Here is a 72,089-nt window from a genome sequence, read left to right on the forward strand (position 1 = left end):
AAAAGCAATGAGACCCATTAGCACATGTTTTTATTATAAAACTATAGAGGTTCAATGTATCCCAATAGGACTGTGAAAAGAGAGGTGCATCTAATAAAAACAGGCTGATTAGTGCACTAGGATAAAAAAAGAGGTGGGGGGGAGGAAGAGCAGCATGGAAAATAAATGCGGTGAAGCTGGGGGTTGCTTTACGACCACTTCCAAATTATTAGGAACAATAAATCTTCCACCCTAGAAATGAATTGTGTATTCAGACAGGCTTTCTTTCTCTTGTGAAATGCAGTTGCAAGTGGGCTTACCAATACAAAGCCTGCAAAAACTGAAACACACCCAATATTGGGGTTTTTTTTGGGGGGGGGGTAATCTCTTTGGCAAGCATCACAGTTTAAGTTAGCATTGCTCTGTTAACAGCTGGCCTCCCCAATGCCAAAAGTTAAATGGGTCGTATCCAATGGTGCTTTATAAATAATTTTTGTTCTTGAAAAGCGAAAGCGCTTTGAGCTGTAAAAACTTCCAAAGGGGCACAACATAAAAAAATAAGCACTCATATTATAATGAAGTCAAAACTTATTAGTAACACACACACACACACACACACACACACACCCCAAGACAATATTATTTTTAAGATGGACACACAAATACAAAATGCCCCCTATGCCAGAGGTGGGAAACTTTGGGCTTCTCTATCTATCCTTCAGACTCTCCCCAGGACCTATCAGCAGAGGTGTAGTGGGGAGGCAGGGGGAGGGAAGGGGAGGGTGTTGTCACTGTTAGGATATTTCCGTTCCACCTTAAAAGGGAGCAGGCTTTGTGAGTCACAGAGTCTGCGTATTTCCTGCTCACAGGATGTTTCTGTTGTGTCTGTGCTTTCGTTTCTCTCTCTGTGCCTGAACTGCAAGCAGGCAGTCATGTTTTTTCCTTTGTTCTGACCTACGCTGAATAAACTTCTAAATAATGCTCTCCTGCGTGCATCTTTTGCTGTGCGAATTCTGCTGATAGAGCGTGCATCAGCTCTGGAATGTGGCAAGCTATTTTCTGGAGCTTGTGTCGCTAATTGCTGATACTGTATCTACGGGAGATAGATGGATCGTCCGGAGGCGACGTGGGGGCCATGATGGGCTTTATCTCCCTGGCAGTATCCCAACACCACCCACCAAGGAGGGAGCACCCACCAAGGAGGGAGGGAGGCAAGAAAGCACCCGAGGAAGGAAGGGCACCCCTGGCGTGCGCCTCCACCTCAGCTGCCCAGTCCACGTGGGGGCCACAACACTTGCCCTGCCCCGGGCATTGGCAACCCACGCTACGCCACTGCCCTCCAATCACCCTTCCTCCCTGTTCCCCGATGGCACTCATCACTGGTCTTGCTTGACCCCTTCCGTAAGTCATTTTCCCTGCTAGGAATGTGCCCTTGGGCTCTGATCATGACTGTTGCTTGTCTGGATAGGGGATAGAGTGAAGTACATGAGCATGAGCATGGGTAGAAACCGGCCTGCTGTACAAAAGTAAAATTTAGGTGAATTGCTCTACTTACTTCTGCCTCTGGCCCTGCACACCTCTGGCATGTGGCTACCAGGTTGCCCAGAAGCTCATGCGACCCATGTGTTCGCCACCCTCCACATATGAACCCTCCACATATGAATTAGGGGAAAGACTAATGTAAAAACCCCATGATATAGTGGTTTTAGGGGGCATATTTATGGAGGACAATGACCATGCATTAAAGTGACTACCTGAAGTACTGAAATGGAACAACCTAGCAACATATTTAAGGATTTTGCTTGCATTATTATTTGTTAAATAAATAAATGAATAAGCAAGCTGGCTAAAAATAGATTTCAGCCAGGAGCAGATTTTGGCAGTCTTTTAGAATATGACACACACATACTCCCGCCAATGGATCTTCTCAATTTTGTGGCCCCTCGACTCAGCCCTAAATCTGGCACTGCTTCAGCTCCTGAGTCTAATGTTTTAGCTTCAAGCTTCATATTTTCACTGGCACGACTCTGGGTCCTATTGGAATCGTTGTGCAGCCTGAGGGTATAGCCTGGACTCCACAGGATACAAGGGGTTAATTCCCTTTGACTTAGCTGGATCAAGATTGCTCTTTGAAAATAGCAAGTAGGATAAGCTAAGCTGAAGGAGAAAGCTATCAATGGTGACTAGTCATGATGGCTGAATATTACCTCCAGTATTGGAGGTGATATGCATTTGAAGGAAAGGTGCTTATAATTTTATTTCATTGATTTCATTGATTCAGCCAGTGTGGTGTAGTGGTAAAGAGCGGTGGATTTGTAATCTGGTGAACCGGGTTTGATTCCCTGCTCCTGCTTGGCAGGGGGTTGGACTCGATGGCCCTTGTGGTCTCTTCCAACTCTGTGATTCTATGATTCCTCCACATGCAGCTGCTGGGTGACCTTGGGCTAGTCATGCTTCTTCTGAAGTCTCTCAGCCTCACTCACTTCACAGAGTGTTTGTTGTGGGGGAGGAAGGGAAAGGAGATTGTTAGCCGCTTTGAGACTCCTTAAGGGGAGTGAAGGGTGGAATATCAAATCCAAACTCCTCCTCCTCCTCCTCCTCCTCCTCTTCTTCTTCTTCTTCGGCGGCTATCACATGTAGCTGAGTAAAAATGTCTTCCATGAACATGGTCTTAACAGTGAGCCTGTAAGTGACTGTGGAGGCCAATTCTGGATCCACTCGTCCTTCCACAGTGGAGACATAGGTTTCTGGGCAGGAGTTGATCAAGGTGAAGGTTTGCACATTCTGCCCTTCAAGCATCTTCAAAGTCCATGACACCTTTGATAGGAGCTATTCTGCAATTGGGAGAGTGCTGTGGGCAGAGCACTGTTGTGCTCGCATCCTTCTTGTGAGCTGTCCACAAGCGTCTGGTTGTGCAAGAACAGGACATTGAACTGAATGGGCTCTTGCTGATCCAGCAAAACTTGTGTTCTTAAACTCATACAGTCCCATTCACTGGAACAGCTTAACAAGAAAACAGATGTGACAAATGCGAAAGTGGATGCTGCAACTATTAAAATTGACTTAAATACAGAAAGTATAAATAATCTGGGACAAAAGGTGAATACCAACACAGAAACCATCCAGAAATTGATACAGGAATCTACTTTGATACGGCAGACTGCGGAGGAAGCTAGGGAGAAAGCCGTTGCTGCTGAATGTAAAGTAACACAACTGGAGAGAGAGAGCCCCAGCCCTACAGAGGCAACTTGATGATCATAAGTTGACGCTTGCTATGACTGAACTTAAAGAAAAACAGACGAATCTGAGGATCAGAGCCCTACCTGAATTGGAGAAGGAAAGTTTGATAGACTTTCTCACACAGGAATTTGCTGACTTTTGGGACTTGGACTTGGGTCAAGAAGAGTTTAGAATTGTGAGGGCATTCAGACTTGGAAGAGGAGGGAAAAAAGAGAAGAATAGAATAAGAGACTGCTTGATCACCCTTCGAACTAAAGAAGAGAGAGATAGAATCTTGGGTTGGCACTACCAGAAGAATCTAGAAGTACAACAGTCAAGAGTGGAAATTTTTAAAGACGTCCCGAAATATCTATTGGATCTTAGGGTTAGGGTTAGGAATAAAATCATCTTTAGGTGGGAGTTTCCCCAAGGTCTATCCTTCAGTTTCAAAGGAAGGAAAATAAAAATAAGATCAGTAGAAGACAAAATAAAGTTTTTGTATAAATACGAAGAAGATCTGCAGAAGGGACTTGGGAAAGAGCCAAGAGCATCGGATAGAAGATCATCAGATAGAGGAGTAGAGCAAAGAGCATCGGATAGAAGATCACCAAATAGGGGAATATTGGATATATCAGCATTATCCTTTGGATTGGATCTCCCAGTGAACGTGTCACCACCACCACCAACAGAAGAAGAGCAAGCATTGGGTGCAGTTGGAGGAATATCAGCGTAATTACACGATGGCGTTGCAGGTTTTGAGCTGGAATGTGAATGGATTAAATTCTCCAGAAAAAAGGTGGAGAGTTTTTCATTTATTGAAAAAAGAACATTTGGACTTGATTTGTTTACAAGAAACACATGTGATAAGGCTACACAGGAAGATATTGAGTAATAAAAGACTGGGCCAAGAATTTATCTCATCAGATAAAGTTAAAAAAAGAGGAGTGATCCTTTATGCAAAGGAGAGCCTATCACCAAAATTCATATTCAAAGATGACCAAGGAAGATTTGTTGCAATTGAAATTCAATCACAAGGGGAGAAATTCCTGATTGTAGGTATTTATGCACCAAATGAAGGAAAATTGGAGTTCTTTAAGAAGCTACATGAGACTCTGATGGATTACATGGACTATAATATGATTTTGATGGGAGATATGAATGGAGTGGTGTCTACAAATATGGACAAGGCACAGAGACAGGTAGTCACCAAAGATGGTAGACTACCAAAAACTTTTTTTGACATGACTGAAAATATGGACTTAGTTGATATTTGGAGAATGAAGAATGCTCTGGGAAGAGAGGGAACTTTCTTCTCTGAGGCTAAAATGACATGGAAAAGAATTGATCAAATTTGGGTAACCAGGGGATTGGTTCCGAAGATCAGCAAAGTGGAGATTTGCCCCAAAACTTGTTCTGACCATAATGCTGTGAAGATGGAAATGAAATTGACGCCAACTGGTTCCTTTAGATGGAGGATGAACGATACTTTGTTCAGGAATGAAGAAGTGACCAAGAAGGCCCAAAAAACTCTAAGAGACTATTTCGAGATAAATATGAATACTACAGTGGAAAAAAGAGTAATTTGGGACGCAAGTAAAGCGGTTATCAGAGGATTTCTAATAAAACAGAATGCAATTAAGAAGAGAACTCAGAATGAAAAAAAGGATAAAATCCTGGGGAAAATAAAGGAAGGAGAGAAGAAACTGAGAGTAAAACCAAATTCACAGGAGATCCTGAAAGAGATAAAGTTATACCAAGTACAATATATGAAGCTGATGAATCAGGAAATAGAATGGAAGATTAAACAGATGAGGCAAAAGTCATTCGAATCGGCAAATAAGTGTGGAAAACTGTTGGCCTGGCAAATGAAAAAAAGACAAAAACTCAATACTATTACGAATTTGGAAGTGGAAGGAAAGAATATACAGAACCCAGTGGAGATCAGGAAGTGTTTTCAGAGGTATTTCAAACAACTTTATACACAGGAGAAGCAGAAAGAAATGGACATTGATCGATTTTTGAAAATAAATGGACTACACAAAATCTCTTAGGAAAAACAGCTAATGTTGAATTACAAAATAACGGATCAGGAGGTGGAAGGGGCCATCCAGAACATGCAATTAGGTAAATCTCCAGGACCAGATGGTTTGACTTCAAGATATTACAGATCTTTGAAAGAATGGTTAATACAACCATTGAAGGAAGTCTGTAATGAAATATTGGAAGGGAGAAAGGCACCAGAGTCGTGGAAGGAAGCTTACACTACACTTATACCGAAAACAGAGACTGAAAAGACACAGCTCAAGAATTACTGCCCCATATCGCTGCTTAATGTGGATTACAAAATTTTTGCAGATATTTTGGCTAAAAGATTAAAAAAGGTGTTAGTAGAAGAAATTCATAAAGACCAAGTGGGCTTTCTCCCGGGCAGACATTTGTCTGACAACATGAGGAATATAATTAATATTCTAGAAAAACTACAAGTGAATATCAATACTAAGGCAGTTTTGATATTTGTGGATGCAGAGAAAGCCTTTGGCAACATCTCTTGGAGTTTTATGAAGAAGAATCTACAGGGGATGGGGGTAGGTCAAGGTTTTGAAAATGGTATAGGTGCAATTTACTCAGAACAAAAGGCAAAATTAATTGTGAACAATGTAGTGACAGAAGAGTTTAAGATTGAGAAAGGGACACGACAAGGTTGCCCAATTTCTCCATTGCTCCAGGCGTCCTTGAGGTTTTGTTAAACATGATTAGAAAGGACCAAGAAGTTAAAGGTATACAAGTGGGAGCTAAACAGTACAAATTGAAAGCATTTGCTGATGACTTAGTATTGACTTTACAGGAGCCAGAATCTAGTACTAAAAGGGTATTGGAACTGATTCAAGAATTTGGACAGGTAGCAGGTTTTAAGTTGAACAAGATGAAAACTAAGGTTTTAGAGAAAAATTTAACTGTGAATGAGAGAGAGAAGTTTCAGGATTAGACAGGATTAACATTGGTTAAGAAAGTGAAATATTTAGGGGTTAATATGACTGCCAAAAATGTGAATTTATTTAAGGATAATTATGAGAAATGTTGGACTGAATTGAAAAAGGATTTAGAAATATGGACAAATTTGAAGTTATCATTGTTAGGCCGAATTGCTGTGATAAAAATGAATGTGTTGCCAAGGATGTTGTTTTTGTTTCAAACATTGCAAATTTTGGATAAGATGGATTGTTTCAAGAAGTGGCAGAAAGATATTTCCAGATTTGTTTGGCAGGGCAAGAAGCCTCAAATAAAATTTAAGATATTAACTGATGCCAAAGAAAGAGGGGGATTTGCCCTGTCAGACCTTAAACTGTATTATGAATCAGCTGCTTTTTGCTGGCTGAGAGCATGGCTGCTTCTTGAAAACACTGACGTGTTGGATCTAGAAGGCTTTAATAATGCATTTGGCTGGCATGCATATTTGTGGTACGATAAGGTAAAAGCACATAAAGCGTTTAAAAATCACATTGTTAGAAAAGCATTGTTTAATGTTTGGATAAGATATAAGGATTTGTTAGAAAAGAAAACCCCAAGATGGTTGTCACCAATGGAAGCGAAGGCACAGAAAAAACTCAATATGGAGGCCAAATGGCCGAAATATTGGGAAATTTTGGAACAAGATGGAGACAGAATAAAATTGCAGAGTTTTGAAAAATTGAAAAATAAAGTGCGAGATTGGCTCCATTATTACCAAATAATGGAGGCATACAATTTGGACAAAAAAGTTGGTTTCCAGGTGGAAAAATCAAAATTGGAAACAGAATAGTTAGATTCAAAAATCAAGAATTTGTCAAGAATGTATAACTTGCTGTTGAAATGGAACACTCAGGATGAAATGGTGAAATCAGCTATGATTAAATGGGCACAAGATGTTGGACATAACATAATGATGGCTGACTGGGAACAGTTATGGACCACAGGTATGAAATTTACAGCATGTAATGCCCTAAGAGAGAATTTAATGAAAATGATTTACAGGTGGTACATGACACCAGTCAAGCTTGCAAAAATTTACTATTTGCCCGACAATAAATGTTGGAAATGTAACGAGACTGAAGGTACATTCTTTCACCTTTGGTGGACATGCCCAAGGATTAAGACATTCTGGGAGATGATTTACAACGAAATGAAAAAGGTATGCAAATATACCTTCCTGAAGAAACCAGAGGCCTTTCTCCTGGGCATGGTCGGCCAATTGGTGCCAAAGAAGGATAGAACTTTTTTTATGTATGCAACAACAGCAGCAAGAATACTCATTGCGAAGTATTGGAAGACACAAGATTTACCCACCTGGGAAGAATGGCAGATGAAGTTGATAGACTATATGGAACTGGCGGAAATGACTGGCAGAATCCGAGACCAGGGAGAAGAGTTGGTGGAAGAAGACTGGAAAAAGTTTAAAGACTATTTACAGAAATACTGTAAAATTAATGAATGTTAGAAAAATGTTAGAATGAAATTATATGGCTTCAGTAGAAATGTTATAAGGAATCAAATATAAATAGATTAATAGAGTATTAAAGGAAAAAATAAGGTTAGAATGTGTTAAGATAATTATAGGATAGAAAACAGAGGAAGATGGAAAGGAATTGCTGAAACAATTAACAGAAGTGGAATACAAAAAGGGAGGTGTGAGGATGTCATTGAAATAAGTGAATGAAAGACAAGATATTGAAATTGTGTGATGTGTTTTAAACTGCTAGTTTAATGTGTTTGTGTTATGTAGTGTTTTTGTATTGTATTGTTTTGTTCATTTTTTTTATCTATGTTTGTAGTGTTTAAATTGTTGGGAAACTAATAAATATTATTTTCAAAAAAACAACAACAAAAACTCATACAGTCCTTGTCCCTTTCAGACTGTATGAATTAGTTGGTACAGTAAAGGAAAACCAGTTAGAGAATCTGTAAGCGTTCATGGGTTTATATAACAATGACAACACCGCTTCCTCCCCATGGATGAACTGTATTTACATATGGATGAAAATGTTAATCATTTCCCCTGAGAGGAGCAAGAAGGGAGCTTCACTCAACAGAAATCAACATGAAAGCCCTGCCATTGTCCTGCTATACAATCAGCAGAATCAAGTGGCAACCACTCAAATTTCAACCAGGCGTTCATTTTTCTAAATGCAGGGAGGCCAAATTTTAGACAGTTGCCTCTTCTGTATGTATAAACTGGCCTGGAAATGTTGCATTTTTTCTACTTGGGGACATCCTGGGGGAATGCTAAATAGGGTGTTTGGGGGATAACATTCTATAAATGTCCAAAGTGCTGCCACCATTCTGCATGTGGTTCCATTCATTATTTCACTGGATAAAATGATTTTCACTGAGGTTCTCTGTTGGGACTGTACCATTTCAGACTGCTGGTAGCATAGGCTTACACAATTGAATGCCCCATACAAAATAAACATTCCTGGCACTTGTAAAATTATCATTATCAGGGCAAGCATGCCAACTCCTAGGGGCAGATGTGCCTACAGCCCCCTCAATATCAGCTGGCAGGGGTCAGCCCCCCTCAGTGTTGAGGGGGTGGAGGAGACTGAGCTTCCCTGGCTCTTGAGCATGAGAGAGGAAGGCATGCCACCCCAGACTCCATGCTCAGACTCCTCCCGATGATGTGATGTCGCACGCACATGACATCACATACATGCAACACATGCCGGGGACCCCCAATTTTAGGCGCCTCTGTATCAGGGAGAAGTCTAAACATGAATATTTTTGAGGACATCTAGATTTCTACACCCCGGGAGGGGTGTTCAGTCATGTCAGCCTTCACTTGGAATCTGAAGTGCTAAAACCCATCACCTCATCGAGAACTAGGTCTGTGGCCCTATTTACATCCTGCGGCTAAGGCACTATTATAAAGTCACAGCTTCCAATGCAAAACAACCTGGTAACTCTAGTTTGTTAAAGGTGCTGAAAATTGTTGGAGACTCCTATTTCCCGTGCAGAGCTAAAATTTCCAGAGTTCTCTAGGAACAGGGATTTATGCTCAAACCACTCTGAGAGCTAAGACTCTGTCTCCTAACAGCTTTCAGCATCCTTAACAAACTACAGTCCCCAGGCTGCTTTGCAGGAAGCCATGATATAAAAGTGCCTTAAATGTAAGGGGCAGATGTCGCCTATGTTGAACACCTTTGGGTTCTTTTCTGTTGTCTTAATTTCTGCATTAAAGCCCCCTGTCAGCTGGGTGAAACAGATGTGTCTTGTGCAACAGTGAGGCCCCAGCCCAGCTGTTTACATTGGGGAAAGAGGCTGACTGCACATCTGGCTCACATGCCTGCTTTTATAGGAAATTGATGACCACAAACCAGAGGTGGAAATACACCAGTATGAGATGAGCAACTCACAAAAAAAGCTGCTTTTTTCCCTTTCTGAGGTGATGTGCACAGTTGTGTGGAAAGTAGATAGTGATGTGGTTAAATGAATACTTAACTACCCAGTTTTGTTGATAGCAAAATTATAAAAATGGAAATATCTGATGCCTCAACCAATAGGAGCTGTGTTGGCTGCGTTGGCCGCCTACCTTGGTTGAATCAACATCCCACAAAGGACTGATTTGCAGGTAGATAAATTAGATTTACAGTGGAACCTTGGTTCTCGAACGGCTTAGTTGAACTCCTGAATGCTGAAAACCTGGAAGTAAGTGTTCCTGTTTTTGAACGTTTTTCGGAAGCCAAATGCCTGACACAGCTTCTGATTGAGTGCAGGAAGCTCTTGCAGCCAATTGGAAACCACACCTTGTTTTCTGAATGTTTTGGGAGTCGAACGGACTTATGGAATGGATTAAGTTCGAGAACCAAGGTACCACTGTATTTAATGAGATATGTAACAACTTTCTATAACTTTTTGAGTAATGCCCCTTGCTTTTGCTTTTTCTCCGGTTTGTCTTCAGTCTTGGTGCAGTCATACCTCGAGTTACAGACGCTTGAGGTATGTTTTCGGGTTGCGCACCGCGCCAAACCCGGAAGTACTGGAACGGGTTACTTCTGAGTTTTGGTGCTCATGCATGCGCAGAAATACTAAATCATGCTTTGCGCATGCACAGAAGCACTGAATCATGATCCACGCATGCGCAGATGCGGCGCTGCAGGTTGTGAACAATGCGGGTTGTGAACATGCCTCCCGCATGGATCACATTCGCAACCCGAGCGTCCACTGTATTATGATACTGCTGAATACATTTGATCATGGTATGTTGGGTTTTGGGTCACGGAAAAGATTTGGAAGTTTTGTGGGGGGTGGGTTGTATATTTGTATGGTTGGATTTTTATGGAAACTGAATATAATTTAACTTTTAAAAGGCCCGGCCTGTCATTTTGTTTAAACATGCCATACTATTACAAACATTCGTATAGATTTCTCTTTGTCCTGCAGTTTTCTGCTGTGTTTTATTCCTGCTGCTCCTGTGTTTGCGGGAGTCTGGTGTAGACTCGTAGTTTGGTATAGGCTTTTAACAATAAGCACTCACGCAATGCTTCATAAAACAGAATTTGTAACTAGTTTTGTTCTTTTCCAGTTGTCACCAACTGGGAAACTTGCTGTTGTTGCTCAGCTGTGTTTCAAGTGCAGCAGAAATGTGTGTGCAAAAAGAACTTGGTTTCCCACCGTTAGAGCCTAAGCTGGTTTAAAATAGCATCACTACAGCAAACAGCCAGGTAACACTGTTCCAACCTTTGGAGGCAACAGGGCTTCTGATAGCACAGGTAATTGCTAAGAAAAAAGGAAGCAGCTCAGAGCCAAGGAACTGGTGTCGTTCTGATGTGCTTGGACCTGGTTTAAGCGGGGAAAGGCCCTCTGCCTGTGTTTTCATAGTAAAGGATTTGCTTGCTGCTCTGGAGAAGGCACCTTCTCTCTTCCTCCTCACCTCAGATTTTATAGAAGCGTAGAGTTGGAAGGGACCCCAGGGTCATCTAGTCCAACCCCCTGCAATGCAGGAATCTTGCTCACAGCTGTCTCTGAACTAGGATTGAACTAGGGTTGCCATATTTCAAATGGTGAAAACCTGGGCAGAAAAATTTTGGCAAAGTTGTTGAGCTTTATAAAGTTTTACCCAAAGTTGCTGAGCTTTCCTGGCAAATTCGCAAAAAAAATGTTGACGTTTTGCAGCTATTTTTTAAGGAAACTGCCCCAAATGACACTGCCTACATGTTTCCGGATTTCCCTGGACATTCCAGCGATTTCCATCCGGACACTGCTTCCGAATGCAGTATATATTCTGGATATGTCTGAGAAATTCCGGACATATGGCAACCCTAATTTGAACCAGCAACTTTCTGGTCAACAGCCAGACACACTGACCCATTGCACCATAAGTCTTTCTAGCGAACTGAGATACCACACAGGTATGATTTTGTACAAGACTTGGGGAGGGTGCTATAGTGTGGGGCCCCAAGCAGTTACCCAGTTTGCCCCCCTCCCCAAAGGTTAACACTGGGGAAAGATTTGCCTGCTTAATATCTATTTTAGGCTTGGAGGTGTGTGTGTTTGCTCCAGGGGGAGAGGGAAGAGTCAGCATTCCTCTTTAGTTATGGTTCTGCTTAGATTGGAAAATAATACCCAAATTAAATAATCTTGTAATTACACAGCGTGAGTGTTTGTGTCTCAAGTGCCCAGGCCAAGCTTAGCTCTGGGCATAAAAGAAAAAAGCAGTAGAGGAAGAAAAATAAACAGTCGGGCAATACTAGCAAAGCTGTATTTTTATGCTTTCCACCAAAGGGAGAATCCGCCTCACTCTTATGTGTACTTTTGGAATTCCCTCTTCTCCGTTGCATCACTCGCTTCTCCTTTGTTACCTTCCTTTTTGATCTGTTGAGAGAGTCAAGCTGAAAATCCCATTCTCTAGGCTCCTCCTGTAACAGGATCTAACAGAGCTATTGCAAAAATAGCTTTAGGATTTGGGGGAGCCGCTTGCTAACTCAACACTGCCTAGGCAAACTTTTTCCTCCCTCCATCTCGAAACCTCTGCAAACACACATGGGTACTCGGCTGCTGCTGACGTATCAATATTCCCTTTCTCACATGATCTTTTTCTTTTTGAGCTGACAACTTCGTTTGAGTCTTTGAACTCAGCAGATTCCAGCTTGCATCCATTAGGGCAAATGGGGCGCTGTTCCACTAACCTCATTTTGCCCTCATCCAGTCCCACTGGCCTGCCTTTTAGGCGGGGACCTCCAGGTATCCCACCTGAGGGAAGGCAAAGCCTATGCTGATGGGGCCACTCCAGATCCAGGGCTGCACGCGTCCACGCAAAGGGCGCCCCCCGTTTTAAGTGGGGAGCGGTCATTACTCGCATCCAGCCCAGGAGGTGGCCCCGGCTATCAGGTAACACCTCTGAGACCATGCATTTCCCTCAAGGCTGATTCACACATACGTGTTTATCACCTGGATACTGCAACATCCACAAAGGAATTGCCCCAACAGAATCCCTGATCTGGACCTTGTGCGGAGTAAAAAACAAATTTGCTCTCTACCACAAGAATGAGTTTCAAAGCTTTATTGGAAACTGTCTTAAGTTAGTTACATATAAGCACTACAAATATACACAATAATGCATTGTGCTTAAACAAGCAATCAACATGGCAGCGACGGCAAATTTCCCCCACACATTGAGGGGGTAAGGCCACATGACACATCACGTGACGCCGCCTGGTGTGGGCCGGGCGGGGACAGGATGCATGGAGGGTGGTCTTCACGCTTACTCATCACAGCCACCACCTGGCGCCTGGGCTCCCGGGCAGCTGGGCGGAGGCTGGGACAAGTGAAGCAAAGATTGTTCTCACTCATCCCAGCTACCACTTAGCTCCTGGGCTGCTGGGTGTAGGCTGGGGTTGGCGGCCCCCTCAATATTGGGGGGGCACTTCCCTAATAATAATAATAATAATTTATTATTTATATCCCACCCATCTGGCTGGGTTTCCCCAGCCACTCTGGGCGGCTTCCAACAAAATATTAAAATACAATAGGCTATTAAACATTAAAAGCTTACCCCGAAATATTCGGGGAGCTGAAAACCCCTCTGCCCCCTATACCCGGCACCCCTGCAATATGGTCCCATCTTATTTTCATAGCCACTTTTCTCTGATCCCAGAGAGAGATCCTTTGCAAGCTGGGAGCTCCTTCACTGACTTATTGAGCTGGGTCTCTTCCCTGCCATGCTGAATTCTCAGGTTTCATTTTTTGCTGGTGAAGAGATTGCAGTTGAATGGAAACATCTCTCTCCCCCCCCCCCGTCACATTAGCTAGAGACAAAAATATTTTGCCTAGCGCAAACTTCTCTTTATAGCGTTTCAAATGCAATGCATTGAAACGCAGCATTTTGTATGTTTTAAACCTATACCCTTCAAATGAATTGGATATGTAAGTGAACCACAACAGCTATAACACCACAGACGGAACTTTAAAACAAAAGAAATTTAAGTTTAGAGCTGGAAATAATCAAAACCTGGTTCACAACATGTGCGTGAACATCGCTTGATTTTCCCGTACTTGATGACTGGCTGCTAAATGTGTGAATAGAGCCCACAGAAAATTATTGTCTTATAAATTATAGAGAAATTGAGATGTTACATAGATGATTGCCCATCCACACATTCCTCAGTTATGCACATGCATGTGTGAACCTGTCCTTAGTGGGTGAACCACTTGCTTTTATGGCAAATGCATCCTAATAATTCCTGCATTTCCACTGTGATCCACTTACTATCTAGCTCCCTCCAGTGTGAGAGGAACTGTCTGATTCTAATCTCATATTTGAATCCCGGTTTGGGTTTATGTTTTGAAATATTTTCCCTTTCATTTATGTTCTGGAAGCAAAATCTCTTCTGGAGCCTTTATTTATTATGACAGCCCCTTTCTGCCTTTCCCCCCCTTTCTTTACCACCTGCACATCATTCATGAAAACTTCTTTTTCTTCTTCTTTTGTCCGTGCTGATATCATAGGAGATTCTAGGAAGGGAGACTATTTAAAGCAGAGAACTGGCTTTCAGAAGTTCTGCGACTTTCTTCTTACCTTCCTGTCACCATGATTTAAGGGGGAGAAATGTAGTCATGGGCAGGGTGCACACAGACAGAAAAGAGCCAAATGGAAAGAAGATAAAGAAAAAGAATTAACAAATGAAAATCTTTTGTTCTTAATGACAGGGTATAATGGAAAAACTAATCTCACACTCTATATTATTATCAGGCAAACTAGTTACACATATAATAAGGTTTTGCCGTATAAATTATGAATGGAATAAACCAGCCTGTCACCGTGGTGCGCAGTGAATACACCACATGTTATATGTAAATATATTAGTCATCTGCCTTTTGTTTATGTGTCACAGGATTCCATTTCTTTCGTGGTACATATCTCCCCACCCTGCTCCTTATCCCCCCCCCCCCGTGTTCTCAATGAAGACATTTCAACCCATCACATAACAGGCCTTTAAAAGGGAATTAATCTGTTCACTGTTGTTAAGCCTTTTTCATTTCTGCCCAGTTTTAAGAATGCCTGCAAATGCTGTGGTTTCCCATTATTTGCACATTATTAGTGAGGAAGGAGGAAGCGGCGGAGGAGGGATGTTGCGGGGTGGGGAAGGCAGCAGACAAAGCTGTGATGGTTCGACACAGTAAAGAAAACCTCCCTGATAGGAGCTTGACGCCATTTCTTGCATTTTTTTCAGTCTGGTTTCACCTGACACCAGTGGAACCTGGCCACAAAAGGTTCCACCTGTCTGGTATCGCCTTTAAACCAGGTCATCAGCATCTTTGTGAGCAATGTTAGCTTGCCAGCGTGGTGTGCTCCTGGGTCACGGGAGCACACAATGGCTAATGGTGCTCATGTGAGCATTTATGGCCTCCTTTACATGTGAAATGAGTCACGCAGAGGCAAAGCTTTTTAACCCACCCAATGTTCTATTTAAACCGGACCAAATGTGTGGCCTGTGAAGCAAAAGTGATTGCCTTTGCCACTTTTCCATCTAGCTTTCCTTTCGTTTTGGCTGACACAAAACAGCCATTGGTGGCTGAAGAGTCCTTCTGGATTGTACCATTTTAGATGCTTCTTCCATAACAGATGCCTGCGGACATCTGGATAAAGAGATAACGGCAGATAGTGGGATGGAACTGATCTCGCAGATGGGAGCCATCTTGGTTGTCAATGGTTCCCATTCAGTCGGATGGGGAAAGTAGACAGGTTGCAGTTTGGGGGAAGATGGAGCGAAGGGGACAAAGACACTCATGCCCTACTGTGAGATCTGAACCACCAGGGACAGGTGTTGGAGAGAGAGAAGACAGATTCATCTTTCGTCATGCCCTACAAATATCCCTCTACACAAACCTTTACTTCCTCCTATAGAAGTAAGTAGCTGCCATGGGTAGCAGGTGTCTCTGTGGTTCAAATCCGCATGACACAGTGAGCTCCTGTTGCTCTGTCCCAGCTCCTGCCAACCTAGCAACTTGAAAGCACGGCAGTGCAAGTAGATAAATAGGTACCGCTGTGGCGGGAAGGTAAACAGTGTTTCCATGCACTCTGGCTTCTGTCACGGTGTCCTGTTGTGCCAGAAGCAGTTTAGTCATGCTAGCCACATGACCCAGAAAGCTGTCTGCAGACAAACACCGGCTCCTTCGGCCTGAAAGCGAGATGAGTGCCACACCCCATAGTCGCCTTTGACCGGACTTAACCATCCAGGGGTCCTTTACCTCTACCTTACCTAAGAGGCTGCCACTCACTCATAAGGAGGAAAACTGAGTGCTGCAGGCAGAGGCTAACCTGACCTCTGTCCCCAACACCAGAAACGTCAGCTTCCACAAAAGTGGACCCCATTCCCCAAAATGAGTCCAGTATTCTGGCCCTCTCTCTGTTCTGTCTATCCAATTCATAGGTGTTTTACTCGTTCATAATACTTCCCAGATAGGGTGGCTATTTGACTCTGCTCTTTTCATGCCTTTATCAATTCCAGGCCCCAATGTCTTCAGGGCTGGGTGATTAAAGGTGTTTACAAGGGCAATTCTATCTTTATTTTGAAAGGTGATTGGAGGTTTGTCTCTTTCCCCTCGTTTATGGCGGAGAGAAAGGAGGAGTGCATGCTCTTAGTAACGCTGATATGCAATTCCCTCTCTGCATAGGGCTTCGCTGCAGAGACAGTGGTTAGAAAGGAAATACAAGAAAAAGCCCTCTTACCGTCTGCTCACCCACAAAGTGGACCATAGAATTAATATATGAGATGTTATTTCTAATTTATTTATCAGTGCACATTCTCTCTCTGTGTAGCACATGTACTCTCAAAAAGCACTTACATATTTGCAGTCTGCTGTAGAGAAGACACCAGCTAATGGTAAATGGTTTGCTTGCAGAAGTGATCTACTTGAGTGCATAGAAGAGGCTTCTTTTATCAAATATTTCACCTGAAATGTTTTACAGTTTCTTCTAGATGGCACGCCATAGAGCACAATAAATTTCAGTTTGTTTATATTGTCTGACTGTATTTGCACTTTGATGATTATATTTGAATTCATGCAAGATCCCGTTTCTTTTCCTTTCTTTCTTGGGGGTGGGGGGGGTGAGTGGGGAGGAACTTTAGCATAATCTTTTCATTAATCCACTCCTGTTTGTCTGTTATTAATAGGCCACTGTACAATATATTCAGCAGCAAAACTCCACCAGGCATGACTAATTCAGATAATTAATTTGCCAGCACATTAACACCATCAAATGAGCCTGCTAAACCGGTAAATTTAAAGTAAATTAAACTTAATTTGCAGGTTATTGCAATTAAGTCTGCCTTGCCTTTCTGAGGGATTTCTGCATCCCCAGTATTTAAGAGGCAATCATAATGCATGCAAGTGGGCGGGCTTTTTGGCTAATTAACACGAGAGCCTAATCTGCTTTTCAATTAGAAAGGGGGATGTTTATAATGTTCCGGTGACAGTGTTGCCATTCAGAGCAGCCTAACAGGGATCGCACGGCATAATTATAGCTGAAAAGGAAGGCTCATGCCAGGTCTGTTTAGGGGTTAATGAGACACCGGCAGCTTCCCGCTGAGGAGATCGAGTCTGTTTAGTGTGGCTTCAAGAGGAAACCACCCATAGGGGTTTCCTTTGAACTGTCAAAAGGTCCCCTTGTTCTGGGTGGCTTATGTTTCATTTGTCTGAGTGGCATATCAAAAATGGATGAGCTGCCAGCAGCAGTCCTTATGACATTAATTCACCAATTGTGTATCTAATAGTTTCATCCTTAAATACATTTGGGTGAGGGTAAGGCTGAGGAGAGGAGGGAAGAATACACACACACACACACACACACACACACACACACACACACTGTTGTTGTGTTTCCCCAAAATAATGACAAAGGACTCCATCAGTTCTGAGAACTGGGCCCGACCCACTGTAAAGGCATCAGCAGCAAATGTTAATGATGCAGATGACCTACAGTAGGAGCTATTAGCAGGAGGAAGACAAAGATGCATTGTGCAGGACTCCTCTGAACTGCATTCAGAGTCAGAGGAGTGACAAAGACGAGGCATTCATTGCCACCGAGTTTAAAAAGGGAAAAAAGGATAATAGGACAAATTTATCCCCGAAGCAATGTCAGCAGTTTCAGTGATATTTTTTTTTAACACCATGAGTGAAGTTGGCTTGTTGGCAGGAATAGGAAGGTGGAAAGTAAAATGAAGGTGACGGGGGGTGGGGAGAGCGAGCAAAGGCCAGAGTGCCAGGATTTGCCACACAGCCCTTGGACAGGGTCAGTGGCGTAGCGTGGTTTGCTGGCACCGGGGCAGAGGGTGAACGGAGCTTGCCACGCCAGCCTAGCTTTTGGGGCTGGAATGATCCCAGCATTGCAAAGCAGCTTGGGGCTGGCAGGGTGGCGTGAGACGGATGCAACAGACATGCGCCCTTTGATCCCAGGACAGCGCATGGCTGTTATGTCCGTCTCACACCACCCTGCCACTCCAGAGCCACTTTGCAAGGCTGGGATCATCCCAGCCTCACAAAGTGGTGCAGGGCAGACAGGGCAGTTTGAGCAATGCCCCCTGCAATGCCCCCGGGGCCATCACCCCTGCAGCCCCTCTCACAATTTACACGCCTGGGAAGGGTCACCTATTTTACCTTCCGCAATTTAGTTCTGTCAGACAATTCAGAGACGTTTAGTGTATTCTGTGCAGCAGGAAAACCCTAAGATGCACACTTTTTGATATCCAAAAGGCTGTTTTGTTGCACTGAGAGGCATTGCACATTAGTCATATTTAAGTAACTTAAGAATTAATTTCAATGTGTTTACTCTGAGTATGACTAATACCCTGTGCCTCCAACTGTAGACCAACTGGTAGCTTGCAGACTAGAGATGCCACTCACATTTTATATGGGCCCCAGATTCCTGACCAAATGTTGTTGAAAGGTGGATGGGAGCAGGAGAGAATCTTGACGATGGAAGTCCTTCCTTAGGGAGTTTAGATGGGTTCATCTTTGTTAATTTTAGGTGGCCTGTCAAAATATGTTTGTGTTGCATGGTTTTTTGACAAATTTAAAAGTGAATGTGTTTCTTTCTTTCTGTTTGTAACGGTATAATTTTAAAGTTCTTCATTTAAAGTTATAAAATCGTAAGTCACCTTTTCGGGAGTAGCAAAATACACTTGCGTGTTGAGTCCCACAGTGCCACCCCCCAAAATAATTCACACTTCACACATCAATTTTTTGTTAAGGTTTTTGGCATAATTTTGGCCACAACTTTATTAAAATACAAAAAATGTGAGTGGTTGCTTAGGCATTGGTTATGAATATCTGTCCTGGCCCTCAAGGACAGAGCTGGTCCCTTCCGGACACCACCGGAAGCCAGCGTGGGAAACAAGTATTGGGTGAGAAATGAGGCTGGGAATCAGTCCAACACTTCTCACCCTCATGTTCCTGTGGGGCTTGCACGGCCCAAGTCCGGCTCCACAAACAAGGATGAAAAGAATGGCAAGCCCCTGTATTCCTTTAACGGAATTCCCTTTCCGTATCATTTGGAGGGATAGGCACTTACCCCTCCAAGCACCAATTAACCAATGCCTAACCGCCAACCTTACAAGTTGTGACGATTTGCTACGCAGTAGGCAAAAACCAAATGGCACCAGCCAATCAGCCAAGTGGCAAAATTCCTACCAGGCCCCCGCTCCAAGGTGAACGACCCCATGACAGGCATAGCAAGGTCAAGCGATCAAGAAAAAACCACCCTATTAAAGGGAGGGAGGGCGGGTGATCCGGTGTAAAATGGCCAAGAGGACGTCCCCACGTCTGGCCCCTATATTTAAAGCCTCTGACCCCTCCTCCGAATTGGCAACAATCAAAATTCCCCAGCAACCCAATTAACCCCTTAAAGGCTAGGGTTGCTGACCAAATTTGCCTAGTCATGGCAGGGTGGCCTGTTCCCCCAACCGCAACACGTGCTCTCTGTTAGGGAGAACACGCTTTCCCAGCACCAGACCACTGCATAGAGAATATAAAGTTTTGTCATTCTGGAGCTGAACTTTTAAAGCTAAACCCATCTTACCCAATCTGGTGCCCTCTAGACATTTAGGGCTATAACATCTCCCCTGAACATGATGGGAATTGTCCAAAACATCTTGAAGGGACCAGGTTGAGGAAATCAGACCTAGACCTTCTAATTTATACTTAGAGGGTGCTTAAAAGCTTTATCTAAGACCCAACTCATATGATTTCAAGTTTTACTAGATAATAGATAATAACATGCTTTTCTTCCACAATGTCTCCTAGAACTGGGCAACCAACGATGCCCAGAAGATGACAATTAGAAGATGACAACTAATGAAACTTTAGTTTCACTTTTATACTTTTACTATAGGCTGTATGTGTTATGTCCACAGCAGATTCATACCAAACACAAATCTTCCATTCATAGGCTGATTCTAGGTCTGTGAGAATTCTGATCCACCACCACCAGGAACTATTTCTGCGGGCTGGGGAGGAAGGTGAAAGTGATGGAATTGGAGGAGGAGCAAAATTGCAGAATTTACCTGCTGATGCTTCCATCCAAATATGACATCCCTTGTTAACCGGGGATTCAAATTTAAGTGCTGGGAGACTCTTTAGGAGATGAATTACACTATTCATGTTAATAGCCCCAGGCATTATTATGCAAAGCTGATTGGTAGTCATATTTAGCATATAACTCCAATGGCAATGATTGGCTAATGAACTGGAAACCACCAGGCTAGAAACGGTTTCCGAATATTTGAGAGTAGGTATTTTGAAATTATATTCTTTTCTTTTGTTGTCTCCAGACCTAAAGTAAAGTGGTCTCCATGGCATATCCTTGAAATATGTTTGGAAGCTGTAAGTGGTGCAAAATGGAGCATACCAACTCTTAACTGGAATGGGGTGTTATGTACATACAATTCTTGTTTGGGGATTTCCACTGGCTTTTCCCAATGAGCTTTAGGATATCATTCAATGAGTTGCAGTTACCTTGTCAACTCATAAATGGTCTTAGTCCAGAGATCATTAGATCTGACCTGCTTGAGGTCATTGAATCAGTTTCACTTGATTCTTAGCCTGCTTACTGTAACTTTATTGATCTGACAAAACTTCTTAGTTTTTCCAACCCTGTTAAAAACCATCTTAAAAGCATTGTCTAAAACAATAAAAATACATGCATGCTCATCACTGGATGCAGCCTCAGACAATGACTTGCATGCATGCACGAGCCTTCAAATGTCAAATATCACAAATATGTTTCAAATCACTTCCCATTGCAATGTTTCTACAGTGAGTAAGTGAGCCACCACACATCCCCATTACTTAAATTGCAGAGAAAATGAGTGATCACACATTCAGCCAAGCCCTGGAATAGACTTAGAACACTTATCAGCCATAAGAAAAGGGGGAAGTGTGCAAAGAACATTAGTAGGACCACCCTCTCCTCATCAATCTGTCAATGAAATTCATCCACCATGACTATTAAAGCAGTCTCTGTTAGGGCTGCCATACATCCGGAATTTACCAGTCATAGCCAGGATTTGTCCATCAGAAATGGTGTCTGGGCAGAATTTTCAAAAAGTGGCTAAAATGTCCCTGGAAATCCAGGCATATGGCAGCTCATATCGGAAGTGTTGATTTTGGGGGTGAGTTTCCTAAAATATGGCAACCCTTGTCTCCATTCTAAACCCTGACCTAAACACCAGTTGGTACAGTTCTATAACAATGCTTCAAATCAAGAACTCCTGGGGTTTCATTGCCATTGCCCACTTGACTGCCTTTTAAAAAAGAAGGGAGATTTGAAATGAATCTAAAGTTATTACAGATCAGATGGAGGGTGAAAACTTTTAAGTAATCGCATGTGCCGGAGCTTCCTTTGGGGTGGGTAGCATCTCTTCGTTTTGTAAGTTGTTACTGATAATCTTTAGCAGGAAAGGCCCTGATTTCTTCCTGACTAGGTTTCACTAACAAAGAAGGACAAGGGTCGAGGGAAGAAGTGGTGTTCCATACACTTCTGTGAGGATATTGCCCACTTCCTCCAGTAAGTATAATTGAAGCCAGCCTTACAGATGTTGGACAAGGAGAAGTGGTAGGCACCTCCACAAAACATCCTATCAACAGCGGCATCCAGGTTGTCATGGATGTGAACAATTTGGAGCAGTGCTTTATAAAACCTTCACAGCCATTTGCATTGATAGAACTCTTCCGATACCCACTATCTGTGGTGTAGTGGAAAGTTCATGAGCATGACATGGCAGCCTCCATCACATAAGATCGAAGTCACACACACCTGGGCGGAAGCATGGCTATTTATTTCTTCTCTAAACACTTCTCTGTTGTTGCTATATGTGTTTGTGGGGGGGGGGGAGGGGGAATCATCCTGATGGCACCAAGAATGACAGATGAATTTTAGGTGCACAGCATATGGTGGAGACACATTTCTACCCCATGGTAATGCAGTGTTTTTCTGTTCCTGAGAATAAAGATGATGGGATGAGAAAAAGAAAGTATGTGACACACAGACAAAGTGTTTCTAACGGAAACATTTTTCAAAGTTTTCAGGAGGCGTCAGTGCCTCTTGAACCAAATCGTTTCTTACAAGACTCCAATGGGAGCATTACAGAGAGGCCCTGTTTCTGCTCACAATTAGGCTAATCATGTAGGAAGAGTCTTGAATTTGTGCAATCTCTTACTCAACAAGAATATTAATCCCCATCAATGTATTGTTGGGAAGGAGGGTTATTAAGGCAATTTGCTCACAAACACCAATCTGTTAGCTGATCTTTGCAGCTGAGCTCCCCATTCCCCGAGTGCAGTAATAATTAGGATGGGGTGTAGAATGTAAGTCTTTCTGCTTCTTTGCAAAGCAGATGCATTGAAATCCAATATCGGAGAGCTGTGCTGATCTGGCAAGTGCTTCTCTCCTCTCTTCAGCCTAGGGGTGGCCATAGGGCTGTAGTAGCTGGCATGAGTGGAGCTGTGTTGCTCTACTGGTTTCCTAACACCGTGTGCATCACTGCCAGTGGCCGAGAAGGGGAGGATCAAGGCAGCAGGGAGCTCTGTGCAGTGCAGATGTAGCACGCTGAACTCCCAGCTTCCTTGCCCCTCTCCCTCTTGTTAACCATCAGCGACACAGCATGCTGAGAAATCAGTAAAGCAATGCATTCCTGTCAGCCTCAACCACAATAGGGCATGGCTCAGTTTGCACATCACCTTAAACCATAGCAAGATAAACTATGACTTAGTTTAAATGAGAAGCGTGTTGGAGGAAATGGAAGCTTATTTGGATGTGCAGACGAGGCCATTGTGAAAGGATGTGTGGACCGGATGCTCTGAATTAGCTAGGATGGTGGTGATCTGGCACATTGTCTATGATATTATCATGATAAAATAGTTCTATTGTCAGGATGTAGATTTCTCCTGAGGCATAAAAATGTAAGAAAACCCTAACAGATCAGGCCAATGGACTCTATTCCAATCCAGGATCCTAACCAGAGGGCTATGGGAAGCCTGGAAGAATGTACAGTGGTACCTCGGGTTACATACGCTTCAGGTTACAGACCCCGCTAACCCAGAAATAGTACCTCAGGTTAAGAACTTTGCTTCAGGACGAGAACAGAAATCGTGCTCTGGTGGCGCGGCAGCAGCAGTGCTTCATCTTAAGAACAGATTCAGGTTAAGAACAGAACTCTGGAATGAATTAAGTACTTAACCTGAGGTACCACTGTAGTGGCAAACCATAGTTTGTTGTGATGACTGAATCAGGTTACTGTCAATTAGAGTTTTTTCTATCCAGTATACCCTACTCCTGGAATGGAAAATCTGTGGACCTCCAAAACTTATTGGATGACAACTCCCACCATACCTGTCCATTGGTTCTACTGGCTGGGGCTGATGGGAGCTGGAGTCCACAACTTCTGGAGAGCCACAGGTTTCCCATCCCTGGTCTACTCTGACTGACAGTGTCTCTTCAGAGAAGACCTTTCACAGTCCTGCTAGTTGGAGGTTGAACCTGAGACCTTTTGCATGCAAGGCATTGAACTTCCCCTGAACTATACACCTCTTTCCCAAGATTTTAGAGAGCGGAAGGCAACAATTAAGAGGCACAGCTCCCACAGCCATGAATTTAAGGCAATGTTTAGTTTGGCCTTGGGTGTATTTTCAAAACACACAGCTTCTAAGACACAGCTGTCTTTTATGCAGGAGGTGTCTGAGCTTTGGGGGGTATATTAAAGGAAGTGATTGGGGAAATATACCGAAAGGGTATTGGGACCTCTTATACTAGGGCAAATGTTTTGGTGTGTGTGCACGCTTTTTATTTAGCTTGTTGTTTTGCCTGCAAGGTAAACCTCTTCTTCTTTGGTTAGGAGCGTAAAAGGAGAAAAGCAGATGAAAGCTACAGACTTTTTTTGTCAAGCTGTGACAGAAATCAAATGCAAATAGAACTCAGTTCAAGACTGTTTGTTAAGTGTCACGTCAGTGAGCATTAAATACAGTTTATGTAGTTTTACAATGAGCAATACTGAATGTGAATTTTATTGATTTTCTTTTTCAAAGAACATACGCAGAATAATATACCCTTTCCAGTACTAACTTACAAGTGCATCTTTATATTTCTGGATACATATATAGCAGTGCTCCCTTCTTCCCATCACCTTGTTTAGGTGATTTATTCCATGGTTCACGCTATAAAGGAAATGTGGAATGCAATTCCCTCCTTTAGTGAATCATTCTGTTTGGTTCTCTTAGAGGAGTGGGATTTCCAAACTGTGTCCCACAGGAAACCATGGACTGCTTACATAGGCTTACTGGGCTAGTTCAAGAATGGTGGGCAAACTTTCTTGAGCAAAACAGAGCTTGCTCATTCCAACTAGTCTTCGCCAGTGAGTTGAAGTTACAGGGGAATATTGGTTGTGTTCTCAGTAAAGGTACCTCCGTGTTTTTCCTTTTTTTGTGGGAGGAATTCAAGTACCTACTGGAAATTTAGGTTTGCACAATTAAAGTGGATCAAAGTGTTCTGCCATTATCAACCAGCAAATCTACTTTTTTAAAAAAGAACACTTTGGGGACAGGTAGAAGGAAGATACTTCAACATCCCATATTCTTCTAGTTGGATGCAGAATTTCGGATACTACAATTTGGCTCCAGATCCTATCAGAAAGGGCAGAAACCACCTGAGAAATGTAATGCTTGAATTGAGACTTGGATAACTAGGGTGTGTTAGGATGACTTTGGAGGCCCTTTAAGATTGCGTTTTACTCAGCTTCCAGCCTTGCCAGGCTTCCACCACATGTGTTGCTAGGCTCCGTTGAAAGCAGCTTCTCCATGCAAACCAGGAAGTGACCTCTCCAGACAACAGAATGACTCTTCTTTTATTATCTCTGTGGCTACGATCTCCTAGGTGATGCAGATGCCATTAGGCAGTTGAATTTACATGTGTACTCCACACACCCTGGGCACTGGCAACCCACGCTATGCCACTGAGTGGAGGACACAGCCCTGTTGCCACTGTTGAAGTGAGATTCGATCACCTGTCCAGTAGGTTTCTGTACAGGGGGTTGTTTAAGGGGGCAAGCAGGGAAAACCCTTCATCTCAGGCTGCAGAATGCCTGGAGCCAACTCTGATTCCTAGAAAATACATTTATGTTAAAGTGGAAGGGGTGCTTATTGGGCATAGGCTTATGAGTCATCCTGTGCATGGAAAACTGCTCATATGTGCCTCCCACTGTGTCTCAACCAGAATCCGTGTCATGGGCCAGATGTTTTTGTGGTTGTTAATCAGTACCTGAAATAGATCCGAAAGGACTGATGTGGGGAGACAGAACCTCTCTATCTCTGAAGTGTATAGCAACCACCCACCCCTCAAACCCATCTCACAGGGTGGCTTTCACATTGATTTTCTTTGTGAATATACTTCAGGAAATAATCTTTTAATCTGTGAGATGGATACATATTTTTGACAAGCTTTTCATCTTTACTTGTTGATAAGAGTGACATTAAACCAGCAAGTCATTAATCGAGGCTTGTATCAGAAAGATTTCTCTTTACACGGAACTTATGAGGTGGGGGAAAATTAACTTAAGTGGAAATTCTGTTCAATATAGTATAAATCTCCTTTGCACTCTTCCTGCACAGTCTTTCCCCCTTTTCCTGTGGTTGTAAGTGCTCTAGGTCTACTTCGGGGCCTGTTCACACATGCATATACATCACTTGATTAGGGAACAGATGATGGCTGAATGTGAGCTCACCCACTTTCTCACTGGAGTAAGCACTGCATTTGAAGTAAAGAGAATGCATGGCCGCTCACTTACTCACTGGAGAAACATTGCAATGGGAAGTGATTTGAAATGTATTTGTATTGTTTGACGTGTGAAGGTTTATTCATGCATGCAAGTCATTGTCTGAGGCTTCAGCCACATTGATGAGCATACAGGTATGAATCAACCCTTTGGCAATGGGAAGAATCACACCTGACTGAATGACATTTGTAAAAAAAGAAGAAGAAGTCAGATAGTTGATTATTCCCTTGACATCTGATGGGAGGGCAATTCCACAGGGCACAAATACAGAGAAGACCCTGTAACCTCACTTCTTGCAATGAGGAAACTGTCAAAACGCACTCAGAGGTGAACTTCAGTGTCCAGGCTGAATGATGGGGGTGGAGACACTCCTTCAGGTACACAGGGCCTCTCCCACCCAACATCTCCTAGCATAATACCTCTCCCATTAAATGTTCAAGTGGTTCTGGGTAGTAAAGTAGCAAATTCTGTACAGAAACAACACAATTCCTGTTTAGGAAATAAATAAAAAAATAGTTATATTTTGAGTAGACAAATTGAAATCAATGAGACTGAGGTGAGTCCCATTTATTTCAATCCCATTCCTTTCAGTAGGTCTACTCTAAGCATGAACTGCGTCTGGCTCTAACCCAGATAAACTAGCACAGGAGAACTTAGTGCTGCCTTGTACCCCGTGTTTGGATTCATATCAGAGGGGCTTTTTAAATTGCTTTATCCCATATCTGATCCAGGTTATAGTTTCTCAAATTTCCCTTAAGAATGTTCTGTGACCCTGTTTCAGTAGAAAAATAATTTGTTTACAGTAGTCTATCTACGGCTCTGATTCCTTTGTTTGATTCTCAAGTTCCCAAATGCAATTGAGGTTGGAGGGCAGAAGAGGTAGGAAGAGGTCAGTTGTACGGGATACATACAAATGAATTCTTCCGGCTTCTCTCCTGGAAAAAAAAAAGCAGTAAGAGAAGGGAAATATTTCAGCTTGGTGGTGGGGGGGGGGAATGGATAGTGTTTCAGAGAAATATTTAGGATGGGTTGATAGGTAGTTACAGCACATCCTCAATTTATTTGCGTCATTGATAAAAGGGGGCTAATCAGAGGCTGCAATAAGGTGAAACCAAAGGAAATTATTTGGGCATTCTTGTCTTACCTTTCCTTAATGTTTAGATCGGCTCCTTTCTGATTCACACATGCTAGTTATCACTCGAGTCTACGGACAGGTGACAAATATGTATGTGTGAAGCAGAATTAACAAAGGGCTCAAAGTACCCGAAAGTAACAATTTCAGCCAGTCGTATTCCTCGGGGCGAGTCGTCTTCTTGTGCCTTATTTGGTACGGCGCTCACAACAACCCTGTGAGGTTGGTTAAGCTGGAAAACCCTGGCTCACTGCAGGGAGGAGGGATCTTTCCCCAGTCCAAGCTTAAGGGTGGATCTCAACATAGTGCTAAGCAGATAATTTCACTGGTGCAAGCATTTCTGCTTGTCTGACAGAAAAATCTCTGGGGAAACCCAGCCAGATGGACGGGGTATAAATAAATTATTATTATTATTATTATTATTATTATTATTATTATTATTATTATTATGGTCTGGAGGTTCTGCTGACCATTTGGAGCAGATGGGGGGGGGAGAGAAAGGGGAAATGCTTTTGTACTAGCAAGAGTCCTTACACTGGCTTCCACTAACAGAACCCAGTAGTTATCTGACCCACAGATTTTGCCCACCACACTCTGCCTTAGACCAACTCCTGCTATGGACTCATGTAGCAGCATTGAGCAAATCATGATCTCTTGATTCAGTTTCTCATCTATGAAATGATCCCACCCTCTGAGGATTTTGAGGGAGTAAACACAATAAAGGCATTGCTAAAAAGAAGAAGAAGAAGATGTTTACTGATTTGTTAGAAGCTACTAATGCTAGTTTTGGACGATATAACCCCCAGCCCTAATAGGTAGAGTCGTAATTTTTGACCTGACAATATATCCTGAATCATGATGTGTGTTAGGGCTGGACGATATATCGACCAAAACTGATTTGAAGTCTGTATCATGATATCAGTTTCATAATTTTTTACCTGGCAATATATCGCAAATCGTGTGTGTTTGTGTGTGTGTGTGTGTGTGTGTGTGCGTGCGTGCGTGCTATGCAAAAACCACGATGCGGGGAAAAGTGTGAAGCCAGCCAATGCCTCTATACAGCTCCATCCTTATTCCAGACATCGTGATATATCAGTATATTGCAATGTTTAGCTGGTGATATATCACGATGTTGAAAACCAGATATCACCCAGCCCTACTACCTATGTGTTGTTATACCATATGGATAAAACAATAACCCTCTTCAGGTGTTCTGGTTACTGACACGATTCTCACTGGGTCTCAGGGCCCTCTTTAGCATATGCAGCGCAAAAACCTGCCCAGCACCCCCAATTTGGGGGGGGGGCAGGCCAAAGTTGTTCAGCTTTTTTTAGGGGGCGGCTTAGAGATGTTTAGCTTTTTGGGGGGGCGCAACTCTCTCCCATGCTGCTGCAGGAGGAGAGCAATCCCCACAGAGGCTTGGGAGGGAAGCTGCTTGCCTCGTGTGAGCAACGTACATGTGCTGGGCGGGCCTCTCGATGGCCCGCCAATCCTAGGCGCACAGGAGGGCGGAGCTGGTCAGCTGCCTCAGCGCCCACAGCAGAAAAGCCTGCAGCGCTCTGACGGGTTCTGCTTCACTTGGCAGCAGCTGTCAGCTAGCCTAACTCTTCAATCTCCAAACTCCAAATCTCAGCCCCGGACTCTCGGCCTGGTGCAGCCTGAGAGCCTGGCGCCCGGGTGCCCTGCACCCCTAGTGCCTATGGGTAAGCCGGCCCTGCTGGGCCTGAGTGGTGACGAGCAGGCATCTGCTGCAAAGACCCACCCCCTCTGACACTTCACTGCCCTCAGCTTAAGAACCAGTAGCAAATTATTGCCAACAGCATTTGCTTTTATTGCACCCATGAAATGGTTGCAGAGAACTGATTTCCTGAATGCACACATATATGTGTTTTTTTTTTTTTTACAATGCAACCACATATTATATGGCATGTGAGCCCATGAATATATTGCTACCAGACTGGTGTTTATTATGAAGAAACCCTGCACCTTAAGAGTCTGAGACAAAGAAATTTAGGCGCATGTCTCTCCTTTTAAAAACATACCTTAGCTGAGGTTTTTGAAAACCCAGAAAATAATACTAATGATAATAAATCGAAAGCTTTTATTTTTTTTGCCAAAGATGCTTCTTAAATAAATAAAACAGATTGTGTCCAATAGATAGGATCTTTTCTTGCCCGCCCACCCCCTCCCCAAGATGAGCCCAACTTGTGTGAGTCTTCTATTTCCAACTCTTGTCAATTTGCAGGAGGTGGTGTGTAAAAGCACTTTAGTAGGGAAAAGCAGCAATCTCCATGCATCAAAGTTAGATGGCGGCGGGGTTATCACTCCGTGAAAATCACATAAACATTCCCCATATGAAATATTATTCATCAGGGCAAAGCCCTCCAAGGGTTTCGCAGATGACAATGGTGTCAAGAAACCTCTTTTTGAAAAAGGGAAGAAATGTATTCTGCCTCTCGGATTGCTTCTGTAGCCAGGCAGCAGGCAGGGCGGCAGAGGGAGGAATGAACATAATTGAGTCGAGAATTAGCAAACCTTAAATATCTGTCGCTGCAATATCATTACCCATAAACTTGCCCTTTCCCCACCCTTTTTTCCCCAAAGACCGCCATCCCATAACTGCAGCAAGACGGAATATGTTCCTTCGAACAGCTAAATCAACAAGGTCTCACATGAGTAGTGCCGAGTTGGTGTGGTTGACTGGTTTCATGAAAAACTAATCATGTATTCATCATTGAGATCAAACACTTCCCAAGTAATTACTATCAAAACCAATCTGAAGAGAGAGAAAATTCTGAAGGGGTGGCATGGCTGATCTAATCAGCTGTGGAAGAAAAATAAGAGTTCTCCTAGCTCTTCAGGGTTGTTGTTTTTTTTAAGATAGGCTCGGGTAAAAAATAAAAATAAAAATTACGAGACAGTAATTGTATTTTTTATAATTAAGGAAGAGAAAGTTGCCACCCAGCAACCAATCACTTCAGATCAACCATTACAACTTCAGCTTAGACTTCTCCTTCATTAAGACCATCACAATTGCCAACTGATTCCCTCCCCCCAGTACAATAATAATACTTACAAAAGTGGTTTATTGTTCAACTTCTGCTTGCGGGATAAAAATGGATGGCGATTAGATAGTTTTTTGATGAAATGCAAGAGCCATGGGATTGCAAGATGTAAATCTGTGGTATTATATGGATTTATTTTCCTCTACATTGGCTTGATGCTTTTAAAAAACAAAGCAAAGCAAAAACATCTTAACCAAACTGTGTGACGTTCATTGTTTTAAAATTACTGTCATTATACAATGCCAGAATTAAGTCAATAGCAGGGCTTTCCCCCCTTTAACGGATTGCAGGGCTTTTGTAAACAACAACAAGAAAATCTGATCCATAGATTTGTTTATTTAATCTACCAAGCTTTTGTCAGAGGCAGGCTTTGGGCACCAGGTGAAGAGAGCCAGAAACGTGGACTCAGGATGGAAGAGCAGGCAGGATCAGAAGGCAAATGAGAAGGAAGAGCTGGAGAACAAGTCAGGAGTCCAGATCATGGGACAATCTGGGTCAGAGGGCAAATAAGGGAGCAGGTCCAGAGAACAAGTCAGGACTAAGACACAAGCCCAGAAATGCAAGATGCGCTAGTGCTCAGGTAGACCTCTTTGCTTGAAGAAGGCTTAGCTGGAAAAGGAAGTTCTTCCTGCCCAGGAGAACTTGTTAACCTGCTGAGGAGGTACAGCCAAGCCAGAAAATGAAGGTTCCTCCTCAGAAGGCTGCAGTTATGGGGTCCACCATGTGTGGCAGTGGCTGGCAGTTCCTGAAACCTGAATATTGCATTTCCCCCCCAAAAAAGTTCACTGTAGTGAGTGGAGTTTAGGAGAGAAAACAGAAAAGAAAATAGCAGACCCTCCAGGTGTCCATATTTTCCAGGGACGTCCCTGATTTAGAGAACCCGTCCCAGTTTCTGATTTGATCCTGGAATGTCCCACTTTTCCTTAGGATGTCCCTATTTTCACTGGAGAAATGTTGGAGGTTATGGAGTTATCCGACCCCCGAGCCGTCTGTAGGCAATCCTGCATAGGGAAGTTTTTTAAAAAAATATTTAATGTTTTATTATGTTTTATACATGTTGGAAGCTGCCCAGAGTGTCTGGGACAACCCAGTAAGATGTGTGGGGTATAAATAGTAAAATGATCATTATGGAACGGGACATCCCTATTTTCATTGGAGAAATGCTGGAGGGTAAGAAATAGCTACTGTAGCTAAGAAGTTTGAAAGATTTAAGGTAAGACTGACTGGGGACATTTCTGAGGGAGTTCCATCTGCGATGGGGGCAAACTAGATGTGACATTCAGTTGCATATAGAGCCCTGTCCAGGCACTCCTCTCGCACGGTTATCATTGTAGCATCATAGAATTGTAGAATCAGGAGGAATCCCAAGGGTCATCTAGTCTAGCTCCCTGCAATGCAGCAATCATAGTTAACGAATCCCTGATGGTCATCCATCCTCTGTTTAAAAACCTCCCAGGAAGGAGAGTCTTTTGAGAAGAAGAGTGGGAGGCCTGATCTCTGCCACATCCACTGGATCGCCACCACTGCTCTTGCTCCTCTACATATATTGGTTGTTGAACTTTGGTAGAGGGGAAGCTGTGTAGGACTCCCGTGTGATTTAGAGCCCTAGAATCGCACAGGGAGCATAGACAAATAAGCAGGCTCATGAATAGAAAAGGCAACTCACCAGGTACTTGGAGCAGTGGGGAGATTTTCTTTTAAGCCAAGAGAGGAGGGGGAAAGCAATTCTGCCATTGTTGCCCTGCCTCACTGCTGAAAATTCTGAGATTCCTCTTGTCTCTCCTCCTCCAAATCACCCCAAACATTTATTTTTCTTCTGCTCTGCTTTTACCCTTAACATTCTTTCTCCACAATATCCCACTCCCAGTTTTCTAGAAAGGCTCCTGGTGAATCTTTCAGATCAGTACAATAATAAACAACCTTACATTGAGGGCTGAACTCCTCAATGCCTTCTTTGCCTCAGTCTTCTCCAATAAAGAAAACAATGCCCGACCTGAAGAATTTGGAGCAAATGATTCAGCAGAGGAAACACAGCCCAGAATAACTAAGGAGATAGTACAAGAATACTTGGCTAGTTTAGATGTATTCAAGTCTCCAGGGCCAGATGAACTGCATCCAAGAGTATTAAAAGAACTGGCAGATGTGATCTCAGAACCACTGGCAGTCATCTTTGAGAATTCCTGGAGAACAGGTGAAATCCCGGCAGACTGGAGGAGGGCAAATGTTGTCCCTATTTTCAAAAAGGGGAAAAGAGAGGACCCAAATAATTACCGCCCAGTCAGTCTGACATCAATACCAGGGAAGATTCTGGAGCAGATCATTAAGCAAACAGTCTGTGAGCACCTAGAAAGGAATACTGTGATCACCAATACTCAGCATGGATTTCTGAAAAATAAGTCATGTCAGACTAACCTGATCTCGTTTTTTGACAGAATTACAAGCCTGGTAGATGAAGGGAACACAGTGGATGTAGCCTACCTTGATTTCAGCAAGGCATTTGACAAGGTGCCCCATGATATTCTTGTAAAGAAGCTGGTAAAATGCGGACTTGACTATGCTACCACTCAGTGGATTTGTAACTGGCTGTCTGACCGAACCCAAAGGGTGCTCATCAATGGTTCCTCTTCATCCTGGAGAAGAGTGACTAGTGGGGTGCCACAGGGTACTGTCTTGGGCCCCGTCTTATTCAACATCTTTATCAACGACTTGGATGATGGACTCAAGGGCATCCTGACCAAATTTGCAGATGACACCAAACTGGAAGGGGTGGCTAACACCCCAGAGGACAGGATCACACTTCAAAACGACCTTGACAGATTAGAGAACTGGGCCAAAACAAACAAGATGAATTTTAATAGGGAGAAATGTAAAGTATTGCACTTGGGCAAAAAAAATGAGAGGCACAAATACAAGATGGGTGACACCTGGCTTGAGAGCAGTACATGTGAAAAGGATCTAGGAGTCTTGGTTGACCACAAACTTGACATGAGCCAACAGTGTGACGCGGCAGCTAAAAAAGCCAATGCAATTCTGGGTTGCATCAATAGGAGTATTGCATCTAGATCAAGGGAAGTAATAGTGCCACTGTATTCTGCTCTGGTCAGACCTCACCTGGAGTACTGTGTCCAGTTCTGGGCACCACAGTTCAAGAAGGACACTAACAAACTGGAACGTGTCCAGAGGAGGGCAACCAAAATGGTCAAAGGCCTGGAAACGATGCCTTATGAAGAACGGCTAAGGGAGCTGGGCATGTTTAGCCTGGAGAAGAGGAGGTTAAGGGGTGATATGATAGCCATGTTCAAATATATAAAAGGATGTCACATAGAGGAGGGAGAAAGGTTGTTTTCTGCTGCTCCAGAGAAGCGGACACGGAGCAATGGCTCCAAACTACAAGAAAGAAGATTCCACCTAAACATTAGGAAGAACTTCCTGACAGTAAGAGCTGTTTGACAGTGGAATTTGCTGCCAAGGAGTGTGGTGGAGTCTCCTTCTTTGGAGGTCTTTAAGCAGAGGCTTGACAACCATATGTCAGGAGTGCTCTGATGGTGTTTCCTGCTTGGCAGGGGGTTGGACTCGATGGCCCTTGTGGTCTCTTCCAACTCTATGATTCTATGAATCTATGATTCTACCTGGGCACAGGATCACAACCTTAATCATTGGAGACCATGGGATGAGCGAGTCATTAAGATCACAGCTTCTGTTTTCCTGGGGAAATGGATAGCAATTCGGGATCCAGGGAGTCACATATGAATAATCAGCTAATAGTGGGGCAAGTTTCCTTTTTAGAAGTGTTCAATGCAAACTTCTCATAGTGTACTTCTGCTTGGATTGTGTGACCACAACCTTTAAAGAGGCTTCCTCAACCTCGGCCTTCCGGATATTTTTGGCCTACAACTCCCATGATCCCTAGCTAGCAGAACCAGTGGTCTGGGATGCTGGGAATTGTAGTCTCAAAACTTCTGGAGGGCCGAGGTTGAGGAAGCCTGCTTTAAAGGTTTGTTTATATGATTCTGAGCCTCACAGAAAATGTGAGAAATTTCACCTGAATTCCGTATGCTGTGGAGGGGGACGGTCAAGAGATATGCTAATATCTTCGCCTGTTTTTCGGTAAAGCCTGTCCAAAGGAAATGCAGATCCCAGTTGACAATTAAAAAGAGAGAGAAAAATCTATAATGCAGAACCATTTCTGTCTTTTGTAACTAATGAAGGGCTTTTAGTATTGACCAGCATCCAGTCTAATAGTGACATTGACTCCACTCATTTGAAGCCATAAATTTAAAGACATGGCAGGGCCTATATTAGTATAATAAACTCAAATGTTCATTGCAGTTTAAGAAAACATCTGGGAGCCAATTGAGCATTACAGATATTCATGTTGCTTTCTCTTCAGTAGCACCATATGCTTCGATTCCCTCCTTCCTTCCTTCTTTCCTTCCTTCCTTCCTTCCTTTTCTTATATGGATTCTACTCAAACAAAACAGCTGGAGACAGATAATAGTTATTAATTCCATAGGGATATCTGTGTCAGTGTGTTGTAGCAAAAACAAGTGTGTTCGGGACATCTTAGAGATGAGTAACAAATACATTGCAACACACACTTTGGTGAGTCAAAACTGAGGATTTAAAGGTGAACTTACCTCATTCTCACCTTCCCAAACAACACACAAACCGTCGTCCTTTGAAATCCACGGTTCTCAAGATTTCGCAGTGTGGTTCTCCGTCCAAGTCAGATGTGCACACATGCATATGCCAGATTAAAGTTTTTATGTAAAATGCATATACTGTATTAGTGAAAACCTATCAAGAGCCATTATATTAGGTAAACTTGCTTTGCAGAGATGTGCATACTGTATTGGAAGAAAATTGCACTAAAATGCTGATGAATTTTCATGAGGAAGTTTTAAAGAATAAAATTGCAATCTGGTGTGGAAATGAGAACTGTATTTAAGATGGGGGGGAAATGAGAAACCGAAATCAACTTCAGGGCTCTGAGAAGCGACAGATCTTCTTAGAATTAGGCAACCTCAGAAAGATGGCCAGAAGAATGCCTATGCCATTGCTGTGGTTTGTCATGGTGGCTAGAAAGACATTTAAGCAGCTTTTTGAAAATTCTAAGATTAAAATAATGAGGCAAACTGCAGCCAATGAACAGGCAGTGCCTGGCTACCTCACCTGGAATGCCTGGCTCTGAGAAGAAGGTCCTTGCTTTGGCCCTTTTAAGAGATGGTGGAGGCAGATGCCTAGCTGGCCACTGCAGATGAGAGCTGGACCTGGTGGGAAGCGAGCAAACTGCAAGTCAGGCTTGCAAGGGACCCTTCTAAATCCTGGGCCCTAAGCCAGAGCATGACCTGGGCAACAACAGGTGCATAGGAACTAACAAAGGGCCCACATAAAATATTTGAGGGAGTCCTCCCCAAAAAGTTGGTGGGCATTGTCATTTAAATGGTGTGCATGTGCTGTGTCTTGTGGTCAATATTTTATTTATTATGGGTGAACTTGTAAGGACTTGTGGCAGATGTTGCTGGATTCCTGAGTCTCATAAGCCCAAGCCAGCATGGTCAGTGGTCGGGACTGATGGGTCTGGCAGTCAAATGATTTCGGGAGGCCCACATGTTCCTCATGTCACCCAGCAGAAGAGCGTCTTTCTCTTCCTGGGTTTTCCTCTTTCTCTCTGGTTTTTTCCTGCTCTGCTCTTGGTGGTGCCACGAAGAACCCTCTCCAGCCCATTTCTTCACTGCCATGCAAGCTCTCTTCTCTCAACCCATTTCCCAGAATTCTCATTCTCTTGTAGGCACGCCAAGTCCGTGGGGCAGAGGCCTCTACAGCACTGTAATATCCGTTGGGATGGAGCTCAGCCCCCCCTCAATCTTGAGATTGAACTGCATCTAGTTTGCTGATTTTATTTGAACGGAATAATTATTTGGGAGCATTTAAAAGCATATTTATAAATATTATATATATTGTACCATAATAAGATGAGGAGGACTTCTGCAACAACAACAAGCTGGTTCCAGGTGCTGGTTCAGAAGGGCCAAATTGTATGTGATGTTAATTGCTGAAATGTAGATTATAAGCCTGAGCAGCCTTGGGAAAGGGTTAACTCTTGTCCTACCTGCTACCACCCTAGCGGCAATCATCTCTCCCCAGCTGCTATTTGCATTTCAGAAGAAACTTCCATTGGTGCCAAAGGCAGAACATTTTTTCACAATGGGTTCAGGAATGCCTGTCTACTATTCAGACTTGATAGCAAGCCTCCTGGGTTAACCCATGTTCCATACGTTCAAAGCAGTGTTAGAAATTCAGATATGTAAGCTAGGCGCCAAATGGCTCCTCAAACCAGGGTTGCAGTTGCTAAAATGGAATGCCTACTTGTTGCCATTTGGGGGGTCAGACGGCTTGAAAGTCATTTTTTCCAATACAATTTTTTGGTTCCTGAAATTCATTATGATTGTACAGATAAAATATAACAGATATAATTCTACAGGATGTGTTGCTAATGTGTGAAAACAGCCCAGATCCAAGGATCCCCAGGATCTTCAGATGGTGGAGACCTCAGGTGCCATCCTGGCACCCGGGCAACTTCACTTGGTTGCAAGTGGCCGATAGCCAGGTGCAAAATTTGCCTGTCGCCTGGCAAATTTCAAACACTGGTTCCAAGAGTCTTGTCTACTAGGATCAAGAAGCCATAGTTGTAGTACGTCTTGACACATGGGCTCAGTAACACACACAGGTCTTTTCCAGAACAGAGGCTGTGTTTATTAAACCTGAAGGTCAGTGGTTCGAATCCCCGCAACGGGCTGAGCTCCTGTTGCTCGGTCCCTGCTCCTGCCAACCTAGCAGTTTGAAAGCACGTCAAAGTGCAAGTAGATAAATAGGTACCACTCCTGTGGGAAGGTAAACAGCGTTTCCGTGCACTGCTCTGGTTCGCCAGAAGCGGCTTAGACATGCTGGCCACATGACCCGGAAGCTGTACGCCGGCTCCCTCGGCCAATAAAGCGAGATGTGCGCCACAACCCCAGAGTCGGTCACTACTGGTCCTAATGGTCAGGGGTCCCTTTACCTTTACCTTTTAGAACCAAACTACACAAACTGATTTACTGCAGTGGGGAATATCTCAGCCAAATACGCACCTGCCTTTGGAGAAATCAGCTCCACTAAGTGGCATTGGCCACTTTGGTTTTGAGAAATATAGCAAAACCAGTCTAACGATGCCTAAATTAGGCTCCATATTGAAGTATGCAAAGAAATCCAAAATGTTTTTAGTTGTGGAAAAGCAAGAAACACTGCAATATATGTGAGTAATCTCACAAGCAAGGTGGATGGGATTCATTGGAGACTGATTCTACAATCTGTTTGTATCGGTTTTGATGGTGGTGCTTCTCCCTTTACTGCCCTTTTGGCTGAGCAGCCCCCCACCCCACCCCTCCGATTCTCCACCCACCATAACAACAGGATGCACAATGGAAAGTCATGTTTACAAATCTCACATGCAAATGATTTGCAGAGGGGCCCATGCTATGTAGCAATTTAAATTTGTTGACAGAGTTGCTAAGAGACGACCCCTTTTGATTCTCTGAAATTCTGTTTGATTCGGCTCTGGGCTCTGACAGCTGAAGTTATTGAACAAGAGTGAGGACTCTTTAAAAGGGGGGAGGATCCTGCCATTTGCTATGTTTTCAGAGCCTGTAACACAACACTGAATATTTCTTCGGTGTCGGTTTTACTCAGCACGGGAGTGTCGGGTTCCATGCAGGGCTGCTTTTCAGCTCCCCTGTATGGTAATAAATGGCTTGAGCACTGAATTCCACTGCTACACACACACACACACTTCACAAAGGATTTATGAATCTCATAAGGTTCTTTGACATCTCCCTTTTAAGTCCCTGTATTTTTACTAGGGGCTCTTGAAATATTCATTCTCTAACATGCGTACATACAGAGGCTAATGGGCAGTGGACACCACTTCTTCTCTCGCTGACCTTAGGAGAGGAATGAACCCTCTCCAAGAGAGTCATAGGCAGGCAATTAAAAGAAGGCACCCGTAAGACACATTCAGTTCTGTCCGGCAGTCAGCATTAACACGCTAGCTACCATTAAAAGTCCTTCATAAAGAATTTCATCTTCATCTGCTTCTTAAAGGCAGGAAAGGATGAGGCTTGGAGAACTTCCTTTGGGAAGGGGGTTCCAGAACTGCGCCTCCTACTTTCTGCACCATCACTAATTTGATCCCTGTTCAAGTCTTCAATGTCAAACATGGAAGAGGGGCAGGTCTTGCTTACTGCTTTGCTGAGCCCCTGTTCCCTGGTCCTGTTGACCTCCATGTGCTGTAAGGTGAAAGCCTGCAGCAATTGACCATTCTACCTTTGTAGGCTCTCTAAGCACTTAGAACTGAAAGCATTGCATCACATTTTCAAGGCCCAGAATCCTTTTGAAAGAGGCCTTGTGACCACATATGCACTATACATTATTTGACAAAATGTATATACTGAAGGGACGCAGGTGGCAGAAGGGACGCAGGTGGCGCTGTGGGTTAAACCACAGAGCCTAGGACATGCTGATCAGAAGGTCAGCAGTTCAAATCCCCGTGACGGGGTGAGCTCCCGTTCCTCGGTCCCTGCTCCTGCCAACCTAGCAGTTCAAAAGCACGTCAAAGTGCAAGTAGATAAAGAGGTACTGCTCCTGCGGGAAGGTGAACGGCGTTTCCGTGCACTGCTCTGGTTCGCCAGAAGCGGCTTAGTCATGCTGGCCACATGACCCGGAAGCTGTACGCCGGCTCCCTCGGCCAATAAAGCGAGATGAGCGCCACAACCCCAGAGTCGGTCACAACTGGACCTAATGGTCCGGGGTCCCTTTACCCTTTACCTTTATATACTGCTAAATAGAACCTCTAAGGGGTTTTACAAGAAATATATGTGCCCTTATTCCTCTCAAAGAGTTATGATTGGTTTAACAAACAATCCCTCTTCCCAGGGAATTCTGTGAAGTGTAGCTCTGTGGGGGGGTGGTCTCTTGACAACTCTGAGCATCCTTAGCAAATCACAACTCCTAGGATTCTTTGGGGGAAGTCATGTCTCTTTAAAGTGGTATCATAGTGCTTTAAATGTGTAGTACGGATGTGACCTGGTTGACTACCACTTTAGTAGCCCCTGGTCCTTCTATCCCATCTCCCTCAGAGTCCACACCATAACCTGGAGTGCATCTCTTGACAGTGGTCCTTGTGACTCATATACAGGGAATAAATATATACTGAGGTGTAATCTTGATAGCTTCTTAACAAATTAAGAATGCCCTTTTTCAAGGCTTTCATAAATAGAACTAGAGCAGGTGGGATGCATCTTGGAAGCTATCCTTGGAATGCCAATTGGCTGCTGAAGGGCAAGAGAGGCATTTTAGAAATAAATCCATAAAACAGATAAAGAAGAAGGCTCATTTACATATCCAGCACTCTCAAATGTTCAAACCTCTTTCACATATCATGGGTTAATTATACTTAGAGTTGGACTTCACCATGCTTCCTCACTGACATCAGGGAGACTTAAGTTCACCATCCCCCCCCCATTCAGAAAAAAGGGTATTATGAGGCCACATTGTTCTTACAATATCTTCATAACAAAAATGAAACATATTTACTCCAAAGGAAGTTCCAGTGAGTTCAGTGGGTGAATAGGTTCAGGAATTTCATTCCCCCCCCCCTTTAATGGAATCTGAACATTCAGGAAAGTGGCCTGAAATAACTCTTAGATGGCCAGTCTCCCACAGCTCTGAACCATCCCTAATTTTTCGACTTTATTCCTCTCTTTTTCAGCTTGGATGTGCATGAGGACTGAGGTCATCGGAGTGACCTACAGTGGGTATTCTAGGGATTAACATTTTAAACTCTGGGGAAGGCTGCTCTTTAGTGCTCAGTCAGAGCAAAAGGCCATTCAGGTTTTCTCTGGTTTGACGTTTGCTCCGATTTAGCACTAAAGAGTGGGTTTTCCCTGGGAAAAGAGCAGGGCGAGTGGAAAACTGCTTGAACTATCCCTAAAAAGTGTGGGTCAAGGCTTTCTAGGCACAAGACAAATGAAAGTGTGGACAAGCCCTCTGTTATTCTGATTGTGCTGTATTTTAGGCAGAAAATTAAATTGATAGATTTTAAATGTGTTATTTGCATCTTGTTTCTGCTTTGCATGTGCCACCAACAGCACTTTGACCAGCCAGTCAACAATCAAATTTAAATCTATGGGTCTTTCTTTCCTTTCTTTCTTTTTGTCCTATAGAATTTGAACGGAGCTGAAATGTTACAAAATAAAGGGCGCCCCCTTTATATATGTGTTCCTTTTTTCACAATGCTGAATCTCCCATGATGTTTTATGGAGATGCAGCATTCTAAGCTAATGGATACATTACATTTATTTTTTTAAAACAGCAACCCACCACATGACAATCCCAGAATACAGTGTAAAGGATAAAAGGCAAAGCTCTAAATGTGACCCCTTTCCTCAAAGTCGTCCTTTTAGCACCAGTTTATCGCCATCATTCATCTTTAAATACACTCGCGGTGCAAGAGAAATGCTGGAAGCTCTTCTAGAGTCTGGGTTTCCCCCTCCCCTCTCTTTTTTTATTTTTATTTTGCAAGAGGGAGGAAATTGAATGTGGCAGCTTGAATACGAAGCGCTGCTGGGAGGGCAGCAGCAGCTACATTTCCAAGAGCTGGAAAAGAAAGGCAGAGAGCCCAGGTAGACGAGGGAAAGGAATCTTTTCCTTCTCTCTGACGTACTCAAAAGCGATTTGATAACAGCTTAATAAAGACGATCTTGTACTTCATTTTTGTTTCCAGTCAAAGCATGCTCGTTACGTTCAGAAGCGGCGTCATAAGAAAGCACATGAAAATTTCCTTTTGGGGGGAAGAAAATACATTTTCACATCAGCTTGTGATTTATTTATTTTTAAGTCCTTGTGAAAATTCAGCAGCATTTCAATGATTTCACCCCCTTAATGTAGACATTTTGAATGCAATTTTGCCTGGTAATGCATAGTAATAAATAAATGTCTGGGGTTTTGTTTTTTTTTAAAGAAAATGTGAAAAGAAAAAGCCACAAATCCTGCATTTTGGGAAGATTCCTGGAGCACCCTTGCATTCTTACTAATAGCCTCCTCATGAGCGGTCTTTGGTGGCACGTTTTTGCAACCAACAGCATGTATTACCCAGGGTCCTTGGTGTTGCAAGTTTATTTATTGACTTTGCTCTCATGCCATCCAATAGCCATCCAATAGGTTAAAACTATATAAAACTGAGCAAATGGGCCTGGTCATGGACCGGAAGACAGTTTAATTCACAGAATCCCAGGGTAATGAGATCCAGGAAGTTAGGCTATCCATAATAGCTTCCGTGAATTTGAAGAAGTGTATCTGAAGAAGTGTGCATGCACACAAAAGCTTTTACCAAGAACAAACTTAGTTGGTCTCTAAGGTGCTACTGGACATTTTTTATATATCTATACACCATATTTTTTGCTCTATAAGACGCACCAGACCATAAGACGCACCTAGTTTTTGGAGGAGGAAAACAAGAAAAAAAAAATATTCCTGAATCCCAGAAGCCAGAACATCAAGAGCGATCGCTGCACAGCGAAAGCAGTGATCCTTCTTGCTGTTCTGGCTTCTGGGATAGCTGCACAGCCCGCATTCGCTCCATAAGACGCACACACATTTCCCCTTACTTTTTAGGAGGGAAAATGTGAGTCTTTTAGAGCAAAAAAGATGGTATATCTCAGCTTCCATGAAGGTTTTACAAATATGAGCTGGGCTGGGATGGAGCAGGAGAGCTTTGGGAAGTGGCCAAGCAGTCAAATGGGACCTGCTGTGCCCTTAGACTGGTTGCCAGGTCTCATTGGAGAGTTTTGCTCTGCCCCTTTAGAGAAGATATAGTAGCTGTATCTGATTCTACGTAGTCCTTCCTGCTCTAGAACACAAAAGTGGTTCTGGGGATATGGATGGCTGCAAGTACCAGGGAACTAATGAGTGGGAGAAGGTACCTTTGCTGAATTTCTTGCCCTTGTCTCTAGGAAAAAGGCAAAATTTTGGGTTGTGACCTGGAAGCCTTGGACCATGTAAATTTGAAGGAGGTACATTGATGTAGGTTCTGTCCATTTACTAGAGTGCAGAAGAGGGACTGGTTAATCAAAAAAGACAAGCAGACATGTTAATAGCCCAGAGTTGCTTAGGGATGCACATTGCAGACTGGAGCCTGGACAACACAAATGTTTAAATCCACCTCGATTGTACTGCTTGGCCTGCAGCGGTGTGAATGTAAGCAAACAAAACCAGCCAGTTAGCGAGGAGCATTTCATTCTGCCTCTGTTATGTTTGTGAGATACTTGATGCCTTATTTGCTGTAGCGCGTTGCACATTTACCGAGATCAGTGCTGAACAGAAATGGTTCTGACTGCCTGGTGGCCTGCAGGATCAACATGGAAAGCAGCGGAAACTGTGATCAGATGGTCCAGGTAGCACCATTTTAAAGAGGTGCCATTGATTCTGGTAAGAATCAATTCATTCATTCATTCTGGTAAGGGTTAACAAGGTGTGCACAGGAGATAGGTATCCACCTGAACCCTTGATTCATCCATCAGAATTGTCATATTTATCTCATTTGTATCCCAGCTTACAAGGCATATTACTTATCTCCCCTACCTGCCCACTTAGATACACAAACTACTATATCCCTGCAACAACCGCATACCCTCCAAGTGTCTCTATTTTCCAGGGACAGCCCCAGAATTACAAAAGGCATCCTGGCTTTTGATCTGATCAGAGAATGTCCCTATTTCCCCCACCAGCACTGCTGCCACTGAGCTCAGGGAAGAGGATGTGCCAGTGTTTGTCCAGGGCAGCAGCCAAGGCAGTCGCAGCTGCAAGGAAGCATCCCGTTGCCTCTTCATGGCCTCTCCATGGCTGCCACTGCCGGCCTCCTCCCTTGGGCGAGGAGGAGAGGAGACAGCCGTTGCTGAGGCCCAACCCAATGCAATGTGCCAGTTCTGAGGGTCAAACAACAACAAACAAACCTATGGTCACCTAAAGCATACTCAATAAACACACGAAACATAACCAGCTGTGTTCTTAGATAGATAAGGTATACTATTCATGTATCAAATCATAGATCACTGCAGATGGTGACAGCAGTCACGAAATTAAAAGACACCTGCTTCTTGGGAGAAAAGGAATGACAAACCTAGACAGCATCTTAAAAAGCAGAGGTCCATATAGTTAAAGCTATGGTTTTCCCAGTAGTGATGTATGGAAGTGAGAGTGGGACTGTAAGGAAGGCTGATCACCGAAGAATTGACGCTTTTGAATTATGCTGCTGGAGGAGACTCTTGAGAGTCCCATGGACTGCAAGAAGATCAAACCTATCCATTCTTAAGGAAATTAGCCCTGAGTGCTCACTGGAAGGACAGATCCTGAAGTTGAGGCTCCAATACTTTGGCCACCTCATGAGAAGAGAGGACTCCCTGGAAAAGACCCTGATGTTGGGAAAGATTGAGGGCACAAGGAGAAGGGGATGACAGAGGACGAGATGGTTGGACAGTGTTCTCAAAGCTACTAACATGAGTTTGACCAAACTGTGGGAAGCAGTGGAAGACAGGAGTGCCTGGCGTGCTCTGGTCCATGGGGTCACGAAGAGTCGGACACGACTAAACGACTAAACAACAAAATCAAATTATAAATTTCAATGGAAGTAACTCATAAAGTTCAACAAACGAACAAAGCAGAAGACCAAGTGGATCAGATCATTCTCTAATCAGTTCATGCATAAGGTCCATCCGTGTAATAGTGTCTATTCCACCTGTCTGTTCATAAGGTCCAAACAATCCACATGAAAGGTTGTTACAGTTCCACAGAATCCTTTCACAGAGTCTAAGACAAGGATTTCCAGAATATTGGCCTTGTTTCACCGTCCTGGGCTTCATCAGTAGTTAAAGCTCATAGGTGATATTACAGGAGAGTGGATCTTATGACATAGTGCCAATGCGATGTGCCAGTTCTGAGGGTCAGGCAGAGGGCAGGGTGGGAAGATAGGGGGCAGCGGAGCACAAGAAGTCTTGATTTTTTTAAATAAAAAAATTCTTTGTGCAGCCATGTGCAGGGGTGTAGCAAGGAGGGTGCAGTAGTTGCGGGCCGCCCCATGTGTCCCCACTGAGGGGGTAGTGACAAAATGGTGAGCGGCACTCACCACGGGGCCTGCAGTGCGCCTGAGCCATGCGTCTCTCCTAGGAGTGACAGAGTGGCTTGAGTGCCCAGAGACTCTGTGCTGTTCCATATGGCTCGCCCCAGGCACGGGGCGCCCGCGCTGCCCCAGGCGCCCGATTGGCTTGCTCCGCCACTGGCCGTATGTAATCTAGCCTCTTTCTAAAATTTGCTTATCGGTGTGTGCTTTTCCTTTTTGGAAATCTACCAAAGAATAAAATGAAATGAAACAAAGCGAAATAAAATAAGGATTAAGGCATTTTCTCAGGACGGCAGAGGACGTGTGTGCTGTGTCTCATTGGTGAAGTGGTGGTGGCACTAACCCGTGAACCCATCTTCTGATAGGAAGTGTTGGGGAAACAACAAAAAATTGGGGGAGGGATAAAGGAGGGTCTGTTGGGGAGGGGGAGTGAGAAATGTCCCTATTTTCATCTGAGGAATGTTGGAGGATATGCAGCCATGTGAACGAAGTAAATCAGAAAGATCATGAGTGGCCCAAAGTCAAGAAACATAATTGGCACACTGACCACAGAACTGCAGAACTGCTCTTCTCTCTCTAGGAGGGTGGATAATGGGTCAAATAATAACATCTGTTAATCATGAAGAAAAGATCACTCTCACACTATTTGCCCCAAATGTGAAGGTTGCTAACACAGCAAACAATACAGAAGAGTAACCGACATGGATTGTAGTGAATATAAGCTTTGCACTAATATTCAGGGTGGAAGTCAGAGTTTATTAAAGTCTCAGAGCCCAGCACAGCAATAGATGAGTAGGACAGAACAGTTGTGTGCCATAATTGTTCCAGGATCACATCATCAGGGTACATCTCTTTTAGTTTAATTCCAGTTGGAAATCCAGATTTCACAGCCTAGCTGCCAGGATCCTGCTTGTGAGGTTTCCTCAAAACCATTTCTTAGAAATCTGGCTCACCATTCTGAGATTACCCACAAGGAAATTGAAAGCGGCTGCATCCTAGAAAAGCGTGGTGAGAGGAACAAAAAGCAACCTGCCCACTAGGCATCTCTTTAAATGTCCTCATTTATTTCCACAGTGCCATTGCACAATTTCAGCACTGCACAATTTCACAAATAAAAAGGTGTGGGTTTTTAAAAGTTTGCTTTTTTAAAAAATAGCAGCCAAATTTTCTCTAACACACATATACCACACTCAAACTAGGGTTGCCATATTTCAAAAAGTAAAATTCTTGAGCTTTTTTTTAGGAAACCACCAAAATTGTTGATCTTTTTGTGGAAACAAACCCAAATTGTTGATTAGTGAATTTAAGCTTTTTAAGCTGTTTCCACTGCTTTTTCCATCACGTTGACATACAGCCGGGTTTCCCCTGACATTTTACCAGTTCAGCAAAAGTCCCCCAGGATTCCATTTTTACACCCGAAAACCAGGACGTGTCAGGAATTTTCCTGATGTATGGCAAGCCTACACAAATTGAAAAATACTTTCCCAGAATCAGATCCCAAACAGATTCCTCCTCCCACAAGTTCTGATCCAGAAACTGTGATGGAAATCCAGAACTTCAAAATAACAGGTTGGAATCCAGTTGGGATAGCTTCTGTAACCATCCCTACCAAAGCCCTTTTAATTTACTTGAGATTTAAATATGCAGTTTTGTGCAATGGATTGTGGTCCTAAATTGTGCAAAATTGGGGTGCTTGCAGAGTTTATGCAACACAGAGGACTTCATTTTTCTTGACATGCAATTTCTATTTATTTTAAGAAGAGGAAGATTACCCTGGCAACCTGGAATAAAATGTTCTCTTTAGGTGCTTGAGTGTACAAGTGGTCCTAAACTGCTTTACGTCTCCATGTTCCAGAAAACCGATACAATGGCTGTTTCTGGTTTGTTTCCCTTTAATGAAGGAGAAGGAACCGTTGAGTTTCCTGGTGAAAACAACAAAGCAGCCGACTAGAAGCCTGGCATCCTTAGCAATCTTCCTTTCTACTTCCCCGTGCATGTTGAGTGATCCGGGATGAAAAACTAACAAGCACCTGTCAAATCCGAGACAACAGGGTTGCGTTTGCGTGTTTTGACAGACGGCCCACTGGACTTTCCCTATCAGGAGAGCCTTTATGAGTAAACCGAGAAAATCTCCCTCAGACAAAAAGGGAAAACCGAGCTCATCAGAAATTAGCAGACCCTTGGCTTTGGAGGGCACCCGGTCGCTGCCGAAAGGCTTTTGATCACAGTGCTTTCTTATTCAGATTTGACATCGCATTATAGCTAATCAATACCTTGCAACTGTCCAAGTCCCCAGTCGGACACACATCTCACAATCAGGCAGGGAGGCCTGCTAATTGAAGAAAAGACAGAGACACAGGTAGCATTGCCCTGGGGCCATTCTACTCCCTCTTTCTCCAACACACACAGGCATTCTCGCCCCTCGCCCCTCCACCCAACCAAATGGTGGAAATAAAATTTAGAGACATGACAGGAACGGGAGAGCAGGATCAATTCCTGTCACTTGCCACCAGTGTTTACTGCTTTCCTGTGTCTTCAGAGAGTTTTATTCTCTCCCCTCCCCTCCCTTCCCGACCCCACCTTGCCTCTCTCTCCCTCTCTTGACTTAGGGGAACTTAACCTTTTATAAATGGGAAGATGGTACCTTCATGCATTTTAAATGGCTTCATTCTCCCATTCTCAAGATCAGCTCAGGTGGAGAGATGGATAGAAAAAAATAATATTGGAGCACTGGCATTTATTTATTAAGATGTTTGCCAAACATTTTGCCCTTAACGCACCATAAAATAGAATAAAATCTGCTGAATCCTGCTACTGCTATTCTCAGCAGCGTGCGTGAATATTTTCAATTCACTTTATGGAAATAAATCAAAGCATTCCTGGGCTGTGATGTTAAAGGAGGTGCAGCTTTTCTCTCTGTGTGTGTGTGTGTCTGTGTAGTTTAAAATTTTGCCTATTTGGGGTAATTTGCACAGCCTGTGGCTTGTCATCCTAGGCTGATCGTCCAAAAGAGCCCATGAGTCATGGTGGAGGGAGAGTAGCAAGGAGGGTCCCTAAAGAGCAATAAAGCTCCAATGATGTCTGGGATCAAACTGAAACCTTCTATGCTGGGACATCTTGGGCTCTGCCCACTCCTTGAAAAGTCAAAGGGTTTAAAGGCTTCTTGCCTGGAGCTCCACACTCTGGTTCCATGGAGCAGAAGGTCCTTGAAGGCAGTGATGCTCGCTGGACCTGTGTGCAGTCTTTGTCCCAGGTTCAGGGGCTTGTGTATCGAGGCTCCAAGACCACCCTGTTCCATGAGGTGCAGATAACTAGACAACACATGGCATATTGGTTTTGGGTTCAGATAAGCCCACAGCTTTATTGGTTTGGCCATAGGCATTGTGGTAAGCAACAGCACATGTCCCTCACACCCATCTGCTGGGAGTGTTTCTAAGGGTGAAACTGGTGGAGGGGACGCCCTATGACCTACTTCAAATCAGGGTGTTTCCCCAAGCAGTCCCCATTGGAGGAGTGGTATGGCCCTAGCCCCCGTCTGGGCATCGGACAGGAGCCACTCCTCCTGGATCCTTTTAACAGGATACTCTTACAACCTCCCCTCCAAATAAGACTAGGCTTACCCAATGCTTACCCCCCATAAGTGGGTGAACGGACTTGTAGCACTTCTAGTTTAGGGGGCATCTGTGGCATCTTTGTCGCAGGACGGTTTCAGATCTTAAGAGGTCTCTGGATCAGTGCCTCCTCCATAGGCACCACTGGCCTGACTGTGATATTCTCCAGGCGCTTTTGGACTACAACTTCCATAATCCCTGATCCTGCTGCTGATGGGAGTCGTAGTCCAAAACATCAGGAGGGCACCATGTTGACTACCTTTGCATTGAAAACGACTGCATCAAAATCACAGTGCTGGCCATTTAGCCAGCTCCTTTACCTCCAGAAATTCCTGCATAGCCTGTTGTTGGAGGCATCAGCAAGACAAAGGACCGTTTCCAAAAGAACATGTTTACATCCTCTGGGAGTGGCTCTTTGAGTCATTCCCCAGACTATATCTGCTCAACCACACGAGACCAGATCTTCTGGAACCAATTTGCGCAGACGATGAGTTTGGAGGAAATATTTTTGCACACATGAGCACTTCCAAGGAATCACTTCCGCTTCTGTTCATGGTTGCAACATTTTGCATTGGGCTTTAAATTGGCCTCAATCCAAGCACTTAACTTGTGCACATGCCAGCAGATAGAGCTTAGTCCACTCAAAATGTCTCTCAGTAGGTCTTCTTTCAGGCCTTCATCTGCAAACAGCCCTATTTATCCCCTAAGAATAAAAATTCATGTATTCCCAAATTCAAAGAGAAACTGTGGGCTGGCTTGCCTGTTAATTCTTTCCATTATTTTATTGCCAGCTGGAAATAATCAATTGACAGGATTTTTTTTTAACAAAAAGGAGGCTAACAAGCAGCAGCAGCAACAGCAGAAGATTATGTTTCGTTGGTGGACAAAACTTTTCCAAGTCATCATTCGCTCTCCTTTGCCGTTTGTTTGTTAATTTTGCTTGCTTTTTTTAAAAAAAGAGAAAACATGTTTTCCCCACCCAATAAGGATCCCATTAATTACATTCCATTCTTTCCACTTTGATATCTCATTAAAATCTTATAAATGATCATGCAGTGACCTTGAAGGGCATGCATAATACATGAAAGTAAACCTGCAGTAAAATGTATTCTTTCACTCCTGACTGCCTTCATCCCACATTTCATTCTCCCATCCCCAATGACCCCAATATGGGGAGCGGGTAGTTAACGCTGGCGGAGTCGAGGTATGCAATGGTGTGCAAATCCACTAACTCCATTAGCTTTTCTCTCCTGATGACAGCTGCAATATGTTAATGGCTTGTGTTTGGATGCGGCGGGTTGCCGCTGCTACTTAGGGCTAATTACCATAAGATGGTGACAACAGGTGCAAGTGTCGCTTCGCATCAGCGTCAGGCTGCGCGAGCAAAAAGAGCGAGAAGCACCCAAAGGGAACTCACAAAAGATGGAAACTTTAGTCAGCAGGCTGCAAGTCTCTGAAGAATCCTCTGCGATAATGACCTGTGTGTCTCCAAGTCTCTCTCTCTCTCTCTCTGCCTTCTCTACCCAAGCAGGCAGCAGAGGGAAGGGAAAGGTACAAGACCAGTAAGTTCTTCCACACACGGAGCAAACCCCCCAGTCATTGCTGTTCTGCTTTAAGCTGCAAATGAAATAGTATCTCTCTTTCCAGTCTTCTGGGATCCAAATGGCCTTAGTGAAGCACAAGCTTGACACAAGTCAACAGTGTGATGCTGCGGAAGAAGAAGAAGCCAACACAATTCTAGGCTGCATCAACAGAAGTGTAGTGTCCACATCAAGGGAAGAAATAGTACTGCGCTATTCTGCCTTGGTCAGACCCGACCTGGAGTACAGTCGTACCTTGGTTCTCGAACAGAATGCATTCCGGGAGTGGACTCCTGGACCCATTCAAAAACCAAGGCATGGCTTCCGATTGGCTGTAGCCAGTCAGAAGCCATGCGGAACATTCAGCTTTCAAAAATTGTTCAAAAAATGGAACACCCACTTCTGGGTTTTGATCGTTCAGGAGCCGCTTTGTTCGGGAGCCAAGGCATTTGAGATCCAAGGTACGACTGCACTACATCCAGTTCTGGGCACCACAGTTTGAGAGGGATGTTATTGATAAGTAGAGGAGGAGGATCAAGGGCCATTTTGAGAAACGGTTGAGGGTATGTGTAGAGCTGCCATTTTTCAAGAAGTTGTTGAGCTTTTTTTGGCAAAATCTCAAAAAAGAAGACCTTTTTTGAGCTATTTATAAGGCAATTCGCCAAAATCTAGACTTACGACACGGGTTGCTATCCACCCAGATTTCCCTAGACATTTAAGCTATTTCTGCACAGACTGTTACTGACCGCGTATTCCAGCTATGTCCGGTAATTTCTGGACATGTGGCAACCCTAGGTACAGTGGTGCCCCGCAAGACGAATGCCTCGCAAGACGAAAAACGCGCAAGACGAAAGAGTTTTCCGTTTTTTGAGTCGTTCCGCAAGACGAATTTCCCTATGGGCTCGCTTCGCAAGATGTTTCAGTTCTTGCGAGTTTGTTTCCTTTTTCTTAAAGCCGCTAAGCCGTTAATAGCCGCTAAGCCGCTAATAGCCGTGCTTCGCAAGACGAAAAAACCGCAAGACGAAGAGACTCGCGGAACGGATTAATTTCGTCTTGCGAGGCACCACTATATGTGTAGCCTAGAAAAGAGAACAATGAGGTGATACGACAGCCATCTTCAGATATCTGAAGAGCTATCACATGGAAGGTGGAACAAGCTTGAGTTCTGTGGCTTCAGAGGGTGGAATCTCAACCAATGGGTTCAAATGGCAAGAAAGGCAAACCTGACTAAACATTAGGAAGAACATTGTTCGACAGTGGAACGGACTCCCTCAGAACGTGGTGGACTCTTCCCCATTGGAGATTTTTAAACAGAGGTTGGAGGGCAATCAGTCAGGGATTCTTCAGCTTTTGATTTCTGCAATGCAGGGGGCTGGACTAGGTGACCCCAGAGGTCCCTTCCAACCCTACTATTCTATGGAACTAAGTGGACACCTCCACTTTCACCGCTCCCAAATTTTGGGAGTGGGTGCGTGATTTTTATTTGGACCCTGGTGTGGAGGAAAGGGGATCAAAGAATCCTTTTTTCTCTCACTACACTCCCAATTGTGACCCCCCCCCCCGCTGCAACTGGGAGAGAGTGGGAGAAAATAAACATATAGAAAAACAATTATATTTGGAAGAAGAAAGGTTTCAATTAGTGGAGTTGATTCTTAGAGGCAGACTGTAGAAAAGGAAATGGGCAGGCCATACTACATAGGTCATAAAGGTAAAGGTAAAGGGACCCCTGACCATTAGGTCCAGTCGTGACTGACTCTGGGGTTGCGGTGCTCATCTTGCTTTATTGGCCGAGGGAGCTGGCGCACAGCTTCCGGGTCATGTGGCCAGCATGACTAAGCCGCTTCTGGCGAACCAGAGCAGCGTATGGAAACGCTGTTTACCTTCCCACTGGAGCGGTACCCATTTATCTACTTGCACTTTGACATGCTTTCGAACTGCTAGGTTGGCAGGAGCAGGGACCGAGCAATGGGAGCTCACTCCGTCACGGGGATTCGAACCGCCAACCTTCTGATCAGCAAGTCCTAGGCTCTGTGGTTTAACCCACAGCATAGCTGCCCCCAAACCCACTGACCATCTGGGCAAGAGGCCACCGACACTGGGGAGATTGTGCAGCTGTTCCATCATGCTAAAAAAAATGAACTTTCTGAGTTCAGCAACAACAAACTGAAGCAGGCACAAAATGTCTTGTGCCCTGTGTCATGCAAATGCTCTGTAAATGTGAGTGGCTCTTTTGCAGTAAATATGCAGTTGGGAAGAAGCCTGTATTTTGCAAACCTTCAGCCTTTCACCAGGGACAGAGCCCTTTTCCAATGTCCTTCCACCTTAGAAACCGCTTGCGGGAACATTAAGGCCTTACATTAAGGCCAGGGGCAAAATCAGCTATAATTAAGAGGCACAGAAGCAAAGAGCCATGAATGAATGAGGGCACAGAGGTGAGCATTGACCAGCACATCTACCCCATATGCATCATGCTAGTAATTGGGAGAAGGCTTCTGCAAGATGCAGTACTTTCAAATTAATAGAGATGCCTTCGTGAGCTATCTAAAGTTACGTTTCAATAGCATGCCTTTATGGTGCAGCTTGAGCCAAAGGCAGAAGATTGGAATCTATCCAGGACTGCTTATTGAATAAAAGTTTTCCGAAGCTGCATTTATCGCTTTGACTCCACACTGGAGTCCCTGTAATTTCATACAGAGCGAAAACAGTGGGGCATTTCAGTTCTTACACTTGCAATCACATACTATGGGTTATGTGGAATTTAGCCCCTTTTTAATAGCAAGAAACCTCTGCACGCTGAATCTGAGCAGAGGAAGGACACCCCAGCGTGATGTTGCTTTGCTCTATTGCCTTCCGCAAGCTGCTTTTATTTTATTCACGGGGCTGTGGGAAGCAGTGAAAAGTGACTTCAGAACCAGGTACAGTGGTACCTTGGGTTAAGTACTAAATTCATTCCGGAGGTCCGTTCTTAACCTGAAACTGTTCTTAACCTGAAGCACCACTTTAGCTAATGGGGCCTCCCACTGCTGCCGCGCCGCCGGAGCACGATTTCTGTTCTCATCCTGAAGCAAAGTTCTTAACCTGAAGCGCTATTTCTGGGTTAGCGGAGTCTGTAACCTGAAGCGTATGTAACCTGAAGCGTATGTAACCCGAGGTACCACTGTAATTGATATGTATGTCTGTCATCACTAAATATGCAAAGGAGCATTATTTCCATAAGAACCAATCTACCATATCTACCATATTCACTTTATTAAAATAACTTGGTCTAATAGGTAAAATGTGTAAGCAGTTTAAGATGTTTCTCATTGCCCTGTTGGCCTGAAGACGCTTCCCTGTTAGTGAATATTCTGGTTCTAATAGTGGGAGAGCAAGGACTGATTTATATGCTGGAAATAACCGATAGTCTGATGAGAACAAATGCTATGGAACCCTACTAAAGCACCTCTTAGCTGTCTCTTATTTTTATTTTATTGCGTTAATTATTGCATATTACAGTGGTACCTCGGGTTAAGTAGTTAATTCGTTCTGGAGGTTCGTACTTAACCTGAAACTGTTCTTAACCTGAAGCACCACTTTAGCTAATGGGGCCTCCTGCTGCTGCTGCACTGCCAGAGCACGATTTCTGTTCTTATCCTGAAGCAAAGTTCTTAACCTTAAGCACTATTTCTGGGTTAGCGGAGTCTGTAACCTGAAGCGTATGTAACCTGAGGTACCACTGTACTTCTTCCAACATCCTGCAAGGGTGGTTCAGATCTTCAGAGAGAGCCATTCTGATGTTTGGAGCTGCCAGGTGGTGAAGAAAAGGCTTATCAGTGGTGGTGCCCTGGCTGAGGAACATGCGTGGCACCAACAGTGTTTTACTTTTTCTGCCAACTTAAAATGTACATGTTCTCTTAGACACTGGTGCAAGGTTAAGTCAATGGAATCTTCTGCATCATCTTCAGCATCTTTAAAAGGGATTTTTATAACGACTTGTTGTTCACTGTTATAGTGCTAATGGCCCTTGTTTGAATTCCTAGGAGTTATTCCATGTAGGGATGGAGGGAAAATTCAGTTCAGTTGACATTTAAGGATGTGCCTGTCTAATTTGAACTTTCTGAAACAAGACGGGAGTTGAGATCCCACAACTTATGGAGGGCACCACATTGAGGAAGGGTGGTTTAAGTCACAATTCTGCTCCAATTCTTTTATCCTTCACCTTTCATATATGCTTGTCTCAAATGACGTTTTCTAATGAAAATGCTATTATGCGTATGTACGAAATCCAAACTTGATTTCTTAGACGATAGATAGGATGCTAGGAATAACACATCACAATAATATTGCTGCACAACCCCGCTTTTGTTTGTTTCTCTGCCCTCCTTTAACTGTTTTGCTTAATTCCTTTTTATACGGAAGGAACGTATTAAGCAGGCTTCCTTCTCGCCCGAGAAGGCATTCTGTTACTGTCATTTTATGGGACCAGATTGGTCTCTATTACATTCCCCCTGTTGAGACGTAGCCAGAATGAATTGTAACTGCAGTATGTCCAGCTGTTTTGTAAATAATTCCCATTATTCTTCACATAGTCACGAGAACCTGTGTCACTTCCATCAAGCTCTCTCAGTGGTATGTGTTACCCAAAGCTATTGATTCTGCAGGGATGGAAAGGCCTTTTGTAGAGAATATTGTGACATAATTTGTCTCCAACTCAACAGCTCACTAATTTATATATTCTGGTCTCCTCCAAAACACCCTTTTTGGCTTCTTCACTAAGTCAGAAGCAATCTCCCCCCCCCCTCCTTTCTCTCTCTTCCCATTATTTTGCATATGATTACATTGTGCACATGTGATCCCAAGATCAGCACAATTTTATTTATCAAGACGGGCTAATTTCCTAGCTGTAGGTGCAGAGGCGCCTCTGATCATGAAGTTCAGTCAATAAGCTGACTTGAGTAAGTAAGCAATTATGCACTGCCTCTGGGAACATTCTCCCCCACCTTACCGATTTTTGCATACTTGTTATCCCAGGAAAGTATCTGAGAAATTAAAATCCACCATGATCAAAGTTTCTTGTTTTTTTCCTTATCAGTTTCCCTTAGCTGTAAACACGGTGCTTGTTACAGTTACTCTGAACACAATTTACAAGCTAACATGTCACTGCTGTTTATTATATCACTTTCGGCAACACTACCGTCTTGGTGCTTCTAAGCGTGAATCCATTAACAGTGATCCAGTTCAGCACTGGATACAGATCTAGGAATGCATATGTTTTAGAAGGGCAAGTACATTCTATGTTCTGTTCAGCTCATGCACCCAGATTTTTATGTTCAGGGTGGGACTAATAGGACATACGTCGCTATTCAAGAAAGGTGCCCTCAGAACCTGTTAGATACTGGGTCGTCTTGGGCAAATAGTGCTTTATCCTGGAATTTCCTCATCTGCGAAGGCCGATTGACTATCTCTACTCCAGTTTTCAGGAGGTGGGCTGAGTTATCGGAGCATTTTGTAACTGATTGTCAGCTCTGTGGTTAAGGATATCAGGAAATTTTGGTGGAAGTGGGGATGGAAACTGCTAATGTTTGTAGAGCATGAGACTCTTAATCTCAGGGCCATGGGTTTGCCCATGGGTTGGGCAAAAGTTTCCTGCATTGCAGGCAGTTGTACTAGATGACCCTCGTGGTCCCTTCCAACACTATGACCCCATGATTCTATGATCCCATGACAGAACAGAAATAAATAGGGAGTACAACTGGCATTTGCTGTTGTTGCTGCTTTGAGTCTGCAAGTGATACGTAACTGATTATGTTTACTTCCCCGTTTGAATTGTGTTTCCTATGCAATGAAATTAATGGGGTGGAATGATGTGATTAACCAGTAATTTACATAATTATATAAATGACATAATTTTGCAACAGTGGACAGTGAGATGAATATCACAGTTGTTGGTGGAATACCAACTGCAGCAGAAAGCGAATACAGTGGTACCTCTGGTTACGTACTTAATTCGTTCCGGAGGTCCGTTCTTAACCTGAAACTGTTCTTAACGTGAAGCACCACTTTAGCTAATGGGGCCTCCCACTGCTGCCGCACCGCTGGAGCACAATTTCTGTTCTCTTTTTGAAAATAATAATATTTTTATTAATTTTCCATCAAGAAAAAATACATATCACACCACATTACAACTTTCACAAGTTTTCTCTTTTTTGGACAATTTCTGTTCTCATCCTGAAGCAAAGTTATTAACCCGAGGTACTATTTCTGGGTTAGCGGAGTCTGTAACCTGAAGCATATGTAACCTGAAGCGTATGTAATCCGAGGTACCACTGTAGTCCTATATGTGACATATACAAGGCAGACTTGCCATCTGCAGTTGTGGGATGCTTTCAAAATTTCTTCTGGATAGAAGTGCTGTAATTTTAAACAATGTTCTTTGACAGCATTCAATAGGGCAGTGGAGGGAGAATTTGAGAAGAACCAGCACATCCAGAGCACTACCAGTCTCACATCAGCCAGGGCAGAAGTTTGGATAGGGACAGTTATAGGAAAAATAATTGTAAAAGCTCCAGGGCTCGTGTATTTTCCCTCCCTGGAGGCCTTTGGCTCCTGCAGACTCTCCAAAGACACCTCAAGCTCTCCCTCTTGGAGAACTTTGTCTTATGAGACAACATACATCTGCAATAAAATAAAATAAAATAAAATGGCATGTTTTCCTTCCCCTTCCAACAGCAGTCAGTGATGTAGAGTGTTGAACACACAACATTGTATGCCACAGGATATGGGTAAGTATTTTTGGATGTACAGAATGAAAAGGTGACACTGGCCTGTGGGTGACTGCCGCTTTGGGCATGTATGATTTAGGAGTGTATTCAATGTTAGTCCAACACAGAGCAGACCTGTTGAAAATAATGGACACAATGAACTTAGGTCCGTTAATTTCAATTGGTCTACTCTGAGTAGGGCTGTATATAACCCATTGGGTGGCATTCAACGAAGCAGACCAGTTCAAATTAATGACTCCAACTTAGTCATGTTCCTTGATTTCAGGGGGCCTATTCTGATTAAAACTTACTTGACCAGCCCCCACAATGCCTAGTTCTGGCCTGTAACTGTAGGCTTCCTGTAGCTATAGCAGCAGTTCTCTGCCATGCTCTTGGAAGCACAAAATGAAGTGTTGTCCTCTTTGGCCAGCTGTCTCAGACGTCCATTCAAGTGCTCCTGATTGCCTCCTCTTTCCATCATTCTTTCTCACAATAGGCTCTTTGCCAATTCTCTTGATTAACTTGTCAGTCTCCACAGTATCATTCTTAACCTTTGACCCAGGAGACAAATCACTGTCTTGTTAGCTCAGCTCTTTTTCAGAGGAAATCGCTATTTGGAGCGCACGTGGCTCCTTGGCAGATCTTTCGCTCTCATCATATCCAAGCTGCTTCCTCCAGGATCATTTCCCATTTTTGTGGTTGTATCCAGGCATGCGAGTGCAACGTAAACACTTGCTGTTTGTCTCATTTCAACACTGACTCGTCTCCTTTTCTTTCTTTCTTTCTTTCTTTCTTTCTTTCTTTCTTTCTTTCTTTCTTTCTTTCTTTCTTGTCTCCTGGGATGTAGAAATGGTGAAATGTCCATAAAGAAAGGCTCTCTCTTGTGCAATGATCATTGGTGATACATCCTATTCTCTCAAAATGGCACCACTACTGCCAAGAGCTCACAGACTCAGAGGTACCCTAGAGCAGGGCTGGGGAACCCCTTTCAGCCTGAGGGGCAAATTCTATCCTGGACAGCCATGCAGGGACCACTGGTGGAGGAAGAGGGGTGCGGTAGGTGTGGCCCACCCTGGGTGTCATCCCTGAGGGGGGTTGACAATGGTGCGCCAGCCCCCTGGGATGCTCTTCGTGGGCTCCACCCCCCTGGGACACTCGCCGCTTGACATGGTCGGTGCCCCTGTGGGCAGCTAGCCCCGGAGCAGCTAGCTCCGCCTCTGCCAGGGACCACATGCAAGTGGTGGGCAGGGTCAGAGACAAAAGTGGGCGGAGCAACAAATGTAAATCATACCTTTATACCATAGACTTGTTTCTGCACATGCTTGTGTAGAAGAGTTTGGATTTGATATCCCGCTTTATCACTACCCTAAGGAGTCTCAAAGTGCTAACAATCTCCTTTCCCTTCCTCCCCCACAACAAACACTCTGTGAGGCGAGTGAGGCTGAGAGACTTCAGAGAAGTGTGACTAGCCCAAGGTCACCCAGCAGCTGCATGTGGAGGAGCGGAGACGCGAACCTGGTTCACCAGATTACGAGTCCACCGCTCTTAACCACTACACCACACTGGTTCTGGTGTACCCACCTCTGCCTTCCATCCAGCCAAAAAGAGTTCAGGGGCATGTTCAGCCAGGCAAAAACACTCAAGGTGGGTGTGGCTGGGGAGGGGTGCAGGGGCAGACATAGAAATCTGGAGGGCCGCATTTGCCCCTCTCCGGCTTGAGGTTCTCTGAACTACAGTGTGACATCCCCAGCTGCTTTTAAGCGGGTGGGTCGAAAGCGACATTAGAACCAAGTGCTCCTTGAAGATTGGAGGCTGTGCTCTGCATGGCTCAAACTGCGGACAGCCGCTTCGAACTAACCCATGAAAAATAGGTTAAAGCTCTAATGGTGGTTTTTGTGGTGCACTCCCTGGGAGTCAACAGGGGCAATTTGTGGGCTTCCAAGGGAGTAATTTGGCATTTAGTTAAGTGTAACTAGTGGAATAACATAAAAGAGATATGATAACACCTCTGAGCTTTGCATTAGTTATACTTTGTCAGGTGTGAACTTTACCGTGATGAGCCACTTAAACTTTTATGGAACCTCAGTGTACAGACGCATCAGGAAAGGTGTTTTACTGTGAGAATAAAAGTTAATTTGCCCTGTTGTATATTCTCGGCAAGGAAAGTAGCCTATATAAAATAAGTTATGGTATATAGAGGAACTGGCAAAGGTTTTTTGCAAAAGTCCATGTGAACTGGTAGGCTGTAGCCTTTCCGCATTTATCATGTCTCGTATGTCTAATTCCTAAACAAACATTAGCAATCCCGTTTCCCTCTTATATAATATTTTACGGACTTTTTGAGATTCGTAGAGTCCTAGAATTGTAGAATTGGAAGACACCCTGAGGATCATCTAGTCCAACTTCCTGCAATGCAGGAATATGCAGCAGTCCTGGGGAAAGAACCTGCAACCTTGGTGTTATCAGAAGTGTAAGACAATGGCTAATAAGACTGGACTGATAATGAGCAGGAAGATTTTGATAACTGTGGCCCTGCCATGATGGACACAGTAGCTGCTTTTAGACACAAAGCCTTAACTCCTTCGTCTAAAAATTTCCAAGGTTATGTATGTGAAGAAAGGAAAAGGTAAAGGGACCCCAACCATTAGGCCCAGTCGTGGCCGACTCTGGGGTTGCGGCGCTCATCTCACTTTATTGGCCGAGGGAGCTGGCGTACAGCTTCCGGGTCATGTGGCCAGCATGACTAAGCTGCTTCTGGCGAACCAGAGCAGCGCACGGAAATGCCGTTTACCTTCCTGCCAGAGCGGTACCTATTTATCTACTTGCACTTTGATGTGCTTTCGAACTGCTAGGTTGGCAGGAGCAGGGACCAAGCAACGGGAGCTCACCCCGTCGCGGGGATTTGAACCACCGACCTTCTGATTGGCAAGTCCTAGGCTCTGTGGTTTAACCCACAGGGCCTCCCGCATCCCAGATGTATGTGAATGGAGCACTTTTAATACTCAGAAGTGTAATGTTAATAATGAACATGACGATAAAAAGGTTATTGTTAATAAGGAAAGTCTTTCAGTAATAGCCTATGCATGTAGCTTGCAAATTAAGGTTGAGGAATCTGTGGGCATCCAGTTGCTTGACTACAACTCCCATCATCCCTATACAATCTTCATACTGGTTTGGGCTGATGGAAGTTGAGGTTCAATAATATTTAGAGAGCCACTGCCCCATCCTTGTGGTAAACACACTGAAAATTGCAATCTTATTGGATCACATTGTAAAATAAGCTCAGGATATGCTGTTCTTAGGACTAGTGTAGAACTATTTTCATGGTGCATCAGACATTTATCTAAATGGTTCCCTTTCCTCTCTTTTCTACCCTTTAAATATTTCATTGGACTGTTTTTGTTTTTTTTTAAAAAAAACCCTACAATTTCGGCTGTGCAATTGATTTAAAAAGATGTGGCATACCTGCGAGATCTTTAGAGACTCTGCAAGATAGCTTTCAATACATTCTACTTCAGGAAATGCAAAAAAATAAATAAATCTCTAATTAAAATAACTGCATGGAGGTTGGAATAATAAGTGCCATTTTTCAGGATGAATAAACACAATTCGGAAAAGTTGAAATGGAAATAGGTTTTGACATAACCTTCCTCTTGTCACCCAAATACTTGTTCCAGTTTGTATATATAGCAAAAAGGTGTGGGATTTTTTAAAATAAAAAAGTCAAGTTAGCAACTTGTGCATATTGCAGAACCAGTGGGTGTTTCTAATCACAACCCTGTATATTTTGCTTTTTGTAATCTATGCATTGGTTTATGAAGGTCTGGTCCTCTGGGAAGTGCCCACAAATTCACATGATCTCCCCCAAGTGCTAGATTGTGCACAGGAGTCCTTTATTTATCTGAGATTTGTTTTATTCTATTTTTACCCTCATGCAGCCAATCAGTTCTCTGGTGACTCAACATCTGAGGAGGCTCAGAAGCACAAGTTATTCCAGTAATTCTATGGAATAAATTAGGTTCTTTAATGCATTTGCTGATCAGACCTCGGAATAATTTATTCTGTCTGGATTTGCTACCTGGATTAGCAAATTCTGAAAAGGTCCACTACTTGCAAGAGAGCAAAATATTTGCAGTCCTGATGCTTGTTCTTTGATAGCCAAACACTCAATGGTTGCATTACCAAAGTTTTGTAGCATAGATGTGCAGCTCCACAGCTTTTTAGACAAATCCAAAAGCTGCTAGGTTTTCAAAATATCACATTCTGAATTTTGCACATTTGTTGTTTGCGTTTCAAAAGGCATTTGTTTACCTAGAATGGCCACTGTGAAAATAGGATGTTGGACTAAGTTAGTTTTTGGCTATCTCTTTTTGCGTTCTTATGGCTATCTATGGTATATATCTTGTTTAATACATGCAACAGTTTTCTAGATTTTAGCCCATATGTTTTGTAGTACGAGGTAACAATCCAGTTTATCAGGATTCCTGATTTACATTATTCTTTACTCTTTTTTCTCAAAGGGATAGAAATGACTCACACCCTATTAGAAATTCACTATAAACCAAACTGGGACATTGAAACTCTGCATATATTGAAGTGACAATATGGATTACAGCCTTGCTTTCCTTGGAATGGGAATCTGAATACAACAATATTCAGCATATATTGTCGTGAAGCAAACAAAATCAGTGGTGGTTTTTCTCTCAGAATTTAAGAAATGAGACTCAGTGAAAAAGACTAGAATCGTGATGAATACAGGTGTAACTTGAAGATAACACGATATATCATGCACATGTGTTTACCACTAGGTAAGATATTTTTATTCTTATTTATCCAAATATATCACTATGCAGGTATAAAATGTGCAAGAATGAATTTCTGTGAAAAGATGTACATTGGGAGGATAACTTCTTCAGCCAACAAGGCAATGCTAGCTTCCTTCATAGAAATGGTTTCTAGCCTGCCAAATTGTTTTCACTCATTTTAATATTGATATTAACATTTCTGTAACCTGCCTTTGCCCACATGGCATAGAGATGGTAAGAAATCCAGTAAAACAACAACAACAATAACAAGGAGGCCATACTTGAATCTGCATATTCACTCAGAAAGAAATCTACCAAATTCAATGACATTTGCTTGCTATGGGTGTGAACACACACATTTTGGGAGGAATTCAATGCCATACTATGTTAAAGCCCTGACTGGTGCACTATTGTGCTAGTGGAATAGCATGCTCATGAGAAGGCCAGGAAACTAGGGCTGCCATACGTCTGGACATTACTGGAATTTCAAGGGTGGAATTAACATCCGGGGAGAATTTCTGAAGGTGCTGTTTTGGGGTCTTTGGGGTCTTCCTAAAAAAAAGCTCAGCAACTTTCTGGGTGTCCTGATTTTTACTTTTTGAAATATGGCAACCCTAGACGCCTTTACCCTGGTATGGCTCCCCTTTATCACATACACAGTCCAACAAGACAATGACAAAAATCCACCAACAGCATACAAATCAATATGGCTAACCTGATCCAAAACACCCACCCACCCCACTCACACATGAAAAAAAGATCACCACAGCCAATCACAAACAAACAACCACAGCCTAGGCCAACCCCAACCTCTCTCACCACCAAAGGAACACAAGTGAATAGCAGAGAACCTGCACAAGCGATGCTGACACAAAACCCCACATATATTAAATATAATAGAAACATCGCCACCCGACCCCACCCCCACTCACCTTTCCCCCCCTCCATTCCTTTCCCCCTCTTCTTCCTAATGTCTCAACAAATGAAACTGACCTGTAAAAATGCTACTTGAGAGAGAGAGAGAGAGAGAGAGAGAGAGAGAGAGAGAGAGAGAGAGAGATTGCACATACTTTTGTAAACCAAGAAAATCTTTAATAAAAATACATTTTTTTAAAAAAAAGAAATATGGCAACCCTACAGGAAGCCAACATGGTTATCACGGCTGGTTGCAAAACAGATTGCTGTGGTCCTGATATTCCTGTTGCACAAGTGGTTTCACAACAAGTTTATGCTAGCGCAATTGTTGCATTGCACAACCATTATTCTCACCCTCACACTAGCGAAACAACTCTTGCCTCAGAGGTTGGATAACACTGAATCTGGGCCTTTTCTTGCATCTAGCTGGAGGTGGAATGGTAACTCTTGGTAGGTAAAAAAGGTAAAGGACCTCTGGAAGGTTAAGTCCAGTCAAAGGCGACTATGGGGTTGCGGCGCTCATCTTGCTTTCAGGCCAAGGGAGCTGGTGTTTGTCCACAGACAGCTTTTTGGGTCATGTGGCCAGCATAACCAAACCGCTTCTGGTGCAACGGGACACCGTGATGGAAACCAGAGTGCAAGGAAATGCTATTTACCTTCACGCTGCAGCTGTACCTATTTATCTACTTGCACTGGTGTGCTTTCGAGCTGCTGGATTGGCAGGAGTTGGGACAGAGCAATGGGAGCTCACTCCATTGTGGGGATTCTGGTGGCATTGTGGTCTAAACCACTGAGCCTCTTGGGCTTACAGATCAGAAGGTAACACTTGGACACATATATGCCCACAGACAGAATTCAGAACATTTTGATACATAATTCTAATTTCATGATTAGGTATGTTAAGATCCTAAACACATTATCATGATTACATTTACTACACAGACATTGAAAAGGAGCATTTTAATGCCCTACCCCCACCGATGGAGATCTAGTCACCCACATTTCCAAAATGCCACTAAATGCAAGGGAGTGCCCAGCTACGAAGTCCTGGTGATGATCCTATTAAGCAGGGTGTGGAAGGCCTAAACCCTCTAGTTAACACCACCATTTAGATGTAGGATTATTAGAGCCAAGAGTGCATTACAATTTGTAAAAAAATAAAATTGCATATGCCTTTTATTTTTTGGCAGTTGGACATACAATAAGAAACTATCCTTCTTTTAAACAATATTATAATATAGTCAGATTATATCATATTTCCACCTTCCAGTACTATCTACATAATCCTTCCATCTCTGTACCATGCAATAACTCTGCAAGTCACTGCACAGCATCAACCCGTATAGCTATGCCAATATGCACATACCAGGCTAGTTCCCACACAAGTGGGCCTCAATAATTTTGAACAAGAGCATTTTGAGCAAGAGCAACAGTGGTTGCATCCTGTTTTCCATAGTGATGGCAATTGGGACTGGGCTATTAGACAATGGGACACTATTGGCTTAAAGTGGAGTAATTGAGTGTATCTTGTTTGTTAATCAGGCTAGCCAATTTAACTAAGCATGTCCATTATATCTACTGACAATGACAATGGAATGGGTTCCACTTTCATCAAAATCAGTTTTGCTTGTCCAATTTATTAAGATGGCCCTGGCTCAATGTTTATAGGCTTTGTGGTTTATCATAATTTATTTGGCTGTCAACCAATTAAACCAATTTTTCATTCAATTAGCTGTGCTCCAGTAATAGATGAATTAATCAATATATCAAACACTGCTTGTACCATCCCTTATCCTGGACAGCTACTTAAAGAGATTTGGTTGTACTGGTGAAGGTAGACTAATTAAACTTAACATTGTTTGCAGTTGTCGGCATCATAATGCAAATATGATAGCTCTGATACAGCAGGAGAAATTCTTGTGCAGAGGCTGGCATCAATACACATCACTAAGGTGGTCATAGGAGCATCTAGAGACACATCTGTATCACAACAGTTATATGGACCCCATTCAATCTGCTTGATATATCTTTTGATGTCCAGGGAGGTGTTCGGACATTATTGGTGTTTGCGACCACAGTTAGACTCCAACCACTGAATGTCTGAAAACTCTGATGCACTACTAGACATCCTGGATCTGAGAGCAACTTTATCCATGGATACTTTGAAACGTCCCTTCACTGAACTTAAGGATCACCAGTTTACAAATTCATTGTGACATTTGATTATATTTGGACGTTGCCTGGAATTCAGCCACTGGTTTGTCTGAATGATAGTTGGCAAACTCTTGTTCAGAGCCACTATGGCCTACACCACAGGCAGCCAACAACATCCAAATACTAAATATCTGACTTTCAGTTACAGACGCTGGGAGCTATCCAGCAGAACTGTACCCAGAGTACAGCAACATTGTGCTGATCCCGTGGGATACCCAAGAGGCAAGGTCCAAGTCCATGGTCAAAGGTGCAATGTGGAGGCAGTCCGTAGTAGCTGAAGCTGGGTGCAGGGCAGGGAGTTGGGTGAAGTCAGGAACAGGCATGCAAGCAGGGAGCCAGGGTGAGTCAGGAGCTCAGGCAGGAAAGCAGGACAGGGTTCAGGCAGGAACTAGCAACCAACAATGTTGCTCCCACAACTTGGGACTGGGGCTGGCCAGCTTTTATCTGCCCTGAGGCATAGGGCGGCCCCGATCCTCTGGTGACTCGCCTCTCCTGGCCTGGAGGCGAGCACTCCTCCTGCGGGAACTTAGTTCCCTCCGCCTCTCTGCCCTGAGCCTCTGCAGCTCAGGAGAGGCTGGAGGGTTACCAGACCCAGAGGCAACCTCAGCTTCCTCTGGCGGGGCAATGGGTCCTCCATCACCTCAGGAGCCAGAGCAGACTCAGCTGATGCCTGCACCTGAGGATCCAGCACAGGTGAGGACCCTCCAGGCTCATGCCCCAGCCCCGGCTCAGCTGGTTCTGGAGGCAGGGAATCCTGTGCAGGCTGGGATCCCAGGCCATCACAAGCATAACCTCTGCATTCTACCCTACCTGCTGCTTCAAATCAGCCCTCATGGTAGCCCCACATAAAACATGCTGCAATAATCCAACCTCAAGTTTGCCAAAGCCTAGTAAGTAGAATGGGTCTACTTACCATTCATCATAGCTTAGTGCCCTGGAGGACACCCATTTTTCTGCCGTGGGACACAAGTCATCAATGGTAATATGCCAAGGGCAGTGGACAGGGCTGGAGTCAAACATAGACAGGGCTAGAGCCCAAAATCTGGGTGAGTTCACCTTCCCCATTTTCTCTTTCTTTCTTTCTTTCTTTCGCCTCTTCGTTTCTCTCTTTCTCCTACCTGCTTTATTGCATTCCCCGCTCTGACTTCCATTTCACCTGCATGAAATTAGGGTTGCAAGTTGCTCATCTTTGGCTTTGTAGCAGAACCTTGGAGAGACACTGCCAGTCTGTGTATACAAGCCCATAGGCCGAATAAAGCCCAGCAGAGACCCTAATTTGACCCCTGAGAACATTTCCCTCAACCCCACCCAACAGCCCTCATATGTGATGTCAGGTGTGGGGCAGGTAAAGACATGCCTGCGGAGGAACGGTTGGGACTTCAAAGTACGCTTCTGATTATTTCTTGGCAAATGGGGATTTCTCAGAGCTGACAGCAAGTCCCACTGGGATTGGGAATGGGACTCCCTCTTGCAGCCAAGAGGTCTTGTTGATTGGTCCTGACAGCATGCCTTCCAAAGGGTTCATAATGATGTCAGGTGATTGACGGGTGGGCAACCCCACCCACCAAAGCGGCCCATGGGGAGTGGAGGAGGCTGGGATCCAGTTTGCCGGTCAGAAACAACAACAAAAAAATCCCTGCAATTGCAATATCAGACAATTCCCTATACTCTAATTGTGCTTAGTAATGCAACCTAAATATATGTATTTGTTTCTGTGCTGAACTCAGCAACATGCCAGACCGGAGTCACTGTAGATCCTTGTCTATATTTGTGTTTTTAAAAATCAAAGCTTTCTATTAATGCCTATGATCATTAATGCTAAAAACAAAAAGAGGCATTTTGAAAAGTGAGGTAATGGTTTATTGTATTGTTTGATGCTTCCTCTTTCTATCAGTGCTGGGAAGTTGAAGGCAACCTTTACAGGGTGACTTTTCTTTGGAGGAGAGAGAACAGTGCAGCCTCGAGGCTGGTGTTGTAAAACACAAAAAAACAAAGCTACCAGTACTTACAAGTTGTCAGGGACTGGCTGGGCACTGAGAAGTGGTGGCCGGATCCTGATGAGTTGGCACCAGGAGAAAGGGGGTTGGAGACTTGGAAGAAGGGATCTGTGATCTTGGGGAACCTGTAACAGCCAGAAGACGAGAGTCAGGGGCAGGAGAAGCTGCAAGATAAGAAAGTGAATAACAGGTATGGGTAAAGGTAAAGTTAAAGGACCCCTGGATGGTTAAGTCCAGTCAAAGGCGACTATGGGGTGTGGCACTCATCTTGCTTTCAGGCCAAGGGAGCCGGCATTTGTCCACAGACAACTTTCTGGGTCATGTGGCCAGCATGACTAAACCGCTTCTGGCACAACAGGACACCATGACAGAACCCAGAGTGCACGGAAACACCATTTACCTTCCTGCCGCAGTGGTACCTATTTATCTACTTGAACTGGTGTGCTTTCAAACTGCTAGGTTGGCAGGAGCTGGGACAGAGCAACGGGAGCTCACTCGGTCGCGGGGATTCGAACCGCTGACCTTCCGATCAGCAAGCCCAAGAGGCTCAGTGGTTTAGACCACAGCACCACCCACGTCCCACTAACAAGTACAGGAGGAGAGAGGGAGAGGTCAGGCTGGTGTAGAATCAAGGGCTTCCACACCTCCTCCTCCTGCCCCCTCTCCTGCTCCACTGCCTTCCAGGACCAGAAGAGGATTGAAGATGGAGTAGCTTTTTTTAGGCAATCAACCTAATTTTTCTGAAATTCCAGATGTATGACAACCCTAAGTGGGAGGAGCAGAAGCAGGCATAGTCTTCACCTGCTTGCACACAGGTCAGGTGGAGGAGATACATAAGCCAAGGTTGAGGATGGAGCCTCTCTGTTGCTGAAACTGCTTCATCAGGTACACACCTGGGAGTGTCTGAGAGATGGACATGCCATTCTCTAACTTGTATATATACTTATGGCAATGAAGAGTTGATTCCTTGCTCTGGAGATACCTCGCCTGAGAGTGCCATGACACAAATGTATGGGAGCAGACAAAAAGACATAGGTAGAATAACAACATCCCTCAAAACCATCTCAGAACGTTGGACTAGATGGACCGCTGGCCTGATCCTCAAAGCAGGACCTGAGTGCAACTACATTCTCCCCAGTTCTGATTCCCGTAAATTGATATTCAGGGACATACAGCCTCTGACGATGGAGATAGAACATGTCTAGATCTGTAGAGCCACAGGTTGTGCTAGGCAGTTTTTATACACTGAGGTGAGTGATCCAGCCCCACCAGCCCCACTCCTGAGCGACCGTCTCCCAGTGAAGGAAATAATCAGGACAATTTCTCTCTGAAAATGAATGAATGGATGCCTAAGTCTAACAAAGACAGCTGTATTCACATTCTACCCACCACCCACCCCTCGCTAACTGCTTTCCCCTTCATTTGGCATTGTGTAAGACCTGGCTTGTGAACAATTTTGTTACCATTTGCATCAACAATAAAATGGTTTATTATTACACAAATCCGCCCAAGGGCTCCTGTAGCCAGCATATACATAATAGCCTGATTTTTAAAAATATATATATATAAATCAATAATATATCTGCAAGTTCCTTTTACCCAAGGGATCGAATACCATTGCAGGTTTAAGTGGCTCTCGGGTACTGCGGTTACAGGAGCTTCAGGAGAGGACATGAAAATAATGCATAAAGGACGCCAAGATAAAAACCCTCTTAAACATCCATTTGCAAGAAGATGATGAAACAAATCCAAAAAGCCCATTTCAGCCTTCCTGATCAATCCTTTGCAGCACATTTTATAGCCACCAATAAAACGATTTTAATAATCCCGTGGACAAAAAAAATAAATGCAGAGGTTATATTTTTTCAGTTACATCTGTGATGCTCAAACTGCACAATGCAATTAAATATGCAAAAATTCATACTGATATTTGGGGACTCGTGTTGCTCTTCAATTGTACATATGTCCCATTGACATTACTGGGAATTATGTGTGAAGATAAGAGAGCGAGGTCTGTGCATAGAAAGTACACTCCGTGGTTTTCCCCCTGAAAGAAAGAGACAAATATTTTGTTCTCAAGGTATGGCTGCAATTTGCCCACCTATCCTAGAAGTACTGGTTTGAAGACCCTGGAATAGAGTGGATTCTGATAGCATTTTCTCCCATTGCTTCTATTTCTGGTGCTTAGGCCATGAGTGGCACTGCTTATTTATTTATTTAAGGCATTTACATGCTGCCTTGCAGGGCTAGCCCTCCTGAGGCGACTTACAAATATAATTAAAACAATATAAAACCAGAGAGAGAGAGAGAGAGAGAGAGAGAGAGATGCAAAGCTAAAAATGGCAGCAGTTTAAAAATGCTAAAAATGGCAGCAGTTTAAAAGCCCAGTGCACCATTTTTGGAAAAACACAGAGTGAAACAAAAGTGTTTAAAAGATCTATCTGAAAGCTAACAAAGATGGGCCATGGTAGAGGTTAGTACACTGTGGCGTAGCAAGGTCTGGTGGTACCCGGTGCAGAAAATTTATTGTCAACCTCCTCCCTCATTGAAATCTTTTTACAGATAGGTAGCCGTGTTGGTCTGCCATAGTCAAAACAAAAAATTCCTTCCAATAGCACCTTAAAGACCAACTAAGTTAGTTATAGGTATGAGCTTTCGTGTGCATGCACCCTGTGTATCTGAAGAAGTGTGCATGCACACGAAAGCTCATACCTATAACTAACTTAGTTGGTCTTTAAGGTGCTACTGGAAGGAATTTTTTGTTTTGAAATATTTTTGTTGAGCTTTTTGGGGGATTCCAGGGTTTGGGTCCAGTGTTCCCTCCACCCTCTGCTTGTTTGTTTGTTTGCTTGCTTGCCTGCCTCCTTCATGTCTCTCTCTGCATGCCTCCTCCACCAGCCCGGGAGCGTGGGGCTGTAAAAATGAAAGCAGAAGGGGGAATGCAACAGCTACCCTCCCTTCCCAAGACAGATTAGGGTAGGCAGGAGTCATGGCCGGGCTACGCACCAAATGTCATCCCCCTCAGAGATGACACCTGGGGTGGTCCACCCCACCGCCCCCACCTTTCTCTGCCCCTGTTAGTACAGTCATACCTCGGTTTACAGGTGCTTCAGGTTGTGCGTTTTCAGGTTGTGTACCATTCCGAACCCGGAAGTACCAGAACGGGTTACTTCCAAGTTTCGGCACTCGCACATGTGCAGAAGCGCTAAATCACGACCTGCGTGTGCGAAGATGCAGCGCTGCGGGTTGCGAATGCTGAGGGTTGCGAACATGCCTCCCCCACGGATCACATTCGCAACCTGAGCGTCCACTGTACATTAGGGAAAATGGGTCACCCCGACCTTAGTCTGCCTTCAGCCACTTCCCACCTGCCTGCCTTCTTACTTCCAACTCATCCAGGAGGTGGCACTGGTTGTCAGCTTCCTCCTCCTCCTTCTCAGTGGTGCTCTTGTTGAACTCAATAGGGAGGACAACACTAGGATGAGTTGGCCATGCCTGTCTTTGGCTCTGGCTCCCACTCCTGTTGGCCTCCTTGCTTTCAACCCTACCAGACCCAACAACAACAATGTATTTCCTTTCAGCGCTTTTCAAGGGCTCATACTCAACTCTGATAATCTCGACTGTCCTCAACACAATAAAACATGGTCCGAAGGAGGAAACTATTTTGTTTTGCAGACCTGCGCATTCATTTCTTGAAGATGTTACCAGAGCAAAGTAGGTTTATTTGTACCTCCAGGACGATGTTGTGGGTTTCATTTATTTAATGTGAGTCACCCAGAGGACTTTGCATTCCAGAGCATCAGACACATGCTAAAAACAAACGCACAAACAAACAAGCAAATAATATGTTTGATGAGCTTTCTGCTCACTTCAATTGCACATATTGTATTAATTGGCTCTTTGACAAAAATATGGGCAAGTAACAATCTGGCCATTGTGAAATGTAGTGACATTTAGAGTTGTGCCACTTCAAAAGTTTGGTGAAAGTGGTACGTTTGTGACACGGTCAGGGCTTTTTTCCAGCTAGAACTCCCTAGAACTCAGTTTTGACACCTCTCAGGCAGGCGCCATTGCCATGATAAGAGGACAAGGGAGAACAAGGGAGGAGTTCTGGCACCTCTTTTTCTAGAAGAATAGTACGGGACACAGTACTTCATATTTTGTTTCCTCCTTTTGTCACGAGACCCGAGTTAATCAACAACTTGCTGGATTGCCAAAAGAACTGCTAGATGAACAAATGAATATTTAATTAAATGAGCCAATAATGAGGCGAATGTGCACTGAAAGCTGCTAAACATTTCTGCCTGCAAACACTGAATAGTTTGAATGAATGTTTTGACTTCTGAGAGCACTTGTACTTTGAACTGGTAAATAGACAGATTTAAACTTTGCTGAAATAGTCTTCTGAATACAGTGGTACCTCGGAAAAAAATCTGGTAACCTTAAACTATACAGTGGTACCTCGGATTACATACACTTCAGGTTACATACGCTTCAGGTTACAGACTCTGCTAACCCAGAAATACTGCTTCAGGTTAAGAACTTTGCTTCAGGATGAGAACAGAAATCGTGCTCCAGCGGTGCGGCAGCAGCAGCAGGCCCCATTAGCTAAAGTGGTGCTTCAGGTTAAGAACAGTTTCAGGTTAAGAACGGACCTCAGAACGAATTAAGTACTTAACCCAAGGTACCACTGTACTACAAAAAAAAAATCCACCACAAGTGATAGGGCTGAAGGATTTTGCAACAACTGAATCTGTGTTCTTGAAGAAATCTTCATGAGGGTCTTTACACAAACTGAAGAATCCCAGCCTAACAGTCTTCTTGCTGCCGCTGCCACTGTTGCTACTGCTTTTGACAAATAGGAATCTGGCACATTCCCATCCAGGATTTGCTAGATTCCACTCTGATTTCATTCCTCAGTCACTTGTTTCTCCCCTTATCCTGTTATTGTTTTGCCACGTCCCATCTTCGCTTTGCTGAAAGACCACTAGGTTCTACCTAGTTCTTCTCATGATCTGTCAGATTCCACCAGACTCTACCCCTCACCAAGCTCCTTGACCCGTGTCTTCAGGAGATCAGTGTTTTAAATATCAGAAGTCGGCAGCCACATCTGAAGCTGATTTTGTCTGTGGTGTCTACCTTTCCTGGAATATTCATTCATCATCTTTGGAGTCCTCTCCAGATTTAGTTAAGCTACTGGTGCTGAGTTGCAGTCAAATGTCAACACATATGGACCCTCTAAATAAGTTCAGTCAAGAACAGAACATCCTGAATGAAGGGGCTCAATGAGAGGTGACATTTGTGAACATTAAAATGAAGTGATACCTGATGGATTGCTATGAATTCTTGCATATACGTAACATATTTGAGTTTGGCTTGTCTGACATGCATATGTGAGTTAGCCCTCTGCATGTTGCTAGACCACAACATCCATCATTCCTGATCATTGGCCCATATTGGCTGGGGCTGATGGGAGTTGGAGGCCAGCAACATCTGAAGGTCACTGTGTTGGCTACCCTGGGCTAAGGAGGCCTGGATTCAGCCACTGTATCTCTGCCTAATCTATTTCCCAGTGGAGACTTCATAACAAAACAGGTTAACTGCATGGACACCATTTTGGCTCCCATGGAAGAAGAGCTGCAAAGGCAATAAACCCATAGAGTGGTACCTTGGGTTACAGACGCTTCAGGTTACAGATTCCACTAACCCAGAAATAGTACCTCGGGTTAAGAATTTTGCTTCAGGATGAGAACAGAAATTGTGCGCCGATGGCGTGGAGGCAGCGGGCGGCCCCATTAGCTAAAGTGGTACCTCAGGTTAAGAACAGTTT

General features: G+C 43.8%; 1 long non-coding RNA gene across 1 annotated transcript; it reads left to right on the top strand.

The window, feature by feature from the left end:
• The first annotated feature begins 25,106 nt into the window (after window positions 1-25,106).
• Window positions 25,107-45,390, top strand: LOC309339915. The gene is made up of 3 exons (XR_014155651.1): window positions 25,107-25,230; window positions 25,856-25,956; window positions 45,267-45,390. It is a non-coding gene; the product is annotated as an uncharacterized lncRNA (long non-coding RNA).
• Window positions 45,391-72,089: the final 26,699 nt, after the last annotated feature.

The sequence above is a fragment of the Podarcis erhardii genome, assembly GCF_964252035.2.
Source record: "Podarcis erhardii genome assembly, chromosome: 4".
NCBI classification, from domain to species: domain Eukaryota; kingdom Metazoa; phylum Chordata; class Lepidosauria; order Squamata; family Lacertidae; genus Podarcis; species Podarcis erhardii.